Raw genomic sequence first — 71,501 nt, forward strand, 5'->3', positions numbered from 1 at the left:
CAGAACGCTCACTCTGGAAAAAGCAAGGCAAAGCAAATGTATGTCTTTCATAGTGGTGAACATGGAGCCAAGCGTGATTTCTCGCCTACGGTGGGTTACTCCAAATCGATATTCTGATCTATTCAGAAGGACTTGGAGAAATCTGTATTTTATCAAATCTTGCGCGTCTGATGCAACAATAAGTAAAAAGTACAAGGTGGAATACCCCCTTTACACTCTTGCCAGTGGTACATTTCTTACTCGGTCAAAAGAATAGAGGTAGATATTTGCGCCCATTTGGTTAGGTTTTGAAGTTTGGAGTTTTGGTGAGATATGCACCAAGTCATAAGTAACTCCAGATTATACGTACACAAGAATCATGCGGTGAAGTACCTACCTGTGGCATAGTACGTACGTGCCTAAAGATAAGTCATGCATGGAACCGCATCATTTCCGATAAATACTAGTTCACATATAAATTTTGACATGACTTTCCGAGATGCGTTCAGCATCATTCATAAGATTTCTTGGCCGGCACGACCTTTGCCTGACGGGAAAGATGTCTGACGGGAATCGGGTATTCGATGTACTGGCCGCCAGGGATGTATGTTGGTCATGGGGGAACTAACTCCATCTGTAGGCCAGTTTTTCGTGCAGCGTTATGGAGTGAGTCGCAGGCAATCTCGACGGAAATCGGTCGGTGACCGCTGCCCCGTCCCCTCCCCTCTTCCTCTTCACGTGTGTCTGCGTGCTGGGAGGTATGGGCGTCGAATTTTATTGTTTATTGGTGGGTCACTGCCCCTTTCCTAAAGCTCAATTTCCCCTCCCCAAACGGCATGTTTGCCCCCTTCCCAAGTGGTGAGTTGACTACCTCCTACCTTATGGAGCCAAATGTATACAAAGCACAGACTTGGCGCCAGAATTGTGGTACCAAACAGCCAGGTATGTACAATGTACATTGTATATGCAGAGTATTAATTAACCCTCGCCCCGTAGTAGAAAATTTATACGGTCCTTTTATATGCACCCAGTTCAAGCAGCTCTTTCGAGAGTGCAGTTTATGCTAAGCATGTTTAATGAAATAAGATGTTAAAAGTGGCGTACTAAGGACTTCGCCCAGGCGGTGCCAAGAGTAAGCCGCACCTAGGGACACGGGTTCGACCTCATACTTGGGGTGAAGGGGGGGGGGGGGGGGGCAACGAAAAATGGCCTGACAAATTCTCTTCACCATTTGTTCTCATCGATTTTCGGCCACTGCATTTTCAAATTTGATGCCGCAACGTGCCTCAATGCTCATTCCGAACAGGGATAAATAGCGAGCGCCTGAAGTGACCCAACCCACCCTGCCGGGTTTGGGTGAATCGAAATAAAGGGGCCCTAACCAACTCAGGTAACGTGGCGGATGTAGTGTTTCAAGACTGTTAACTATAAATGCTCCATTTTAGTGGAGCCCAGAGGGCTATTTGTAGAGATTTGTAGCTGATAATATTGTTACAATAGCAACGCGCGACTGACCGCCGCAAAATACGAAGTACCTGCCGCATTTTGTCCTGCTCGGGTGGGATAATTAAAATAGGGAGACACATTGGTGATGCAGGATATTTCGTTCTGTTGAAAATCAAAGGCATTTGTGGTTTCCTGGTAATCCAAAAGCAGATTCCTTGCAATGTTCTTGGGGTGCTCCCACGCGACACACGTGGTTGACTATCGGTGCAGTGAATGATACATTTAGCAGTAGAATAGGAGGAAGGAGTAGCGTCACTGGCTGAGAGTCATGACAAATATCGCGCTGTGGTGCGTCGTGGCGCATGTTTGTGGATATCTTGAGGATCATTGCTACTAGGGCTGGCCTGGGAAAACCGCGGGGAGGGCCAACGCGGGGGTGATTGTAAGCAATTGGGAAGGGTGTTCGCTGCACGCAATGATAAGTCTACCTTCTTTATTCCTGTTGTAATCGTTTCAATCGGCCAGTCATGTCGGAGGGTGTCCGGGAGTGGCACGAATTCGCTTTGACTCACGTGGAGTATCCAGTTGGTAAGTGGGAAGAGCAGTTAGGGCTCTGGAATGTGAAATGGTGTAGCCGCCGTCTTGTTGTGCATTCTGAATCTCTGTCCCACATGTAATTTATGTGGAGAAGTTGGATGTAATTTCATTCCAGCTAGCAGTACCCCCAACTGCTCATGAGTTATGCTTGAATGAATCTATGTCAGGTCACTGCAGGAACTGGCCTAGCTGATTTGTGATGGTTATTTTAGCCCCTGTGGCCTGTGCTAAAGGGAAAAATCCATCTAATTGTAAGCATATTATGGATGGCAGTAACCATGCAGCACCAATTTCAGAGCTTGCATGCCAAGTCTGAATGTCCTGAGAGTGATACATGGCTGTTGGTTACCATTAGTTTCTGAGTGTAATGCCAATGGTTCAAAGATCATTTGAAGCTGTTCAATGTTTCTAGCAAGATAATGTCAGGAAAAACCACTTATAAACTTTTTCCAACAGAAGTAGTAAAAAACTGGACAAAAAATTTAGTGTTTGAGGCGGAACATACCATAAATAATCTCAAAACAGGTAGAATCATGCTCCCACCTTAAAATTTAAATAACTACAACGGTGAGCTCTCGAGCGCCGCACGTACCACACCGCCTGGACTCCCAAGCACCGTTTCTGCATTGTCGTTGCGTAATTACCATATTTCTGCTTACCAAGAACTATCAAAAATGTATGGGACCAAGGTAACAATAATAATGCAATGAAAATTGTTTCTTGTCACATTTAGGTACGTTTATGAAACGCACAGGCCAGAATAGTCCGGAACCTAACCTAACCTAACCTAACCTAACCTAAACTAACCTGACTGAGAATAGACCAGAACCTAAGCTAAGCTAACCTAGCCTAACCTAACTAACCTAACCTAACCTAACCTAACCTAACCTAACCTAACCTAACCTGACCTAACCTAACCAACCTAATGTAACTAACCTAACTAACCTAACCTAATCCTAACCTAACCTAACCCAACCTAACCTCCCCACCCTATATCCCCTTCAACCCAGCATCCCATTGGCATCCATGTTCCATGCCATATATAGTTACCATATAGCGAGTTTTTTGTAGCTGCCAAGTTCTCATTTTGCTTTACATTCCTGACCCAATCCCCCATCATCCCGTTGGCGTGGAGGATCAAATTTCATGGATTCTTGTTACCTTGGCCCCATACATTTTTATGGCTTTTGATGCTGCTTGATGCTCAGTAATGTTGTGACCGCGCGCAGTAATGACGCCGGTGTCGCGGCTGCTGTGTGTTTGCGGCGGTCGGATGTTCGGTGTCACAATTAGTTAAGTTCCAAGGTAAGAGTATAGATGACCTGTTTTACGATTAATTATGATATATTCTGCCTTAAAAACAATGATTGATGTACAATGCTCTTTTGTAGCATGAAGTAGGAAAGTACACCCTGACCAAAATTTACCTGGCCTGAATGTTGAATCTGACTTATATTCAAGGAGTTCAATTAGCCAATGTCACGCGGATAGTATCAGGAACAGTGGATTGATTTTTACAGACTAATGTCTCACAAAAGATAGTGGCATGAACGTCCTGTCCCTTGTATGTGTTGACCACACATGTTTTGTTCATAGAAGCATGTCTTTGAAGTTTTAGTCCGGGTCTTTTAATTGGATAGTTATAAAATCAGGGCGCGTGCTGAGCGCGCTTGTTGGATGAGCCCTGGCCCCACCGTCAGATCGTGAAATCCCGCGTTAACGGCAAAATTTGTTGCCAAATGCTAAACGTCCGTGATATTCGGCATTGCCCGTCGTCACCTGGGTTTGGCGCGGCGGCCGCCGCCGCCGCCAGCCGTTCGTCCCGTAACCTCAGTTGACCTTTAGCGTCACCTGACCTTTAGCGCGGCCGCCAGTCGAATCAGAGGGCAAGCGCTCCATTTAACCGAGCTCCGGGCGGGCGGCCCGTGTCAGCCACCGCGCTTAAGGTCAGGTGACTTGACTTGGTGTCGCATCCTGAGACGTGGCGATGCATTTATGGCGATATGGCACGTGGCGATTTATCATCACGTCAACACATTACTATTGGTTTATCACGCATTTATGATTGCGGTGCGTGCTCGGTTTGTTCGTATGCCTTCACGTGAGTGTGATGGGAATGCTTAATCTTGTTTCAGGTGACAATGTTGGCAAAGTCCTGTGCCTCTTCAGCCTGCTACCACAGGCACTCATTGTCAGCTTCGTGACCCTTGTCATGTTCAAGAGGGACCTGCACACAGTGAGTCGTGTAGGCCTGGTCCAAGGCTGACAGTATTAACGAGTCATCCCTGTTGTGTGTTAATTCGAGACGGTAGATGCAGGCGTTTGTAATCTTCAACGCAGCCTGGCTGTGTCTTTAGCCCATATGTCGGTGCAGCCCAGATTGTGTTGCTGTTGTCAGATCTGGCGGCAGAACTTGACAAGTGGGACTTACTTTGGGGTCCCAAGAGTACACTGGCAAGGGTGATATAGGATTACTCTATACAATTTCTTACATCAGTAATCATGCTTATGTCTGGATTCCACATGTGCATTGTTTTGACGTGAATCTGCGCTGAGACTCAAGTGCTTGGGATCGATTTTTTGATATTGTATTGCGAATCGGGTCAAAGTTGTGTCAGCGAAGTCCTCGGCGAATTGGCCCAAAAATAAATGTAAGCGACAGGGTGTATCCATAGTCTGTTTGATTGTCTGTACACGAAGTATAGCACATTGGTTTATAACTAAATTGCTGTCAGAATAACTGTCCCAGTAATGCCTCACTGAAAGCCATGCAACAGGTTATGTCTTGAACTGATGTTTTTTGCTGTCGACATTATTGCATTTTTGTCCGGAACTTAAGCTTCTCCCTCTTGAGTCGGGATCGGGAATTGTAGTCGACCTCGAGTCGCGCTGAGTTACTCAGTCTAGGAAAGGAATTAACGCCATGTGTTTTGAGCTGCAATCGGAATCGATTGAGATGTATTTATGCATATAAACAATAAATCGGCTCCTCCCGGTTTATGGCGGGTTGGCTCTTAGTATCATGCAGTGTCAATGACGGCAATAAGCCAGGGGGCTCAGCCATTCCTAAGTCATGTAAACTCGTCATATCTCATCTTGTCGCATCTCCAGATACAACCTGGAGCTACATTGTTCTGTTTTAAATCCCCATAACGTGTGTGTCGTTTTTTGCTGGCAGATATTCTTCTTCATAGGTGTGTGTGCGTGCGAGGTGCTGAACATCATTCTGAAGCACACCCTTCAGCAAGCGCGGCCGTCGCTGAAGAGAACAAACTACAGCCTGTACGGCATGCCGTCCTCCCACTCCCAGCTCTCGTGGTTCATCGCCGGATACCTGACTCTGTTCCTGCTCATCCGGTGAGCCAACGTCGTTTCCACGGAGAGGGGGGGGGGGGGGAGGTTCGCCCCGTCACCGACTGCCGATGCCCTTTTGATCTGGGAGAGGGGGGGGGGGGGGCGTAGACTGCTCGGGTCATATGGCGCGCCTGCCCGCGCCAGGGCCGGGTAAAGAGGCCTAGTTTGAAGCGATTTGGGCGTATGCACGTGCGTGCTCGGATCAGTGATAGAATGCAGGGTCCCTGAAACGACGCTGAAACCTGACCGGCTGGTATGTGCTACAACAAATTTATTTCCTTGACAAATACGCATATTGGCCACTACATTGCAGATCGGTGCAAATGGGGACTTGCTTTGCAATAGGCGCTTCTGTGTGTGTGTGTGTGCAATTAAAGCATGGCAGGCGTGCTTGATAGTCACTTCCACCCATATTGAGCGGGAGTGGCCACCGCATATATTCGTCACAATTGGTTTGTATTCCTGTGGTTTGTTTGGCCGTAAGCGACTATGCGAATAGACAATCACTCCTGGTGGGCGCCAGATAGTCGGCGGCGGTTACTTTTACATACCATTAAAAAGGCTGAAGGAAGCAGATGATGGATTTGTGATTGGACATGAAGTCGTAGTAACTGTACACTATAGTGGCCTGGGTCATCAAGCTTGATTTGGGTTTGATTAGTTGCACCCATAAATATCATGTGCATTTGTTTGTTTTGCCTAGCGACACGTCAAAGGGCTGCAAAGTGAGCACTGCAGTGGACATACCGGGAAAGCCCTATGAAGAACGAAACCGGGGTCAGGGTGTACTTTCCTACCTAACGTTAGAAAAAATCATTGTACACCATTCGTCGTGTTTAAGGCAGGACATATCGTAAATAATCTCAAAACAGGTAGAATCATGCTCCTACCTTCGAATTTCAATAACTTCGATGGCGGGCTCCCGAGCACCGCGCGCACCGCACCGCCTGGACTCCCCAGCGCCGTTTCTGCGTTGCCGTTGCACAAATACAATATTTCTGCTTACCAAGAACTCTACAAAATGTACGGGACCAAGGTAAACCATTCGTCATGTTTAAGGCAGGACATATCGTAAATAATCACAAAACAGGTAGATTCATGATCTTACCTTCAATTTTTTATAATTACGATGGCGAGCTCCCGAGCGCCGCACACACACAGCACCCGCGACACCGGCGCCATTACTGCGCGGGTCACAACATTACTATGTTCCACCTTAAACACGACGAATGGTTTACCTTGGTCCCGTACATTTTGTAGAGTTCTGGGTAAGCAGAAATATTGTATTTACGCAACGGCAACGCAGAAACGGCGCTGGGGAGTCCAGGCGGTGCGGTGCGCGCGGCGCGCGGGGGCCCGCCATCGAAGTTATTGAAATTCGAAGGTAGGAGCATGATTCTACCTGTTTTGAGATTATTTACGATATGTGCCGCCTTAAACACGACGAATGGTGTGCACTGATTTTTTCTAACGTTAGGTAGGAAAGTACACCTACACCGAAACCGGAGTTGATCGTTGTTCGCGTCGTGCAAACGACTTTTCTGCCTCATGTTTTTGTTTTACGTTCATGGTAGACTGCTCCCAGTGTCACCTTTTTACACAACCACCTAGTGTTAAGAAAACCACTGATGTTCTTGTACTGTGTGTATAATCTCTCCCATTCTGTCGTGCTCTATTTCGTTCCGAAGAGTTGGTGATTTCACACGTTTTAGACCCAAAATGCTTGTGAGTAGGTGTTGCTTGTCGTCGGTCGATTTGCAATCATCAAAATGGCACCCCATCCCCAGAACGGTATGGCACTTGTACAAATGATAAATGACAGCTGCGAAAAATGCATTTTCTGACCCCGAGGTCATGCTATTGCATTGTCGTAAACATTTGTTCATGCCGTCCGTATTGGTGGGAAATATTGCTTTGAAGTTCTACTGGAAAGCTTATCAGGCCGGATGGCACGGCACAGGTTATAAGGTACGCTGACGCATCACACTTCTGACCACGAGGTGGGGAACCACGAGGAGGTGGGCCAGACCGGCACGCGTTTATGTTGACGCGTGATATTGTTGTCGCTCCGGCCAACAATCGTGATATACAAAATTGTGTAAATGGTGCCAGCGGTTGGGCTTGGGGAACGCTTTGGTGTCGTTAGCAAACCTCGGTAAAATGGTGCGCGCGTTCAACACATGCATAACCCGTGTGCGTTCCATAGAGAGGCAGTTTTTAAATATTCGATGCTGGGATAGTGACCTCGGGTGATGCGGTTTGATTCATGCGCACAGTGACGTCATAGAAAGTCACGGCAGGGGACCGAGCCGAAGGACGCTTGGCCATCCGACTGGCGGTACATTTCTGGTCATTGGCGTTAGTCCAGTTAAGCTATGTTATGCCGACAGTACTCATGCGCACAGTGACGTCATAGAAAGTCACGGCAGGGGACCGAGCCGAAGGACGCTTGGCCATCCGACTGGCGGTACATTTCTGGTCATTGACGTTAGTCCAGTTAAGCTGTGTTTTGCCGACAGCACTCAGGCGCGAAGTGCGCAGATGGATTGCATATGGCAGAGGACGGAAAAGAATAGACAGGAACGCAGATAGAGGGCTCGGATGTCGTCACCCAGGCTAAAGAAGAATGCATTTTTGCAAAAGTGGTCTGCGCGGCAATCATTGGTTCGACGCTGGAGCAGCCTGGGTTGTGTCTACCAATCAAATGAGCTCCTCGGGTACGGCGGTACGCCCGAGCCACCTGCCTTCAGGGAACGGTTCTGTTATATCAGATGCAAACTTCGCGCCAAGCGGTCCATGCGCCTGCCTTCTGCACGACTTACCGCGGTGTTTCAGAAAACTCCCGTGCCGACTGCAGTGGTGCCGGCCTTAGCCGTGTGTGCGGGCCAGTACGCTGATGGTATCTGTCACTTACTGCTCTGTTACTATCAAGTGACTTGGCACTCACGGCGAGTCGTGTGGTGAACGCGTGACGTTTAGCTATTGCGGCTGCTGATGAGGTCCTTCCATGGATTTTTCAGGCTTCATCACGTTCAAACATCGTCACTACTGATGAACATGTGGAAGCATATGGCAGCCGTGTTGTGCTGCGTTTGCGCTGCATTAGTATCGTTCAGCAGGTGAGTGTGTATTCACAAAATTGACGTGTAAACCGCTGCGGTCGTAGTGATGCTTCTGCGGCGATCAACGCACACTTACGGTAAGTGTGCGTTGATAATGAGTCACAAATAATGAGTCAGTCACTTGTGCAAGAGGCCTAGGCTAGGGCTTGGCCTGGGCCTCTCGCATTTAAAAAGAAAATCCAACGGAGCAGCGTGTGGTGTTACGTTGCGATCCATGGATGTTATCAATGCCATTCCTTTCTTGTCAGTATCGACTCAACCGAGGCCCAGTGGTGAAGTGTTTAATTTGAGCGCCTTGAAACTCAGAGGTGCGGGTTTGACACCCCGCGGTGTCCGGCCTTGCCAGAGTGACAGGTAGCCATTGCCATATAGCCTCAGCTGCTGAGTGCGTCATAAAGGCCCAGTGGCGACGAATATGAATTCAAGACTCACCTCAGTGTCTACATTTAAGTTTAAGTTGTTCTGTTACCAGCGCTAGATTCTTTCTACCAGCACTGATCCGCCCTTATGGAATACGTTCAGTTGATGGTCGTGTATGTCTGACCTGCCTGGCAGACTCGGTACACTCTCTCTACACTCTACTCAATATGCTGTACCGCAGTGTGGGTGTGGGTGTGGGTGTGGGTGTGGGTGTGGGTGTGGGTGTGGGTGCGTGCGTGCGTGCGTGCGTGCGTGCGTGCGTGTGCGGGCGTGCGGGCGTGTGTGTGTGGAGTTCTGCTCCTGGTGACGCCGTCAGTTGTACTCTTTTGTGTGTAGCAAGGTGTACTTGCCGCACCACTCCCGGCGACAGGTGGTAGAATGCCGTTGTCAATTGTACACCTCTGTGTGCGACTTGGTGTAATTGGCTGACCACTCCCGGTGACAGGTGGTAGGAGGCTGCCATCAATTGTACTTCTCCGTGTGCGACAGGGTGTACCTGGAGTACCATTCCTGGTGGCAGGTGGTCTGCGGAGCAGGCGTTGGCGTCGCCTTTGGTGTGCTCTGGTTCGTCTTCGTGCACTGGGTGTGCACACCGTTCTTCCCTCAAATAGTGCAATGGTGAGTGGGATGATAGCTCTGTCATCGGTCAAGCACGTGTTGAAGGCCAGTGCTAACGAGCCAACCCTAACTTATCTTGAAGAGATGGTGCGCGGAGTGGAACGTTTTGTAAAGACCAGGGGCAAAACCTGTCTTACGTACAACGTCCGACGGTATGGTGAGCAGGTTGCATGACGTAACAGACTCGGCGCGATGTGTGGGGTAGGCGAGCGGCGGGCGAGGCCTGCAGCGCGTGCCTGGCTGATGCCGTCCCGCGGTCCGGCAGGCGGATCTGTGAGCTGCTGTTGATCTGCGATACCTCGCTCATCCCGTGCATCATGTGGTTCGAGTACGCCAACATCCGACAGGAGGCGCGCGCGCGCCAGCGCCGCCTGCACTTGTCCGCCAAGAGCCAATGACGTCCGACCGGCGGCGCCAAGAAGCGACCGCCATGACCCCCCCCCCCCCCCCCTTTCCCCTGGCGCGCTCCTTCCCCGTTCCCCCGGGCTCGACACCGAGCCCCGGAACCTGACGGAGCCGGGCCGGGCCGGACCTGATCTGGTCCGTCCGTGCCCGCCTTGGCGCGACCCCGCCTCTCACCGCCGGTCAGGGGCGAGGCCGGGTGACACTTCAGGTCAGCAGGCCTGCCGGGTGGACGGCGGGTTTAGTGTCGGAGCATCTGCGATGGTAGTGGCGGCGATGCCGGGCCGAAGACGGCGAGAGGCCGGCACCAGGCGGGAATACTCTTGTTAGTCAGCTGACGCCGCCGGGCCGGCCGATGCGCGCTAGGTGGGCCCTTACACTTGGATACGTTACCCCCGTTGTGTCTTCGCCCTATTGATGCCCCTCCCCATTCCCACGTTTTTGACCGGCGGCCATCCACCCCTAATAAGCTCTCTATGCACTTGTATCGGAATATGTGGGTGTGCGTCCGGGTGTTTGTTTCCATGGGTACTCGCGTGGCCCACGGGTCTGCGCAGGCCGCTGGACCGTGCTGGACGGTGGGCGTGCTGTCACGGGTATTTCTATTTCGCCTCCGATGGGCGCCCAGCCTGAGACGCTGGCTGCAGGACGTGGTTGGAGCACGCGGGGCTGGCCCGCTGGCCCGGTCTTCCTGACGCAGGGACTCGTGTCCCGCCCAACTGTTGTGGCGGTTGCCATGGAAACGTGTTTACGCTATTCTGGTGGCCTGCCTCGTCAATAATTGTGTGATAGGTGTTTCTTCCTGATGGTAACAAGCGCACATTATTACGGTAATAAAGTGGGTTTTCACTGCTCATTGTTTATGCCTATAACAGTTCTGCTGGACCGAAGCCCTGGTACATGAGGTGCATCGATAATCACTTTTCCTGAGTTACTTGTCGCAAGTAACTCGTAACGCACGTGCTCCATTATACAGGAGCCCCGCAAAGCAAAAGGATCTTCGCGTAGTGAAAAGATATGGATCATCCGAACTGTGGTGTTTTACATTCGAGTGTCTGGCTAAAACGCAGTGAGTTGGCGTTTATCGAGCGGCGCAGCCTGGCGGTGTGCACCATTGCTCGCTCTCCACGTCTTCAACGCTTGGCCACATTCCGCCAGCTGTCAACGTATTCAGTCTCGCAGACACTTGTGCTCCTGAATCGCCAGCCCTGCACGTCCGGTTGGCACTGGTGTGCTGCGATACGTCAGAGGACTAAAGAGAAGCAACGCGAAGATCCACCAAAAACCGCCGAACCGCTACGCACGCCTAGCAGTCAAGCGCGGATATCACAGTTGCACCAAGTGCAAATGTGAGCTGCATGTCTTTTACAGAACGGCCGCACGCCATCATGTGAACTAACGCCCATACGCCTAGGAAAGCAACATGAACAAACTCAATGCGCCGCTGGTGCTGTGGTCTGCGGTTGGCCTTTACATTGTGCTAACACGGACACAAACACATGGGAGCCGAAGCAGAATTCTGCTGCTGGTCAGTCCTTTGCCGTTACGGGCGCGTTGCGCGGCATGCGCAGCATGGTGGGCGCAAAATGACCACAGAAGTCGGCGCGCCCTAAAACTCCAAATCAACAACAGCAGCATGGATTGGGACGCCATTGAACACGTCCTCTGAAGATAAACCCTGGCTTGCGGGATCGTTGGATTGCTGTTCACCGTAACATTTTGAACTGGACACATCCCAAGAATGCAGCTTGATTCAACAAAAATATACCCGTCTAGTAGAAGTCCAGTTGTATATTTACACTGACGGGTCGCTCTGTGGTGGTCATATCTTTTAACTGTGCGAAGTTATGCGCCCGAAGACTAATATGACCTGCCGTGCTGTGGTTGCATGCTTTATAAAGCTGAGAATCCTGAACCTTTCACCTCGAAGCTCGGTGCTCAAAAAGCTTAGAGTCGTCATAAGCGTATTGTCGCTAGTGTTTGCCACGTGTTTCACGTCAGCGACACGACAGAAGCTGCTGCTGGTTTCGTGCTGTGCTGGTATGCTGGTCTGCCGGCGTGGGCGCCATTGCCGCCTTTGATCTCCTGGCTTTCACGCGATGAGCGTGCATCTTAAGGGCATCGGCCGCATTCCAGTCATTACGCTAATTGGAAAATTGTGGGATGGGTTGGTTTAGTCGAGCACCACATGTATTGAACCACATCGTCACGACGAACGCGCAGCCGTAAATCGGTGACACTGCTCACGCTTGCCTCCATGCCGTTGCGACAAGTGCTTCAGACTAATTGCATGATATAATTATTACACGTTATCCCGATGGATTTCACACAGTAACAAGGAACGTACAGTCTCGCAGCGAGGCGACTTCAAGGACTAAGCGCACTAACATTGGTCCCTTTCTCCCGCACAACATTAGCATGCCCTGTGCCCGACTCGGAGTACACAAGCTTCCGCAACGTCACCATCGGCGTACTCATTCCGTTCATTACACGAACGCAGGAACGACCTGCCTCTGAAAACCCTTCAGTGAACAACAACAAAACAAAAGCAGGACAGGGACAAACTGACGCCGATGACTTTCCACTGAACTAGAAAGCATTTGTGTGCGTTTCTGGCATATCTTATCATTATGAACACATGGGCACATTATTGGTTACAGTGTGCAAGAATGCCAAAGTACAAAGAGTCCAATGTGCGAGACCAAAAACGTCCTGATCCAGGTTGATGACTCATTACCTCTTCACATGCGCTCTTCCTTTCGTAGGACTACTAGGAGCACGTCTATGAATGGAACGGACCAAACACCTTCAGGCGCCAGACGCATCACTGGAGAGCCACGTAACCAGCCGAGCTCACGAGCCACAGCTGCAGACCCACAGTCCGCTGCTATTCCAGTGCATGAAACGTCATTGCAGACCAAAGTTCCGTCTACAGACATGCAGCAAATCGCAAACGCTTAACTGCAACGACATTTGCGCCGAGAGAGACTTCGGAATGTGCGGAGCTATTGGAAAATGAGCAATGCTGAGTACAAGGCTCGCGACCGAAGTTGCACCACTTCCTTCCGCTGCCACTGAATGTTTCAAGTTCGACGAACAAAAGTTCTGGTCAGTTGATAACACAACACGAACGACGCCATGCAGCACGTGGGCTCATCACATTCAGCAACAATACAACAGACGTTGCCAGCCGTCAATAGGTCTGCATAAAACAACACCACATTAAACACTATAAAGGCCCGGCTCCCACTAAATGGCTTGCACCCAAAAAACATCATCACAAGTCAACACGACAGCTAAACGAATCTAGTGCTTACGCCTGCACGACGAAGCATGGATGGTCCCTGGTGTGGGGTTCACCATTTGGTGATTGTTCCCTGGTTCAGGTTCACCGTTCGGTGATTGGTCCCTGCTTTACAGCTCACCGTTTGTGATTGTTCCCTGGGTTGGATTCACCGTTTGGTGATTGGTCCCTCCTTTGGGGTTCACCGTTTAGTGATGGGTCCCTGACTTGCAGCTCACCGTTTGGTGATTGGTCCCTGCTTTGGGGTTCACCGTTTGGTGATTGGTCCCTGGTTTGGGTTCACCGTTTGGTGATTGGTCCTTGCGTTGGGTTCACCGTTTGGTGATGGGTCCCTGACTTGGGACTCACAGTGTTGTGATTGGTGCCTGGTTCTGGGTTCACCGTGTTGTGATTGGCCCCTGGATTACATTCACAGTGGGTTGCCTGGCCTCTGTCTTATGTTCACCATGCGGTAATTGTCCCCAGACTGGGGTCCCTCAACTGACTGGCCACTGGTTTAGGGTTCACTGTTTGGAAATTGAGTCTGATCTGCGGTTCATTACGCGGTGATTGGTGCTTGATTTAGCGTGTATCGTGCTATGATTTGTTGTTGCTCTGGGTTCACATTGCGGAAACTGATACTTGTCCGGACTCAATGTTCGGCGATTGATTTCTGGTTTCCAGTTTATCGTTAAACTCTTACTCTCTAGTATGGAGTTCACTGTGCTGTATTGGTCGCTGAAATGGAGTTCACTGTACCGCATTGTTTTCTGGCGCGGTGTTTACCGTTGGAGATTGATTGGGCGCCGGTTTAGGGCTTACCGGCTGCGATTGGGTCCTGGTTTTAGGTTTGCCATTTAGCGACTCATTTCTTCCTTGGAGAAACTAGAAAACTAGACACCAATTACCGTTCAGTAATTGGTGTCTAGTTCAGAGCACATCCTTTGGTGATTGGTGCTCAGTTTGGGGTTCGCTGCATGGCTACTGGTCCTCAGTTTGGGGTTCGCTACATGGCTACTGGTCCTCAGTTTGGGGTTCGCTACATGGCTACTGGTCCTCAGTTTGGGGCTTGCTACATGGCTACTGGTCCTCAGTTTGGTCCTCGCCGTGCGGCCCTCGGCCAAGCATGCCGTATTGGGTATAACAATTTCCAGGGGTGGAACCTCGTACAATTATTGTGGCCCCGGCCCCAATAATTTAGACAGTTTCTGGGTTTGATTTCCCATTTGGTGATTGGTGTCTAGTTTGGAGGTTCGCCGTTCGGTGATTGGACTATAATTTGAGGTTCACTGCAGTGATCCGTCGTTGGTTCGGTCTCCACCGTGTGGTCTCCGTAATAAATGGCCACCCAAACGTCCAAGGGCCTCACTTCGTGCACTCTGGAGCACCCCCGAACCCTCCAACAATAGTTCACTTGAAGATAAGGTCTATGTCCATACACGGAAAGCACAATTCCAAAAAATCCAACTTGCTGTTGGAGCCCACACCGTCTTTTTCGAAGCCACGCCTCGGCAAGCGTCTGCTTGTTGGTACCCTTGGCTCCGAAGGCTGCATGCCGGAGGAGCTGAAGCCTCGCGCCTGCCTAACCAGACGTCAATACAGCAAGTGGCTTGGGCTGCTGAAGTTTGGTCTCTGTTACTCCAATGATCCCCATTAAGCCCCATTAAGCCCCATTAAAGCCTTCGCAGGACAGCCCACAAGCGCGAACTTAAGCTGATAGCAAGTTCCCGCCACGTGCACTTCAGCGAGGGTCGATCCAAACGGGACTCCGCCAGAGGGTAAGTAACCATTGGTCAGCTCTGTTTGCGTACACTTAACGAGCTTAGCTGTACCAGTGGTATTATCGCCAACAGGGACCGTTCTCTTCTGGACGTTGCTTATCAGATATTATCCCCCGCTCTAAACATTGCAAGGTGTTTCCTTGCTGGCTGGTAACCCTTCGCTGATACTCCACCACGGAGTGGTAAGACACATGGACCACACCCAACGAAGTGGCACAACCACCGCACTTCCTAGATGCGGCTGTCTATTACGCCAGGGTCCTTCAACCCCGCCCCCTCCTGTTCCCCGCGATCCCAGCCCACCCATCAAGCAAACGGACCGGCCGAGCAGCGGCGCCTGGGGACCCGTGTCCGCCTGCGGGCCTCAGTGCACCGGCCTGGCGCGGCTCCTTTGCGGAGGGCCCCACCTCTGACCACCACCGGCCCTCGTCAGCGGGGCCGCCGTGGGACCGTGTGCCGTTGGCAATGGCCGCGCATCGTATGCGAACGGCCCCGCCCGGCCGCCGCAAAACAGGTGACGCCACAACAACGTCCGGCTCTTCAATAGACCGCCGCTGAAGTAACGCTGTGCTTTCCGCGAAATTAGCCCGGCTCGGCCCAGCATGGGAGGGGCAAGTGGCGGCCGTGGACCACTGCTTATTACATATATATTTTCAATGAGGCCGTGTTATCGTGTTGCCCCGGTACGCTGCACTGGGGCCATGCATACCCAATGCATACAAATCCAGGGCTTCGTCGCCGGATCGTGTCGACACAAAGGTGGGGCCGGAACGAGGAGCTGCACTTTGGAAGCGGTATGTCCCCAACCTTAACGATCGACTATTCCTTTAGTGCGCATATGATAAATGACGGCTGTGTTATCGCCAGCAGCGACCAATCCGATCCTAATCGACGTTGTCGGGACGGTCGAATATTGCCGTCGGCTAAACGGGGTCAAGAACCACAGCCAACGCCCACCGATGGCGACTGGGTCAATGCAGGGCTTGCAGGCAACGGGCGATGGCGGAACGGGTCGAAATAAGCTGCCGCTTTGCGCCTCCGTCTACCGCGTGCCTGATAGAGTACCTGTCTAGAGCTAATCCCTGTCGTAAACGTCGAACGGCAAGGATCGACCAAAAACTGCAATGGCACCATCCTGTCGTGGACGGGATGTCCTGCATGGATTTGTCATGTCCTGTCGTGTTCCCAGTTGGCTTGGCGGCTCCACCGGGCGCGTTGCCTGGTGCGACACGTCCTGCTCTGGCCCTGTCGTGGTCCCCGTGTCCCGCCCTTGTCCGCTATGTCCTGTCCTGGTATTCTGTCCACCGGCCTGTTCAGCCGGTCAATCGGCCTCACCGGACCCCATGTCTGATCGGCATGTCCTGTCGCGCCCGCCATGCCCCGTCCCGGTCCACAATGTCCTGCTCAGATGTCCACGTCGTGTCCCTGTCCTTCTCACGTCACCCTAGTCATAAATGTCGTGCTGTCTGCCTCGCCGTGTCCTGTCTTGTACTTTTCTGGCGTCCTGCACGTGAAGGTCAGGGCACATACCAGCTTTCATATCCTGTCCCCGTCTTATCCTGCCACGGTTCTCTGTGTCCCGTCCCGTCCTGAGTCGCGTCCCGGTCCGTCCTGTCCTGTCCCGTGGCGTCCCGTCCCGCCCCATCGCGTCCGGTCCATCCTGTCCCGTCCCGTGGCGTCCCGTCCCACTCCACCGCGTCCGGTCCGTCCTATCGCGTCCCGTGGCGTCCCGTCCCGCCCCATCGCGTCCCGGTGCGTCCTGTCCCGTCCCACTCCGCCGCGTCCGGTCCGTCCTGTCCCGCCCCACTCCGCCGCGTCCCGCTCACAGGCGGTCGGGCGGCCCGACGAGCCGCGTGGCCTGGTCGCGTACCTCGCCCCACGCCAGCTCGATGTCGCTCTCTTCGGTGGCGCTGGCGCACACGGCGAACCGCAGGATGTACGTCTGGCGCAGCTTCGAGGGCACCATGTGGATCCGACCAGCGTCGTTGATCTGCTTCAGCAGCGCCTCGTTCACCTCGTTCTTGGCCTGGGGGCGGGCAGCGGGTCGGTCTCGTTGCGATGAAGGCCCCCGCGGGCAGGCCGAGGTCACGTGTCAGTGCCGGGCCGGCTTGGGACTTGGCTCACATTGGCCGTGAAGACTGGCCCATACTGAAATTTAATCAACCACGGACAGGGTGGTGGCAATAACCCCAGCCCAATATCTTGGCCTTGCGAGTTAACGATCAGTGAAATAGCGCGCTATATTCTTAAGCCGTCATTGAACATGCCTTGTTTTCAAGTTCTGCAAACCATTCTAGGTAAGCACGCTGACGCAACTACTTACATCACCTGGCTGTTATGTGTTCCCTCCAACGATTCCACATGCATACAATAGCTCGTTTCCGTTTAGATGCAAGGCCCTGTTTCCAACAGAACGCCTGGGCGGTGCTGACCTTGAGACGGAAGCAGACCAGGCCCAGAGTGACCGGTGTCACGACCTCGAAGCGGCGGTCGGCGCCAACCAGCTCGCCGAACAGCTTGGCCAGCGCCACATGACGCCTGATGTGGGCGCGCAGGCCGCTCAGCCCGAACATTCGCAGTACGAACCACAGCTTCAGCGAGCGGAAACGGCGGCCCAGCGGGATCTGCCAGTGCTGCCATCCGGCGGGAAAACCGACAGTCATTGGTTGCGTGCTCTTTCGTTGGAGTAATGGTATTTGAACCCGATGCGAATGAGTGTCAGTCACATGTTAGAAACGCTCCCATTCCAATGCCCACACATGTGAGACACGCAAAATGCATTTGCTCTTGGAGACGGATGGGCTCGATGGATGGATGTGGTGGATCTGACCTTTTCAAACCTGCTGTAAAGCTTGCAACATTAGTGAAAATTTTCGACCCCGTCATCGGTCCAAACTCAGACGCAGCAGAACGGCGGAAGCATCTTAGGATGACTTCCCATTTTAAGCGTCGATATATGAGCATCCGTCTGTTTTCAGCACTTACCCTGTAGTCAGGCACCAATCCTTGTTTATCGTGTTTTAAGTACAGCGGGTCGACGTTGAAAGCGTCCACCAAGTCGTTGGCTCGTTTCACCCACATCGCCGAGCAGTCAAAGTTCACTAGCATCCACTGCAATTATTAACAGGGACTGAAATTAATTCGTACGTACCCAGTAAAGCATACCGTGAAAGTCTATGCATCACTTGTATTAAGGAGCCTAAGCGGGATCCCAGTCAAAAGAGTGTGCAAGAGTCGCCCACGTCTGTATCAGCACGTGACCCTGGATGCACGTATCTGTCTGTCACGACACAGCTTTGGCAGTTCACGATACAGCTGAATTGAAATGACGCTCGAGCTGTATCATGCCTTAAAGCCGTCATCACCCGCTGTTCTCCGCTTCAGGTCGTCATTAGGAGACATCTCTGCAGGGCGCGACGCCCCTGTTGCAAAGGATGTCGCCCACCCTGCTCACCTTGTGCGGGTTGAAGTTGAAGGAGTCGGCCAGACCCACGCCGTCGAGCAGTGGCCGAAACTCGGGGCAGATGAAGGCCGAGCCGGCGTACGCGGCGTCCACGTGCATCCAGAGCCCCTCGGCCTCGCACACGGCGCCTAGCTCGGGCAGACAGTCGAACGCGCAGGACGGCGTCGTGCCCAGGGTGGCCAACAGCTGGCGGCGAGTCACGGGGTCAGTGGCTCGACCAGCACACGCCGTCGTCACGCCGGGCGAGCCAGCTGACGGCATCGTCACGCCGGGCGAGGCAGCTGACGGCATCGTCACGCCGGGCGAGCCAGCTGACGGTGTCGTCACGCCGGGCGAGCCAGCTGACGGCATCGTCACGCCGGGCGAGCCAGCTGACGGCATCGTCACGCCGGGCGAGCCAGCTGGCGGCGTCGTCACGCCGGGCGAGCCAGCTGACGGCATCGTCACGCCGGGCGAGCCAGCTGACGGCATCGTCACGCCGGGCGAGCCAGCTGGCGGCGTCGTCACGCCGGGCGAGCCAGCTGACGGCATCGTCACGCCGGGCGAGCCAGCTGGCGGCGTCGTCACGCCGGGCGAGCCAGCTGACGGCGTCGTCACGCCGGGCGAGCCAGCTGACGGAGTCCGCGCAGGACTGCACATGCCGAGAACGGGTCGGGGGAGGAGAGACCACTGCACCGGCTGACTGATGTGAATAAGTTGGCTCAGAGACATCGGCAGTAGAGCTGTGTGGGAAGGGAAATGCTGGAACATATCATGATACTTGACAGTTCGCGAGGAGGACCCCATGCGTGAGGAACGCCCATGAGAGGTGATCAATTGTTTAGGCAAGAAAAGACGTGTAAGCGGTTTGAGCATCTTTGCATTTCTGCATTGTTGTGCGAAGCATGATACGAACACACAAAACCAATGTTCAAAGCCAGCTGTTGCACGAAGAGCACGGAAACGGGGTTCTTACGAAGAACGGCACGAGCCCCATAGACTTGTCCTTCTCAATGGCCCGTCGCAGTGCCGCGCCGCGCAGCGAAAAGTTGTTGTCGGTCTGCAGTTGGCGCATGCGCACGCCGGCCAACAGTCCGGCCCTCTCTGCAGACGAGTGGGCCTGGTCTGCCAATGGTGGACAACTGCTGTTATGAAGTCATGCCGGTGCTGCAAGCGCGCACGTATTCGCACTGTGCTTGCACTCTCGATCAGGATATCGGAAGTCTGAGAAAGAAAGAAAACAAAAAACTGTGTTGGTTTGCAGGACCGCACAGGAGCATTCGGGCCATAGCAGCCGTTTACGCGAATCGTTTTACCGATGCAATTTGCCCAAAGAATCCTAATGGATTATGCATGACAAATGTTCCAATTAAAAAACAAATCAACATTTAACTAAACATGCGATGTAATTCTATCATGGCTCCAGACTATCACATTCGCGAAAGGGGCAGAACGGCAACAAGTCCCACCACGCTGTCCATTTGAGACCAGCCGTCGGCGGTTCCCAGATCCGGCTACGTCCCAGCAACGGCAACAGGTCTCACGACCCTGTCCGTTTGAGACCAGCCGTCGGCGGTTCCCAGATCCAGCTGCGTCCCAGCAGCGAGCTATCCGGAGCAGGAGCCCGCTCACCGGAGCAGTAGGCCACCAGCTGGCCGACGACGGCGCTCTCCAGCCAGTCCGGGTGCTTCTGCTTGAGGCGGCGGGTGGCGCGCGCGCGCGCGCTGAGCAGCGCCACCAGGCTGGCCTCGCTGGCTGTGCCCTGAATGACGCCGCCGCCGCCGTGGCCGGCGCTGGCCAGGAACGCCGCCGGCAGTCGCAGCGCCTGGCCCAGCCAATCCATCATGGCTACCTCCAGCTCGGTGCAGGCCGGACTGGCGATCTGTGGAGGAGCGAGCCGCCGCATGAGGTGGCTGGCGGCGCCGCAGCCGCCGCCTCCCATCGCGGCGTTGCACCGTCAGCTCTCGTCGGTTGCGGGGCCCTGGCTGGGACGTCTTGTGGGACGGTCTGCCCGGTTTGGCGGCTTGATGGTGTAGCATTCAGTGGCATGTGATTAGCACAAAGAATCCCAAGAAACAGTTTAAAACAACGTTTGAATTTAAGACAATATCACTAATTCAGGAAAGCATCCTACGCTGCACTCATAACATACGTTCCAGACCATCATATTCATGAGGCAGCACTGCAACTGGTCCAACCACCCTGTCCGCTTGACACCAGCCAGCGACGGCTCTATGAAGTATTCCTATATTCTCTCAAATAAACTATTCCCAGGAGGCAGCTAAGTAACGGTTATTAAAACGGATAATCAACAACATATTAGCGTCTACGAGGCAACCATTGACGATTCAGCAACATCAAGCACGACATGAGCGGCGTGACCTTCAGGCTAATTCCCATCATCAAGCATAGTGGTCTACAGCAGGGCCCGTGCTTTCGTCTGAGGAACATGGAGCCCGAAGCGCTATCGCCTGGTCCAGCTGGACCGCGGACCCAGCCGATGCGGTCCGCCCTATCGACTGGAGGCGGCAGACCGCTCCGTCCGACGCACCCAAGTGAAGCCGATGCAGCCGATGGCGTCGGACAGCATGTCGGCGACGATGGCGGGGTACGAGTTGCCGGTGGGGAAGTAGGCGTGGAACTGCGGCGAGTTCCAGTGCGTGACTCCCGGCATTATGACGCGCTCCACGTCCTGCAGCACCTGCTGCCACGAGTCAGGCTCCTCGGGCGCCTGCGCCGGGATCAGCTGACGCAGGTAGCCCGGCTGCACGGTCGGCAGCACGCGCCTGCCGCACAGGGTCATGCCACAGGTCACATAGGTTACACAGGTCACACAGATCACACAGGTCACACAGGTCGCACAGGTCATACGGGCCCAGTAAATCACTCGGTTCGCACAGGTCAGATGGGTCATACAAGTCACATTGGTCACGCAGGTCACCCCAGCAGGCCAACGGGTAGTGCAGCTCACAACACTCGAGCAACTCGTGTCAGTCACGAAGATTACGTAGGTCACACAAGCCACAACGGCCATGGACGCCTGGTAAACGTTCAGGGTTTGTTTACGCCCTCTGGAAAAAAACGGTCGTAGTGTACTAGGGGTGATAGCTCGTGATGCGTTTGTCGTGATGGGATTGGCCGACACCGAACCACTACCGCTGCGGCGTCCCAATGTTATTGACTGGCGCACCTTTGAATGGTCTGTCTTGAATGGCACAATCTAAGTCATCTTTTGGAGAAAGTTTTCGTATGTATCGGGAGCTCTTGAAAACGTTTGGGGCCAATTTCTAGCATGTTTGCTTTGATCGATGACCATGCACAATCCAACCCATGGTTGACTAACCACACGCAGTTTATCACCGCCATGGACGCATGACTATAGCAGTCACATCGTCCCCAAACGCAATCGAAATGATATTGCTATTATCGCGTCTCGATCAAGTGGTTTCGGATTCTTACATGAACGACATGCTGCATGCAGGTAAAACATCTGATTTGCGGTTGAAAATCAACGGTCGGATAACGTGAAGTACCACCGCGGGACCGCACTGCGTGACAAAATACATCCGCTGCGTGTTGTGATGCACGTACGTTTTATGGTGGTGGGTCTGATAACAAACGAGATCCGATCGTCAGCTGGAGAAATAGCCGGAAGTTAGACAGAAGTTATATAGAAGTTAGATGGAAGTTGTAAGCTAGAGATAGTCAGAGCGCCTCTGCCATTTTCCAAACTCTTCCAATAATTCCAAGACCGTGAAAACGCGTATGAACCCAATACGTATGACCCGCTCCTCACCTTTCGCGGATGTTCTCCAAATAATCGGCTACATAGTCCACCATCTCCTTGCCAGCTTTGCGGAATTCCTCGGCGTTCATGGTGCTGCCGCCTGCCGAGGCTGTCGGAAGGCGAGCGCGTCAGCTGCGCCCTCCGAATCCACGACGGTCTCCGAAGCACCACGGTGCAGCAGTTGCTGGCGACACCAGCAGCGCGCCGCGGCCGCTCTGAAGGCGATTCTGAGCCGACCCCGACGCTGCGCGTCTGTGCTGCCGCGCAGCGTGACATGCCTTGACCCAGGGATCCAACTGAGCCATGGGAGCACTGGCGGCCGACACTGCCGCGCAGCGTGACATGCCTTGACCCAGGGATCCAACTGAGCCATGGGAGCATTGGCAGCCGACACTGCCGCGCAGCGTGACATGCCTTGATCTCAGGGATCCGACTGAGCCATGGAAGCACTGGCAGCCGACACTGCCACGCAGCGTGACATGCCTTGACCCCAGGGATCCAACTGAGCCATGGGAGCATTGGCAGCCGACACTGCCGCGCAGCGTGACATGCCTTGACCCAGGGATCCGACCTAGCCATGGGAGCACTGGCAGCCGACACTGCCACGCAGCGTGACATGCCTTAACCCAGGGATCCGACTTAGCCATGGGAGCATTGGCAGCCGACAGCGGCCTGGACCATTGTCAGCGCTTCCGGGCGTCGTGATGGTCAAGTGCATCTTTCATGGCCTTGGAGCTGAGTGCTTGAACCAAAAGAGTGGGCTGTGGATGCTGCAACTACTTTACAATCTGATGTGGCTTTAGCTCTTCCTAGAACGCGAGGATTACATGATGCACAATTTGCATAGCTTTACCGCTTGTTTGTGGTGTATTTTAAGGTTATCATGCATGGAAAAGACAGTAGTATTTGCCTTATTCCTCAGAAAAACCAGGAGAATAAGATATAGTTAGGGTGATATTTTGGCAACATGCTTGTCTCGAAACAACAGCAGAAGTGAATTCAAAATTGCTTGTCGGTGATCCTACTCGATTTTTCAGGTTTGTTTTGAAAGAGCAATCCACAGTTTTTACAGGACACCGACATTCAGGGAATCAACCAAAGAGCGATTGCCCTTTGTATAGCTTATCTATTATATTGAGCTCATTGCAATTGCTTTTTGTTTAACCCCCTTAATGTTAGTGTCCGGTAAAAACTGTGGCTTGCTCTTTCAAACCAAACCTCAAAAATCGAGTAGGATCATCGGCAGGCAATTTTCAATTCACTTCTGTTATTGTTTCGAGATTGGCATGTTGCCGAAATATCAACCTAACTATGTCTCTATCCGCCTGTTTTTTTCGAGAAATAAGGCTAATACTACTGTCTTATCTATGTGACTGATCTTCCTCGCTAATGCACTGAACAACTAACGTAATTATCACACATGGTCTGAAGTTGTCAAACTCTTGTTCTGTGGTAATCTGAATTGCTTTTTGGGGACTTTGTGCATCGTATTATCAGCCTTCACTTTATTTGCCGCTGACTTAGTTTTGTTCGGTTTTCTGTCGCTTTGTGCGGGAGTCTCAAGGTCTACTACAGCACGCGCTGCATGGGGTGATTGGTCAATCTTTAGCCGATTGTTTTTCCTGATCGCTGGCCAATTTATGAACAAGGAAATAGAAACACTCGCAGGGGACCACCATCACAGCTTGAGGAATTGGTCGGGCGGGCGGCTCCTTAACGTGAGGCGGTGACGTCACAAAGTCACACTGGCTTGAGCGGCAGCGTTGCATGGCAACGTCGTCGACGTCGCTTGGAAAGCAGAAGTCACGCAGAAGTACTGTGGTCGGTCCTGTCTATTATCGTGCAACGTGGCATCAAGTTTGTATTGTTATGTGGCCTCGGCGCATGTTTTCATGTCGCGGATGGGAGATATTCCAAGCGGTGTGCGAGCGTTCGGCGAGAGTGGGCATCAAAGGCGGTTTTTCGGCAGCAAGATGCCATCCTGTGAGGTGGCCTCTTGCAAGAATATTAAACGGCACAATAAAGGCACTTAAGTTTTTTTACATTTATAAAACACCGATCCAACTGTCCTGAAAACATGAGTGCACCGTTGCTCTCGGGCTAACTATAAATGTGGAGAATGCGGTAATCTGATCTGCTCATTTTCAAGATCATGACTGATCCTGGCCATCTGGTTAAGACCAGTCCCACACCCAACGTTTAACCATGCCTTCGACCAAGTGCAGTGTTTTCTATGCAGCTGGACATGGCCGGCACGCCGAGATGAGTATGCGTGTGCTTAAAAGGAAAATTACGGCTTGTTTTATGCAGAAATCTTTCAACCCGATTCACGGTCCAATGCGTGCACAATCTATGCCGCTCTGTTCAGTTTGTAGACTACAATACGAGATTTAAACGAGACTTTCCAACCATAACCTTGTTTACAAAGTGGGACCTGACAACCACACAAGTGGCACAGCCATCTATGCTACGCGGGCGAAGGGGGTGAGTGTCAGGGGCGTAGTCGAGGTTTGCGACGGGGGAGGGCAAGTTTGCACGGGCGAATTCCAGCCCCATTGGCAACACATCTATGCACTGTGAACTGACTAACAAACCCCACAACCGCTAATAGGTACAGTACCTAGCGCATCAATGAGCTACCAATATTGGTCTGGTTTGGTGCCGTAAACAGTTCTTTCAGCTGCGTGCCGTACATGTTCGCCCGCCTATATGCGAGTCCCGTTACTAATGAACCTTTTTTGGACTCTTCGTGTCACTGTCCATGCTAGTGTCTGAGATTTCAAACAAAGGCTATTTGCCTGGTCACCGAAGTTCGGGATAGCATATCGAGATATCATGGTAAAACCTGCTGCTGTGCCTAAACCATAGATCTTCAACCTCACGAGCAGAGACGAATGGAGGGGGGGGGGGGGACTCGGAGGGCCGCGCTAATCTCGTGATTTTTGCGTCGGAAAACAGAAATTGCGGCGCCCCGCCATCCCCCCCCCCCCTCCCGCACACCCTGGGGTAGCCGATGCACTGAAATGGGACCATGAAACGGGGCCATCCAGACAAATCCGTGGTTATGGCCAGGAACGGTATATATCAGAATGGTGCAGGCAGTGCAGTACTCGTCGGCCATTGACCGTCCCTGCTACCCGCTCGGATTGTCACCCTGAACCACAAAAAAACTGTGTCTGTGTATAAAAACAAGCATGCGACAACGAAAGAAAGGGCATGTCCGGGTCTAACACGTTTTGCTGTTGCAATGAGAAAAAGCACTGGTGACTTGTAATAGGGTCTGATTAATACGCCTGCTAGGTACGTAGAAATTACTGTATTTCGTCGTGTCGTAGATCTAAGATCCAGCTGTGGTGGACATGGCAGGGCATGCGGACGACATGGAGACAGCCTACCAGCAAACAGCTGCGATGTCTCCAATGCCCGCCCTGAACGAATTCGGCGAGGTCGACGAGGTCAACGGGTCGGGCGAAGACAAGCTCCGTGGCTGTGACGGCGAGAGGACCGAAAATGGCCTCCGCCTCGGCGACAAGATGGACGAGGTCAACATCGGGCACAGGGCGCTGACCCTCGTTGCCGGCTTCGTGGCGGCCAAGTGCAAACACCTCGATCCAGGTATGGGGCTGTCGACCCGAGAAGAACCACCCAGCCGTGTGTCAGACAGCTGGATACACGCGATTAGCCAAGGTGGTCTGATGGCACCGTTGCCGGCCTGGATGGGCGTTGTCGAGGCTTTCGAGATCGTGTTCCAGCTAGTAATGGGCGGAAGCATCGACCGAGACACTGGTATCGTTGACCGCCTCACAAAGCTCCTGCTGAGAAAGTTCTGCGCTGGACAAGCGAATTGCTCGGAAGCTGGTGACGACGCGCATCCATCTGCGCCTCGGATGGCTTAATCAGGCTGGGGCTGAGCGGGCTGCTGCCAGGCTCGCAGCCAAACAGGTGCGGCATCAGGTGGGCAGCGTTAAGTGAACATTGTTGTGCTTATGTGAGCATACGTAAGTGACCTTAAATGGGCATCCTCATGCCTTCTTTGTCTTGCATGCTTGTGCGTCTGTCTGAGGCCTGGACGTTTCCTTCGCAGATCAACGTTTGGGTTGTTTCAGACAGGTTGTCATGTCGCATAACTCTAAATTCAAGCTGATAAATATATACTTGTGTTCTCCGCCCCCCCCCCCCTTCCCGTTTGCTTTGTGTCCTCGCCAGGTATGCACAATGAAGTGTATGCTGGGCGCAAGAATCGTTTCAGAACAATACGGTGAGTTATGAGTCATACGTGTGTTCGATGAACTGGCTGCATGGTGTGGCAGATATTTTCTTGATTAACGCCACGCGCCACGACCTTCGGATGCTTCGTGTCATAGCTGATGCAATGTGCAATGTCCTATATTCTACCAGGCTGCACACTACTTCCGTCGTCTCAAACTGCCTCCACCACACACCAGTTCAACCCGGCGCGTCATGATGTATATTGTTGAGGTTCAGCGCGACAGCTCGGATGATGATCCTGGTGCCGGTCAGTTCCTTCTTTGGCAGTGGCTGGACCTTAGGCAGGCTCGCCAGCCTGCATTTAAGGAGCTGTAGGCTGGCCAACTTCAAGGCATCGCCATAGACTCAATATTTGGCATCCTCAGCAAGTGGGAGTGCCATGGCACACAGCCTCCCGGTTCCTAGGCATATGTTCGCTCTTATATACCCAGCGTGACAAAAAATCCCCCTTTCATATTTCCTCACAGTACTTCTTGAAGCGCCCTGTGGCGATCACCAGATGCATTTGCTAGTAGGTGCACCGGTGTAGCAAACGCGAAGATAATGCAGGCAGGAGGAGCGGTGATGGCAGGCTGCAACTTTGTGACGTCACTGTAAAAGTGAAGGGTAAGTGCCGAAAAAATCCCGGATGATCATATCTTATTACATGGCCTTGATCACTCTGTAAAGCCGAGCCGACGTGACAACATAGAACCTAGTGCGTGACGTCGGTTGGATGACATTTTTGGGGATGACCGTTTTGGAATAAGCTTCTCACATAAATTTTCACCAGTTTAAAACGGTTGAAATTGTGACATGATATATATACATGTATATATATATATATTTTTTGATCAACATATATATCTATGAATATATATATATATATATATATATATATATATTTAGATCAACATATATATATATATATATATATATATATATATATATATATATATATATCAGTGGCAATCGCAACATCTGACATTGGCTTGCTGTTAACGGGAATGCTCCACAATTGGAGATGCTGAAGCAAGCATCAGACATAATGCAGTAAGCTCGCTTATAACTATTGGCATACTTTTAAGTGGAAAAGACTGCTCTAGACAACACAATTTTTGTTGTTGTACGTCTCCTCAATACGTCATTGTTTGGTTACGTCATCGTAACTTGGGCAGGTTAGATTATGACCTAATAGACGGCTGTTATATCTGGAAATCGCACTCATCGACACAAGGTATGAACGACTCCGCAATTATATTTTCATTGGCTTTGATCGTCACTTGGTTAGAATGGCTTAATTTAAATAACGTTATTACAGCGTCACGGATGCTTGAGTGGCCTTGAAATAGTGTCCCCAAAAGTCTGCACATCTTCGCGGGCGTGTGGTTCAGACATTAAAGGGGCTTAAGTCTTAAGAAGGACAGGGCTGTGAACTGCGCCGAATGATCTTCAAGACGGTTTTTACAGTTCAAAACCCACATACAAATGTGAACCCCCGCCCCAAATGACAAATAGCAGCGTCATGTTGCGCCGACGAAGGCCTAGAATTTGGCAGTGGTTGGTGTTTTGGGCGATTACGATCAAATTTAGCGTGGCATGCCGAAATATTTCGAGAGGATATTTAGCTATAGATATTTAGGGGATATATATATATATATATATATATATATATATATATATAGCAGACAAACCCCCCATGACAAAACTGTACTGCAGACGAGCGCTGTCAAACACCCTCGCTTAGAGTGTGTGAAGAGGGCATTTCCCTATCGAGTGGTGGCGGCGTGGAGTTAGCTCGTTAGTTTATTCCTTATTTGTATTATTCTTATTCTAATTATATATACACTTATTCCAAAGCGTCAGCTCTCCTCCCTGCTGCCACGCGTCAGCGCAAACACTTTAATGAGTTCGAGGGCAAAGCAATGTCTTTCATCAGAGAACTTACCTAATTTGACCAACTGACCATGACGTGCAGGTGCTGATTGCACCATTAGTCGCCCATGTTTTATAGCATCGTACGTGTATCGCTGGCGTTGCGTCCCATTTGTATTTGTTGCGTGTTCTGTCTTTATCTATGTGACATGTACTGACGCGGCGTTAGAACTGCCACGCGCTGGATTTGGCCAATGTATGCAATAATAATAATAATAGGTTGATTCGCTTAGGCGTCAGCATGTTGTATTCGGAGTTTTTTTTTTTGCATTTTTTAATGATTGACGCTAGCTCTCAGCGACGGAGCCGACAGCGATATTAACTAGACACACCGTGTTGGTACGTGTGCCACATAAAAATCACCCACCCAGTAGAACACTGTCGGATCCATCGAGACACCGGCAACGCACCGTCCGCCATATTGCCCGTCCCTTTCCCAGTTGGAATGCACGATCCTGTCTCGTGGCCACCGATAATCGGGTTATGACACGAGTTTCGATGCTCGTTTCGGCGCGTTCCGGCGACTTGGGCATTGCACGTTTCCAGTGGTGCACAAACGGGGTACGTTTGCACGTACCGCGACACCCCACTGCGGCACCGCGGTGGAGTGTCGGGGTGGTTTGATATTTGATGTTTGACTTTGATGTTAGATGTTTGATTTTCGGACACGGTCCCAAATTTAACGAGGTGATGCGATTCTTGAGGTGTAGCTTGTGCATGAAAGACTAACGGACGTTATAAAAAGTGGCATAGATTAGAGAGTCATCATTGCACGGTGCGCAACGTTCTGTTTTTGATATGTTCATTTTTAGAATTGCGTGTCCTAAAATTTCAATCGTTTTGTGCTTTGATTATTGGGAAACATTCTTTTGTGACTGCGATGCGGCCTATCTGACCCCATTTTACTTGAAGCGAGTCTAGCTGTTCTTTTGTTACTTTCAGCTGCTTACCCGAAATTTTGGTGGTGCGGTGGGGCACGTGCTAACACAACCGATTCATGCATCGCACTCGGCAGCGCGTGGCCAGCTGGACACTCGAATAAACATGTGCGCTAGTGAGTTACATGCTTTTGCCCCAGCCACACTGTGTTGGCTTGCGACACCACGCCCCCAGACTGCTGAATGTCCATTCACACGTCTAAATATTTGCCATCGGATATGTGGCATACACACCACGCGAATGACTTCGCCGATGAAGCTAACAGCGCTTGTGCGTGACCAGGGGCCCGCCAGCGCGTGGTCAGGAGCAACAAAGACATGAGTACGAGCTCCAGTGAGATTCCATGTTCTCGTCTCAGCCGAATCACTTCTGTCACGGCTTTAGCCATGAATTATGACCCTTGATTGCCAAATGTCCAGTGACACCTCTAAGCACCCGCCTTAAGAAGGATCGCAGGTTTGATGTTTGATGTTTTGTTCGATGATGGACATGACGCAGTACATAATGTGACGTGTGGACTGGTGCATAAGCAGAACGCTTCAATCTGGGCGCCTCTCCTAACAATAACAAGATATGGTCATCGCCGCCAGGGAACCCGCGACACACCGCCCACTAGTCAGATCTGTGAGCCGAGACGGGCCAGGCGCCCGCCGCCACTCCGGTTTACACATTAGCCGTCCCAGACCGGCGGGGGACGCCTGGCCCGGCAACGCCACACATTGGCCCGTCTGCTGCCCGCGCCAGCAGAAAGTTTTTAGGCGAATCGTTTGGTCTGAAAAGAAATGCTTGAATTTTTTGCTATCTGGTGCCCAGTGCGATCTTGCAAGCCGTTACGTCTGAAATAGATACTTTGTTGCTCGTTGTGAGTGAGCTCGGAAAAAGTTGGAATAATACGATCTGTTGTGCGTCCCATCAAAATTCTGATTTCATGATAGCGAGGGCAGTTCAATACAACGTGCCAAGGGTCTTCATATGGACAGCCACACGCAAGAGGGACTAGGTGTTGTTGGACTTTGAATTTCGAACAGGTGAGCATTGAGTTCTGATACTCCTTATCTCAGGCTAACATTTAGTAGGATGTTATCGTGCCTGGATCCAAAACTATGATACACCGGAGACGCAGCCACACCGCAGCGCTGGTATACTCCCCGTTTGAAGGAACGAAAAGACTATATAAGTGACACCTCAAGCGGGAGTTGGTTCCATTTTCTCGTAGTTGATGGAATGTAGTATTCTTAGTATGTTGGGGTTCTGTTCGGTGGTGATGTGTCTTTGCAGTGCGTAGTGGGTGTCCTGTTGCAAGTGTTCGTGTGTCAGGTAGAAGTGCAGTGACGTTTGTTGGCAGTTGACGTTGGTTGTGGATGAGGGTGTGGAACAGCGTCAGTTTGTGTATGTTTCCCCGTGACTTGAGTGCTCCGTCCCAAATCGTCCAAAAGTGCGCATGTGTGTGTTCTGTGGAGTGCACCATTGATTAGTCTTGTCGAAACGCAACAGCCATATTGCCGGGTCGCAAAGTGGCAGGTGCGATTCGTCGTAAACACCACTAGACATCAGTGATCCGACTTCTGACACGCGATACGACGATTTCTGTCAATTTCGAAATTTGTGCTACCTGCGTTGAACCGATGGGACACGGTTGCGCTGGCCGGTGGCGTACCGTCGGCTGGATACGGTCCCAAATGATATGCGATACATTATCCCACTGGCCCAGTCGCACACCTAACATCACGTGAAGCTCCTGTTTTTGTGGACGCCTCACGGTATCATGTTAAAAAAGAAACACAAATAGATCGAGTGTTTAGGTTACGTGGGTCGACGCCATGCACAAATCAGCTAGTCGGGGCCGCGCCGGTCGTGGATCGCCATGCAGCGTTCCCTAAAAAACATCGTCACTGAGAAGCCAAAAACGCTTGGAACATTTTGGTGGCAAAAGACACGCAATGGATGCCCAGAGGCTACCAAAAAATTGGGCGTGATTGCATGACACGCCAGAGAGGTATGCTCAGAAAATCTCATGTGGTGGGGGTCGTATCGACGCCCTAACAGGGGAAGGGTCATCACGCGAACATTTCACAAGAGCCGGAGCCCCGTTTGAATGCACCACTGCCCACTTCGGATGGTAAACGGAACCGGAGCGCTGTGTTGGATCTACTCCGGAGCTCCGCTTGGCCGACCGAACTGTTTACTTAGGCGCCGTGTTTGCCAGACGAAGCATACCGGGCGTCACGTAACGACACCACGCAAGAGGCCCGTTCGTCAGCAGTCGGTGTAAGTTCATTTCCAGCCTGCCAGTCAGCCCGCCCGGCGGCCGGTAATTTACCGACACCAGAGTTACCTGTCCGATATTGCTCCGTCGCTGATGAGACAGGTCCGGAAATTGAGGTCTATATTTAGAAAGTGACGGGTCTGTGACGTATTTCATGCAAACCCGGTAATGTCCGTGCCCTCCACGGCAGGAGTGTCGCGCACGTCCCCGTCTTCGGCGACGAAAAAGAAAAGGAGGCAGTAGTTGCGCTTTGTTTTCTTCAGTTGACAACCCCAGCCCCCGTGCAGTGCGACTCTAGAGTAATCACCCGCACCTCAGGACTCGGGCTGTCAACCGGCTGGTTGCGGCCGGGTGGCCGGGACTAGTACTGCTGCGTCGGTCGTGCTGGTCCGGTTTGAAACATCGGTGCCGGCATCGAGGTGATGCCGGCCCGGACTGACAGACAGGAAGCGCGTCCGGAGGGGGACGTATCGCGAATGGTAAAGAACACTGCGCTGTCAGGTTGCACACCATCTATTATCGGTACGGATCGGTTCGAATACACCATTTGACAGCAGCAAACATCTGCCTAGTTATGGTAGTCAATACGCCATTAGCGACCAAACAACAGCTATACTAGCAACCGTTCTGTAGTAGGCATGTCACTCATATCATTACCCAGCACTAACAGTGCAGCGAAACCATGGAGACACACAGTTCTCACACGACGCACAATGTCATACACACAACAACACCCGTCAGCGCCACCTATTGGTGACCCACACAACGAGGTGTTGACCCCGTGCTGCTACACCACCCCTCCCGGACATGTCACAATCGGAAGGTGATATGTCGAGCGCCGCAACGCACTGGGGCACCACTTCGCGGCCGTAGCGCGTACAGACGGCCGGACGAGCTGGGTGCTCAGTACCGTCCTCAGTTGGTGGGGAGCGCTGGGGTTCAATGCGCCGCGGCGGCTGGCGTCCGGGGAGATCCGGACGCATCCCGTCCCGCGCAGGGCACGCACGAGGTAGCGTCCTGAGTTTGCCGCTCTGGCGACGGGAACAGCAGCAGCCGCGGGCCACCTACAGAACCGCGTGTGCAGCCGGCGGGCGGGGCTGGCCCGGATGGCGTCTCGTAGATCGGTAGTGGATCCAGAAAAACTGCCTTGATGCGGGCGACAGAGACAACTTCCTCTTTGTCCTTGTGGCGGATGGTCACTGTTTTAGATGACCGCCTGCACACGTGGAATGGGCTGTCGTAGGGCGGCTCTAGCGGTGAGCGTCAGGCTGTTTTTCGTCTCTCCGGACGAAAACATGGGTGCAGTCCGGGAGTTCTTCGGAAATGAAAGCGTTCTTCGATGACTGCTGGCGTGGCTGCACCGGGCGGAGTTGCCCCATGGCTCGCCGGAGGAGGTCGACTTACGACGCCGGGTCCAGCGGTACCTTGCAGGGTTGGTGACTGAGGAACTCCCCTGGGAGCCGGAGTGTTGTACCGTAAACGAGCTCCGCAGACGTGCAACCCAGATCCTCTTTTAGAACTGAATGCACGCCCAGCAGAACCAGTGGTAGGAGATCGGTCCAACAAGTGGCCGCATCTGCCGCCCGCAGAGCTGTCCTCAGCTGTCGATGGAACCTCTCCACCACGCCGTTACTCTGCGGGTGGTAGCTGGTGGTGCGATGCCTAGTGCAGCCAAGAGGCGCCGACAGTTGCTACCACAGAGCGGACTCAAACTGGGCACCGCATTCGGTGGTGACCTGTGCCGGCACTCCAAACCGAGCCACCCAGCCGGCGACGAAGGCGCGGGCGATGGTGACCGCCCGGATGTCCGCAACAGGGATAGCTTCCACCCAGCGGGTGAACCGGTCGATGCACGTAAGGAGGTACGTGTGACCATCCGACGGGGGCAGTGGGCCGACAATGTCGATGTGGACGGCGTCAAATCGAGCGTCCGGTAGCGTGAAGCCATGTGTTGGTGCCCGTGTGTGCCGATGAATCTTCGCCCGTTGACACGAGGTGCACGCTCATGTCCACTCCTCGATGTCTCGGCGCATAGAAGGCCACACAAAACGCTGGGAGGCGAGTTCTTGTGTGCCCAGCGGGGGCCGCGGTGCCTGCAGCATGGCGATCTTCCGTGAAAGTGTGTCAGCCACAGTGTTCTCCTTCCCTGGTTCGTGCCTGACGTCAGTGGAGCCATGCCCGATGAAGTCGAGGTGCCGGATCTCCCTGGGCGAGTAACGGTCAGAGTTTGACCCGATCGCGGACACCAGGGACTTGTGATCCGTGAAGACGGCAGAGTTCCGACCATCGACGCTGTGCCCGAAGTGCCGGATCGCCAGGTACACGGCAAGGAGTGCTCGGCCGAAGGTGCTGCACCGAGTCTCCGTCGGCTTGAGGCTCTTCGAGAAGAACGACAGCGGCTTCCAACTGCTAGCCACGAACTGCTGGAGAACCGCTCCGACGCCAGTGTCTGAAGCGTCGACCTGCAGACTTAGGAGTGCACCCGGCGTAGGGTAGCCTGCGCCAACTGCTGCTTAACCGGACGAAACACTTGCCCAGCGTCGGCGGACCAGATGATGGGGCGGTGGCTCTTCGAAGCTTTCTTCCTGAGCAGACTGGTGAGTAGGGCCAGTATAGCTGCGGCGTCGGGCATAAAACGATGATAATACGCCACCACTCCGGTGAAACGCCGGAGCTGCTTCTCCGTAGTTGGTTACGAGAAATCCTACACCGCAGGTAGTTTGTCTGGAACGGTGGGGGGGGGGGGGGAGGGGGGACGATGCCGAGCTCAGTGACTTCATGGCCAAGGAACTGAGCTTTCCCGGTCCCGAACACACATTTCTTTTCATTAATGACCAGCCCGAACTTGTCGAGTCGTTCGAGGACCATTTGAAGGTGTTTGAGATATTCATGCTCCGAGTTGCTGGCAACCAAAATGTCGTCCAAGTAGACAAATGTCCCTGGCACTCCATGCAGCACTTCATCCGTGAATCGTTGGAGGGTTTGGCTGGCATTACGCAGACCGAATGGCAATCGGATACAGGAGCGTGAATACGGCTCCAGGGGCACATGGCTTCCGAGATCTGGAGCTTTTACCAGGCATGGTGCCTTAGAGCTGACGTCGTTTGCATTTGCACTGCGCTGTTCAGCTGTTCGGTGTCGGGGGGGAGCGATTAGCGCGCGGGGGGGGGGGGGGAACGGGCATATAGTCAGGTCGGGCCTTTAGATGTACCCATTTTGTTTAAACCGCCACATAGACAGCTGGCTCAACCTGCAGTGAAAACGTACACCCCTTCCTCCCTGTCCTGACCGCCACTCCCCGCTCGCGAGTGTTTGAATGCCGAACGGGGACAAGGTGAGATTAATGCATCGCCGTCTTGCACAAATCTGTTTACTACAGTCGCTCTTCACTGGCAAGTGAGGTGGCAGCCTCAGTTTTCCAACGATCTGCTCACCATTCGCCAATGAGGACGAGGTTCTGTCAGAAACTCCCTTCATCACACTGGTGATCACAACACAAGTATTTCACATTGAAAGGAACAAAGTGAAAAGGTACAGCAAAGAGTATTTTGACACAGGCTTATTAGTCAGAGAATTTCACCATAGATCAACCACCAAAAGGTGAAAAACATCTTCATGTTTGGTGTTTCTGATTTTCATATTAACTCATCCATGCGGTTATTTGGCGCCCTGAACCCATCCCTGTGATTGGCACATCGACCCCACCGACGGTTTTTGAGATGTAGCCCCCATAATTCTTTAAATTCGGGGATTCAGGGAGCTTCTATTTAAGTTTTTATGCCTTATAATAGCGGTTTAAATATACAACTGCTCTATTTCCCTCGAAAGTGCATTACATGGAGGTAATGACGTAACTTTTGTCGTTTTTGGTTTTTTCACAAATACATTTCTTTAGTCGACCGAGTAAGTTCAACACAGGGCAGGTTTGGCCTTCTTTCTACGAGGTTCTTGCATAGGTCCGTTTCGTATTTGTTAACACACGCTCCGGTGAGGGGTCAAATTGACCCCCCCCCCCCCGAAAGTTTTTTCCGGAATGGTTTCCGAACGGCGTAGCGTAGCCGCGCCAAATTTTGCATTGCTGTAGACAATTGGATGGCGAATCGTTTCATATAAAAAATAGACATACTTTGTAAGGTCGTTGACCTATGGCAGGCTAGAGTCAGGTCATGGTTTCAGCGAAGGCAATTTCTAGAGAATCGTTCAATCTGATGCAACAACGGCGTGTTTGACGAAGCCATACGTCTAAAATACTTTCTTGGGCAGCTCAAGTATTAAATGAGCAAATAAAGTTGACCTAAGGTCAGATATGGAGGTCAGACCAGGGTCAAAATTAGCCTGCTTTATTACTCTAGGGTTTGCTGTATGAGATAGTTTCTGGTGCTCATTTCGAATTTATCGATTGCAGGAACCGCGTTATACATATTTCATTGACTTGTAAGAGGTAAGAATATGTCATTGACCTAAGATGACCCAGGTCGACATTTTTTTTAGGAGCATACTGCCCAGCGTAATCTTTGTCACTTATTCAAGTGCAAAACTCAGAGCAGTCCTGTATGATTTGGTCACCATGACCTTCAAAAGGTCAAGCAAAGTTACTGACCTTAAATGAGCTTGTGACCTTTCGCTCAGAAACAGTTATCTAAGGTTCTGGAGGCACTTTGGAGACCAAACTAGAATTCTACCTTGTTTGACCTTATTTGACCTGAAGGTCATGACCTAAGAAACCTCAAACTTTGAACGAAATGAGTTAACGCGCAGGTCAACACAGCGTACAAATTTGGTGTATCTAGCTTTCTTAGTTCCAGAGGTCTCAGGGGGCCAAATTGCCCCCTCAACCCACCCCCACCCGAGCGAAGGGTATCTAGCCCGCCACCCGGGCGTGTGTTAATAAGGCCAGGGAAGAAACTGGAGCTACGCGCCTCTAGTAGTATGAATCAAAGCGGTGGCTGTTAGGAACACTAACGGTCTACACATGTTTCGATTTGCAAGCTTGTTGTTTTTACTGGAGATTCACGACGCATTCGGCGGTTGAGGCTTTATGGCGGCGCCTGCCTCTCATTTTGCAGGAAAGGCGGGCACCGCAGAGAATCAAACCCCCGCACCTCTAGTTTTCCGGACGTAAATGTCCTACTATTTTGACCATGGTGAAAGTCTTCGAGCTTTTTGGGAAAGCGGGCCGCAATGTTTCGATCAACAGGCTGTAAATATGCTGAAGTTTTACGGAAGCATTGAGACGAGGTATTAAAAGCCCGCATACAATAATTGTTCAGACTATCACCTCGGATCAATATAACGGAAACCAAAATCAGGCGGTTCCTACCTGAACTTCCAGTCCCACCGCCCAGACATAAAAAAGTCATCGACATTGCCTTCAGCATCGCCCAAAAACCGTAAGCGGTGATGACGCACCTAAAAAGAGAGAAATAAATAATCTAACCCACACATTCTGCGGGAACGGGTACCCAAAAAGCTTCACGGACCGGAAGCCCCCAGCGCACGCTCAATAAGCAAGGCAGCCAAACGCAGAACGAATAGCGTAGGCATCATTTCCTTACAACAAGGGCTTTCAGAGCAGAACGGAACAGTGCGTTGATGATAAAACATTAAGACAGTCCTCAGAAATAGCTCCAGGCTTCGGAGGACACTTACCAAAGGCCATCGCCACCTACGCTGCCCTCAAAAAGCTACCTGCATATATGACATATTCTGTGCCATTTTGGCGTTTGTATGTGAGAAAAGAGGACTTATCCACATACAAAGCCATCATATGACCACAGAGCACATAACCTTGCTCCAGGTCATGATCTACGTCAGTGGATGCCTTCTGCACATCACATGCCGGGCTCAATATAGGCAGCTTCGTAGGGTAACTTTGTACGCACAATTAAAATATTCCACTGAAAGCGTGCTATGATATCGTTCCAGTACATGATGAGCACACAATACGCCACGTGAAAACATGCAGTCATATGAGGCCATCAAAAGTCATTGACCTGTGTTGTTTGTAGCGGAGAGACTGGGTGAACAAGTGCGACGTGTGTAGCCATCTCTTAATCGCGTTTCTGATGCTGATGACGCATAATTTCATGCGCCAACGTGCCTGTTCCCAATCTGGTGCAAATACATTGCCAAGTGCCATTTACAGCATCCTGCCTTGGCCCTAAGCTGTGGAACGACATTATGGTTCCATATTTTCCAAGAATAGCTGATATTCCTGTATCGAAAACCATCGTTAAGAACATCATCCGCAAGCATTTCGTGAACATATATTAACGTAACAAACATATTTGAAGACATTGCCATCCTTGTGCTGTACATATCCAATGCACTTCATATTTGACCTCCATGTTTCATAATCAATTTCTGATATAAAGTCATGCACATATACCCAAATTCATGGCGCTGGCTCCGGGAGTTCTCCCAGCAACAAGCTCTGCTTAGCTGGGTGGACTCCCTGGAAATCCAGCCCAAAACCCAGCACAAAAATGACCAGGTAATTGCCCCCTCCGATTTGTGACTGTATAACCCTTACTAACACGGGGAATTGAGTGGTTGTAGATTATTGGGCGGTTGTAGCGGGCTGTCATTAGCTGATTTTGGCTAATGACTACTTTAAGCCTTTTCATCTATGATTTTTCCCTACCTCTCACATAACGCAATTCCCTCGGGTCTGCTCCACCTCCTCGCCTGTTTTTTTTTTTAAAGTTTGTTTCATCTTCCTAGCTGGCAGTGCCGCGACTTGATTTTATGTTTTCTGGTGTTAACGTACGGTTTACTGCGTCGCTGGGATTGAGGGAGGGGCACTCCCGGTTACCTGTTCTTGGGTAACGGCGTAGAAAAAAGTGTTTAAGGGACCGTGTATAGTGCATACGACGGCCATGCGATCTTGAGTACCTGTAGATGTGCGACGCACTATTTCTGACCAAAGAAAAAACATTACACTGGTCATAGAGACTCGGCAAGCACTTAATTTTTTTCATTTGAATGGCTTACACATTCGACCTGAGTTGACCTCTGCTGACCTTTAGGTCAGGCTGAAGTGTTTTGGTGTATAAAATACTTTTTCCCAGAGCTACACCTAATAAAATAAAGTCAGAAACACTGTGAAATAACATTGTTCTTGTCGGGTACTCGTAGATCAATTTTGAACGATGACCTGATTTGACCAACCCTTTTTGTCAAACAGAAATGGTCGGAAAAGATTTCCTACAGTCTTAACGCTTATTTCGTTCCCTCATTATCCGTCCTAAAGTGTTAACATAGGTGTTAACTGCATCTATCAGAATTACCGCCCGGCAGGGCTCGGTTGTCTCAGACCCTCGACATGGCGCGGGTTAAATCGTGACATTTTATGAGCGGTCGCGGTGGCGTTTATTACGTACGCTGTTCGCCCTCCCGGGGCGGCTGCGCTGTCATTTTTGCCGCCCAAAGGTAAAAAGGTCTAAGATCTTCTCGAAAAATGGAGTGATTTAGAAGACGCAATGCCTATCAGTTGGCTGCATCTTGTGATACAATGTCAAATTTTTCAGTAATTTGCATTCAGCATATTCCCAATTTTAGAAGTATCTTAGACCATATTAAACTCGGCGAAGCTTAAAAATGTTCCTCCTAGACAGCTAACTTGTTAGCGCTTAGGCCTTTTGCCTTTGGACGGCAGATTTCGTCCCGCACCCTGAAGTCCACAGCCCTGGTGGGCGCATTTGTTTAGTTGTTCAGGGATCCATGCTAAAGTCCGGATGCGGTGGTTCTCCCCAGCGTTTTGACATATGTGACAGCATGCGGCAAGGACGCATACAAACTATGGACTCATGCAACACAGAATCCCGAAATCATAATGGACGCGTGGTGCGTGGTAATTAGACCATTGTCTAACTAGGCCCCTTCCACCACACCCATGTCTGCGTCAAGAAAATCAAGATCATCGTTGCTGTCGAGTCGTTGCTGGATGTGACGTGTCCTGAACGAACTACAGAACTGTAGGTGCGTGCCTTGCATTTTGTGCTCCATGTCTCATTTTTTGTCACGACTTTAGCATAATTTTCCCCATTATTATTTGTCATGGGTACTTTTCATGAGCATTTTCCTTATGACTTATTCCATTGGTCATGCGCTATTGAATGGTTTCGTTCAACGGCGTTCAGCGGCGCGTTTCGGGCCTCTTAAGCCATGTGTAGGTCATCTGAAGCCGTCGTCTGGCGCCACCGGCACTTCCAGAGGCGACCGAACATCTCAACATTGCCATTATCGAGCCAGATGCCGTGCTGCCGTGTAAGTGGCAGGCGGGGGTGCTGCTCACTGCAGTTGGCAGGTGGCGGTTTCGGCGCGCCAGATGCCGTGCTGCCGTGTAAGTGGCAGGCGGGGGTGCTGCTCACTGCAGTTGGCAGGCGGCCGTTTCGGCGCCCGTTCAGGCGGGATGAGGAAACGCCCAGCCAGCAGTTCCGGTTCAATGCTAATCGTAATATCCCAACCGTTCCTCAGTTTTTCGGTTGGGGGACGCCAGTGATCAGCCCTGAATGGGTGACCACTTGGTTTGGATAACCAGCCTTTTCCGGACCGTTTCCCGATATTTTCCCGCCTGGGGTGATCGGAGCGTTCCCCGGGGTGCCTGTGGCGACCGCTCACCAAAGTGACTTCCCGAAACAAATCCTGAATCTGACAGTCGCGCGGCATCGGAGAAATCCAAACTTTCCGCCAGCAATGTCAGAAGATAGGGGCTCGATCGAGGGAAGCTAATGAAATCCCCAGCATTTTACAACATGGTTTGGTATTCAGCGTTACGTAGTTTGGTACCCAACGTTGCGCTGTGATTCTTAATTTTTTTACTCATGTTAAAGCTCACTGCTATCGATAAAATACTTGGTCTGTACGGGAGCACGCTTGAGGGTCATCATGAGTGTTTCACATCTTAAAGTGTTGAAGTTCAGCTCCCACCTGATTAACCACGTTACTAGATGATCGAGCTCATTTTGCAGCAGCAGGCCATGAGCTGGGGACGTAATTGTAGTGAACATTTGTGCGACATTGGCACACAAAAGGCAGCCGGATTCAATTACGCACGGAACATTGCTAACAAGTGAAAAGGAGAGGAACCAAGAGTGATTCTTCTGGGACACCGAAGGCCACGGGTTCCCAATCGGAAGTGCTATCGTTCACCCTTTTATCATTTATTTTTTGTTACTTTTTTGTTATTTTTCAGAGAGTTGGGGGTTTTGGACCCTGCTCAATTCCCTACTCCGGCGGCCCCATGCCTTACTTTGGTGTTACTTAAGACACATTGGGAAGTTACATGCTGATGTTCATTTACAGCAAGGTCAGGTATAAAGCGCACGATATCCGATCCCTTTTTTATTTTATTCAAGAGCTGTGATGTTGTCACGACCCCGTCGCCCCCCCCCCCCCCCCGTTAGCGGCGCCGTCTCAGGTGACACCCACCACATATCATGATAAAACGAACCAGTGCGGCACTGTTTGCTTTGGTTATTCGATAGATGCATGACCGTAAAAAGATCAGCACTGGATGAAGGGGAGCAAAAGTGTAAAACTTTGTGCACGTCCTTTTTTTTGGGGGGGGGGGCAGCTGGGACAGACAACGAAAATGCCCAAGGTTTGTGTTTGTCAAAGGACTTAGCCCACCTCGTTTTAGCAAACCACAATAAAAAAGTGGTGAGGCAGCTTTTTATTTGAGTGGCATAGCATAAAATAAACCGTACATGCCCGCTCGCCGCTCACTGTGGCATCTCACGTCTCGCTAAAGATGTGTAGCGTTCCAGCTCAACACGCGCCCGGGTGAGCGGGGCCAATTTAACCTCTCCCCTTATAGGTTTTTTCCGGAATGGTTTCCGAACGACTCATCGTAGCCGTGTCAAATATTGCATAACTGTAGATAATTGAATAGAGGATTCTTAGGCAGTACAAATTTAGATGTTAAGTGTAAAGTCACTGACCTACAACGAGTTAAAGTTAGGCCATGGATTCGACGAATACAATTTCTGAGAAATCGTTCAACATAATGCAACAAAGTCTTAGACGAAGCCATGCACCTGTGAGGTAGCCTCTTAGGCAACACAACAAATGAATGAAGGAATGGAATTGACCTAAGGCAGGTATGAAGGTCGAACCACGGCGAAAACGAACCTGTCTTGTTACTCTAGAGCTATTAATTATACTGTGCGTGCTAATTTCTGGTGCTCATTGCGAATCTATTGATGAGAGGAACCGCATTATACACGTTCAACAGAATTCTGAGAGGTTAAATAGGTAACTAACTTAAAATTGCCCAGGTCAATGTATTGCTTTTAGGAGCGCATTGCCTAGCGCAGTCTTTGACGCTTGTTCAAATCCCAAACTCCAAGCAGTCTTGGAAGATTTGGTCACCATAACCCTCAAGAGCTCAGACAAGGTTAATGACCTTAAATGAGCATCAGTGGCCTTCTGCTTAGACCGGGCATCTAGGTTCTGGGGACGCTTTAAACACCACCTTGGAGTTTGACCTTTTTTGACCCTTTTTAACCAGAAGACCAGAAGATCATGACCTAAAAATCTCAAACTTGACGCAAGTAAGTTCATGTACAGGTTAATACGCTTCGTGAATTTAGTATCTCTAGCTGTCATACTTTTTAAGATCTCAGGGGGCCATGTTGACCCCCACCCGCGTGGGTGGGGGTCCTATTGACCCCCCACTCGAGTGAAGGGTATTCGACCGGCCACTCGAGCGCGTGTTAACATATTGGAGGGGCCAGTCAATATTACATAAGCCCAACTCCGTATGGGAGAGTGGGAACACCTTAAAAAAAAGAGCGCAAGTCAACACCCCTAGAGGGGAATGATCTCCGAAATCATCCACGTCGAAAACGCATGCGCGCAAGTCACATGTCCATACGACCACTACGAGTCGATCGGCGATAGAGACGCCGGCACGCTCGAACGGAACCGGAGGAAAAGGCGTGAAGGATGAGTGAATGCACGCGTACAGATATCACACACAGCAAGACGAATACGGTTGTCGACTTCAAGATTTCACCCTTCTTACAATTATTCGGGAACTATTCCAATTTCTTTTCATACAAAAACAAGTTCGCTTTTATTAATGTACTTTAAGCGCTCTCCGACGTCGGTAGTCATTTTGCGACCGATGAGGGCCAGTTTGACCACGGAGATCTCAAAAGCAAGAGAGCTTGTTTTTGGGATGCACCAGTCTTGTCGTAGTCATGAATTTCAGCACACAGGCTGCCTATGCCCTTAATTGACAGCAAAAACACAAATTTGTTTTTGTTTCATTTCAAAGACACCAACTTGGAAACAAGACATTTAGATGTTTGATAGGCGTGGGTTTGAATTCACTTAGTCAAATGTTTAGGCCCCAAGGTCACGGCCTGCTGGTCACATATTAGCCAACAAGGTGAGATAAAGTCAAACGAGGTCAAACAAAGTCAAACAAAGTCAAATTTCAGATCGGTGTACGAATTTCCCCCAGACTTTTTATACAACCACCCTTTCCCCGTGCATTTCTCAGAAGCAAAGGGCCGCTGGTGTGAATTTCAGGTCATTGGCTTTATTTGATCTTCAAAATGTCCAGGTGACGATGAATCTGCGACATTATGCTAATTTTTGAATTTCATTAAGCGTCAAGGATTACGTTAGGCGGTATTTCACTAAAAACAAACGATTGATCGAGGTCATTCTCGGTCAGTGACCTTTCTTCATCTTTATGCAACTCATGTAAAGCATTCTCTTGCTTCCCTTTAACCAAGAAATTTGAAATGAGCGTCAAAGACTAGCCCACACAGCAAAAGCCTATAGAAACACAACATGGCCAAACAATTTGGCTTTGACCTCGACCTAAAATTTATACCTGAATCAAGGCTAATGAATTAGTCTTAATCCTAAATTCGATTTTTCATTCGTAAACAATACCGTCTCAAAGATGCGTGGCTTCGTTTAGAACTCCGTTGCCATATCAGATTGACCTATGTCCTAGGAATTGCTTTCGCTGACAACCATGGCCTGACTTTGACCTGTCATAGGTCAGCTACTTAACAAAAGTAATTTGATGCCTTATACACAAATTAACTGTTTAATTGGCTACAACTATGCAAAGTGTGATGCGGCACCGTTGCGCCGTTCGGAAATTATTTCGGAATTTTTTTTTTAGTAAGGCAGTCAAATTCACCTCCACCCGAGTGCGTGTTAATTCTTCCCGCGTCAAAGCCGAACCTCCTTCGGCAAAGGTGGCTTATTCGCAATAATATGACATAAAAAACAAATAAATGCAGCATTTAATGAGGTCTATCATTTTGTGTGTACCCAGCTCAAAGACCAATTATCTTTTTACCTTTTAGCCACTAAAACCATAAATTGTACCCCGATGAGATCGAAGCAGGCCTCGCGACTCAAGATCACAACGTCACGAGATCATTTTAGGGAATATTGAGCACAAAGCATGTGTCATAACTTACGGACCACGAGCTTTTGTGTGATGAATATGCATCATTTGTATCATTGCGCTAGTTAATGGAACACACAAGTCAGTCATACCCTCGCGTCGTCAAGTTTTAAAGTTGTAGAGGCAGTATCTCAAAACCACTTGTCAGATCCAGAAAAAATTCAAAAAATATTGATGGTACCATATAGCCTTTGAAAAAGTTCATATCAAAATCTGGGACAAGAGAGCACTATGTCCCAGTTAACCCGCGCTTGGTACACCACATACAATTACTATATACCACGAATATCTTGCGACGTCATGAAGACCATTTAATCCGATCTTAGCCCTAGACATACCTGTGGGAGGGCGACACAGGCCTAACGTCAGCCCCCTTCCGCCGCGACCGCTGCCGGAGGCTGCACTCAACAGGTCGGTCCCCGGCCAACTGGGCGGTCCTCTCCGCCCGCCCAGATCGTTACAGTCGCGGACGATCAATGCCACGCCCCCGCCGTCAGAGCTGGCCCGCGGGCAGTACGTCACGCGCGCAGTCCCTGTCCCGGACTGGTCAGCTGATGCGCGTTTCGTCGAGATTGCGTGCGCTTCCGCGAAGCGCCGGACTGCCGGCCCACTTGTTAATTCGACCAACAGGCCCTAGGCAGAGATGGAGACCGCTCTTGGAAATTGGGTGGGGAGGGGGCCTGTCCAGGATCCAGGCGCCTCGAGCCCTTACGACCCGATCAACCGCAAGAGAGCCCGCTCCCCTTCCCCAACTTGAGAACATCTCGGTTTTTAGGCCACTTCATTTTGAGAGCGGCACACCGATCTCAATTTTTGAAAAGATCTTAAGCTTTTTGTGAAAACCCGCGCGCAGGCTTGGAGGCAGCTGGAAGCTTGTGACACTTTTTGAGTTGCCGAAGGTACACGACATTTTGGCTTAAGCTTATACAGTTTTTGCCGTTTGGACGATTACCTGATGTGTTTAAGCCAGTTTATTACGGCGTAATGGACAGCAGACCGATCCTACTCAATGACCCGTTTCATACAAAAGCTCACCTGTCTTTCATTGCGCATGTTGACGCACCAAAGGCGCGCATTCTTTTCTCTAGCATCCAAGCCTATTTGGATGATAGTCTGTTACCTTGTTACAACTTGTCTACATTTTATCATCCCCTCATCAATGTAGTCGCAGCTAAAATGATACTGGATCCATTTCGCTTTTGGTGCTAGTTTGTACAGTCAAAACAAGTTGAATATCTTTCGTATCTCCATGTGTGCTAAGGTATTTAGTTTTGAATTAGATCGTCTACGAATGATTAACATTCCCAAAGAGACCCAGAGAAAGCCACCAGTATCTTTCTGTGCCTAAGGCCCGCGGAGATTTGGGCAATTCCGCAACATTCGTGTTGATCAGCAGCACCGCTCCGAAAAGCAAAATTCCGTTCGAATTATTCCGACTTCAGTTGAGTGTTCGACAGGTATCTTGAGTATTTCCGGGGAGCTCGAAGTATGTCAGATTTGTGTGTGACGGTACCGGAACTCTTCTGGTCGATTCAGGGGTCCAGTCTTGTAGTCATGAATTTTAGCACATAGGTTGCCTATGGTGCTGCCGTAATGACTTATTTAATTCACTTGGCTACACTTACTACCTTAATTGACAGCAAAAATCTCGTTTTTACTTTTTCATTCATTCCGGCCACTTTTCTCTGCGCTGCCCGCCCCGAAAATATCCCTTCTAGGGGGCAGCCTGGACCCGCCGGACCCGCTCTTCAGAACCCCAGGTTCAATGCAGACGGCTCGTGAGGTTTTCCGGGGCCTGGGGCTTTCCAGAGGGCCTTACGAGATTTCCAGCCATGTGCTGAGTTCCAGCCTGAGGGGTAGGTCAGGCGCCGAAAGGCTTTTTAGTGGAAAAAGTGACCAATCGCTGGCTGGACAGGCCTTTGAGCGACAAGAAGGGCGCTGAAAAGAGAGCCCTTGACGTGTACTTCTACCACTGAGTGTCCAGAGAGCCCCTGAACGGTCGGAGCAGCAAATAAGCAACAAAAATATCCCCTTTGGAGCCAGAACGACTCTCAGGAGTACGTCTCTTCTCGTGCCTCTTGGAGGCGGTATAGGAGCGGCGAAAGATGCCCCGAAGTGCTAATAAAACCATTGAGATTCCGGAGTATAGCGAGTGCACGGCTAAATAACCCGGCGACCAAACGGGCCATTGAACAGACCAGTGGGTCCTGGGTAGCCAGATTAGCACTAAAGTGGTCGGATGGGCCTTTGAGCGATTAGAGGTGTCCGTTGGTGGCCGGAGGACCCTCAGGCGGTCACTGGAGCCCCCGAACAGTCACCGGAAACGCCGTTGGTCAGGAACTCCTCACTGGCCAGAGGGGTCCTCTGTCAACACAGCGGGCCTGAGGAGCTGGAACGGCGCAGGAGCGACGTTGGGTACATAGAGGTCTGCAGGGGCGCAGCCAGAGTCTTGCTAATAGGATGCACAGGGTTGACGAATGCCCTCTGATAGTGAAAGGCCCCCTAAACACAAAGTACCGGATATGGCGCACCCGATTCGAGGAGGGTCATATTCTTGACTTTATTGTTCTTTTCCATATTTAATGCAAACAGGTCAGAAGTCACCGAAAGATATAATTTTCTCTTGTATTTTGAGGTCAACAAACTAAAAGCACGTGCATTAAATGACTGCATGGAATAAAGCGCCGGTGCTATTCATTTCACAATGGCTCAGTTAACTCACTCTAAAACGATAGTACTAAGCGGTGGGCTTTCTCGGAATTGTTGCCGAATTCTATGCAGAGATATTGAGGACCCGTGATGTACATTGTAGATCGAAATAGGTCAAAATTGTGTCAACATGGCCAAGTCACGTTCCTCTGTAGATGTTAAACCTGCGTTTAGAGTTGGGCAATTACAAGTTGTGTAAGATAGTTATGAACACACACGCTCGCCAGTCTGGACCAAAAACGACATCCGGCGTAGCATTCTCCGTATGTTGCGTGGTGTCAGCCTGCGGCAGCATTAGGTGGCGGCCACTGGATGGGCGAAAACGATGGTGTATCTGAAAAAGAAGCCTTTGAACGTTTTAGGACACCAGTGAAAACGTTTAGTCCAAATGTTTATTTCATCTATGCAATCCCTAGATTGATCACAGGAACGGATTAGTAGCGCCGCGAGGTAGTGCTGAAATATTGTGGTGGAACTGGAAAAGTAAAGGTCTAACCTTTACATTTGGTGCTGCTACACCGTCATTTTGCTCAGAGGACAACCTTAAAACGAAGCGGGTCAAGTAAACAGTCCAGTCTAGTCTTTGAACGATAAGAATTGATAGCGGAAAACTTTCGGCAGCATTATTTCACGACTGTCGACCTTGCGCGCCCGGCTTCCGCCGCCTGACGTCGGCTGCAGAATGTCGGCTGCCGGTCATAAGACGGCAAGCGCAGGCTCCAAATAATGTCGTCTAATTAGTTTTATTAGTCGATTCTGTAACAGATTGGACTTAGTGAGGCTACCGTAAGTTGTCTTCTCTTATCTTTGACCACACTTCTATCCGCCCTTTTAGCGCTGGGGAGACCTCTTACCTTTTCCGGAAACGGAGCCTGTGGGTGGCACACTGGGGGGAGGGGGGGGGGGGTACATTGCCCCCTCCGGAGGGTCAGGGACTGAAGGGCCGTTCTCTCCCAGTGTGGCTGAAGCCTGAACTGCGAGGGCGTAGCTGTGAACTGCAGGGAAGGTTCTCGAAAATTGTGTTCATCTGCCCGAAAGCTCATACAAGCGTGAAGCAGTCCCTGTAACGCAATATCAAATATACCACACCACCAGACGCTCAGGTCAGGGTATACATTGCTACCTCATGTTAAGAAAGAGCGATGTACATCAGCATCAGCATCAGAGCTACATCAGAGCATCGTCGTTTTTAACGCAGCACATATCGTAATTAACCGTAAAACAGGTCATCTAAGCTCTTACCTTGGAACTTAAATAACTACGATAGCGAACATCCGAGCGCAAACACGCAGCAACCACGGCCCCGGCGCCATTTCTACGCGTGATCGCAACATTACTGCGCGATCACAACATTACTGCTTATCAAGAACTATAAAAATGTATGAGGCCGAGGTAACAAGAATTCAATAAAATGTGTTTCTTGCGTATCGAAGCAGTCTTCCGTATTGTTTGTAGATTGGTCAACATGGTGGGGAAATATGACGTTGTTCCGTGGGAATGAAAAGCAAAATGAGAATATGGCGGCTAAACAAAACTCCATGATACGGTACATATATATGGCATGGAACATGGATGCCAGTGGGACATTGGGTTGAAGGGGATAGGGTGGGGGTTATGTTAGGTTAGGTTAGGTTAGGTTAGGTTAGGTTAGGTTAGGTTAGGTTAGGTTAGGTTAGGTTAGGTTAGGTTAGGTTAGGTTAGGTTAGGTTAGGTTAGGTTAGGCTAGGTGAGGTTAGGTTAAGTTGTTAGGCTACATTAGGTTAGGTTACATTAGGTTAGGTTAGCTTAGGCTAGGCTAGTTTAGTTTAGTTTAGTTTAGGCTATGTTCTGGACTTTTCTGGCCTGTCCGTTTCATAAACGTACCTAGACGCGATAAGAAATGTTTTTCATTGCATTAATATTGCTACCTTGGTCCCGTACATTTTTTATAGTTCTTGATAACCAGAAATGTTGTAATTACGCAACAGCAAGGCAGTGAAGGTAGGAGCATGAATCTATCTGTTTTAAGATTATTGACGGTATGTTCCGCCTTAAACACGACGAATGGTGTACGATGATTTTTTCTAAACGTTGCGTAGGCATATATATCTACACTGACGCTCAACTACAAAAAATAATCAGGGCCAAACGGTAGCACACAATCTGCAGAAAGTACGCTCCAGTCTGAGACTAACCCAAGGGTTTCTGGCACTAAACACGTCGCTCCGTCCCACTGAATCGCATTTTGTTCAGCTGACCAGTTAGTGGAGTCGCGTGCCCCACTGAGGTACAGCCTTAATGCAAACAGGCAAACTTGTGATCCGTCGTTGCTCTCATGCCGGTGCGTCATCCTCTATGCGCACATGACATTACTCGCGAGCTTCACTCAGAGGTGACACTTGAGGAGCCACTCGGCCGCCTCCGCGGTTCTCAGCACGCGGGGCATCTTGAACTGGGTGGGACTGGCGGTCGTGGTTGCCAGCAAGTGGTCCCGGAAGCGGCGGAACGCGCCCGCCGGCAGCTGACGGACGACAACCGGGCATACGCGCTCCCGCCGCCGACTGTTGTCGTAGCTCGCGTGCCGCCGTCGTAGCGTCTCGTCCACCTGCGGAGAGGCGCGAGCTGTCGGTGTGGGCCGCAGTTGTGGCCAGGCCTCCCACCAGGGGCGGGGGGTATTGCGTGGTGTAGCCGGGGCAGGTGTTTGCGTTTGAATTTTGGTGCAATATTTCGCACCTTGTTGCCTGAATGTCTTCCAAGATCTTCAGCTATTTTTGGCAGTTCTTAAGCACATTTGGGCTATGTATGGGGCCTGCGTCATATCAGCGTGACTACCACGAGGCTACTACGAATCGTCTACCAAATAATGTTGTTAGACAAAGTAGAAGATCATACAAACTCGCAACCACGCATTTTTTGACATACATTGTGTTCATACAACCAGTGAACGTTCGGGAATATCGCTAGAACGTCCTTCAACGGCCTGCTCAGCTCCGCTGGCTGCGTGGTCTCACCAGTTTGGTCTGTTCGTCAGACAGCAGCGGTCCGTCCAGCTCTACAAACAGATGGAAGTGGGGAGCCAGCTGATGCTCGGAGAGCGGCAGCAGCTGACTGGGAGCGACCGTATAGTCCACGAGGTGCACGTCCGTTGGCCAGAGGGCAAGCGCATCCTCCAGCGCCTCGAAGAACACCTTCTCCGATACCATCTCGTCGCTTGCGTTCAGTATGTACCCAGCGCTGCAGGTGAAATAATCGTGGCAGCGTGTGACCTTGAAAGTTGGCAGCTGCTATATTGTTTTCTACCAGTAAGAATCCAACTATAAAGGAAAAACCAAGCCATTTTGCTACCTTAATTATAACGTAAAAAGCGGTTTAAGGGAAACAGTTTTCACTTCATACAAAAGCTGTACCTTGGAAGAATATTCTTTCTCGAAACCTGCCAGCTGGTGCTTTAAGGATGCACTTGAAGACGGAAGCCAAGAGCCTCTCGCAAAAACGCACGCACGCACGCACGCACACCACTCACCGGTATAATATCTCCACCTGTGGTGTGCGGTTGAAGTACCCGGCGAAGCGGACAACGTCTCCGAGTCTGTAGCGACACAAACCACCCCTGGTGGTGACGATGAGCTCGTACTCGCCGCCTTCCTGCAGCTGGTCGGCCAGCAGCGGCTCCTGCCGACCGATCTCCGCCAGTTCCTGGATCCGGTCGTCCACCACCGGCAGGAACTCGAAGAAGGCCGCTTTAGGCATAAGGGTGTAGACGGGTCGCTCGGGGCGCCGGAAGTCTGTGATGGCGGCCACGAGGCCGACCTCTGTGCAGCCGTACACCTGCGCGATCACCGGCACGTTGCCAGCATACAGCGCCATCTCACGGTGATAAGCTGCGTTCGTCAGCCCGGCGAACGCGCCCATGACGAACCGCAGCTCCGGCCAGAGGCGCGGTAGAAGGCCGGTCAGTCCCCCTGCGAACGCCTGCTGCACTTCGTCGGCGCGCGCAGGCAGCGGCTTCAGCTGGGTCTCGAGCTGCGCACGTACGGCGACAGGGATGGCGAGATCGTCCTTCAGCCGACCACGGCGGAGGTCGGCCACCAGGTCCGCCTGCTGCTCATGCATTCGCTTCGTCAGGCTCAGTGCGCTGTAGAGGAAGAATGAGTTGATACATTTGAGGCCACGGTCGCGCAGCCCGAACAGTGCGTGCACATAGAGCGACTCGGGCTCGCTCTCGATGCCAAACGCCGCCAGCGGAGTGCTGAAGCGATCGATAGGGCTGATCGCTTTGGCTACAAGAGTACCGACGCCGTCCTGTCGGTGACCGGACGCCGTGATCGGATGCTGCAGCCGCGCTGGCCGCGCTATCGTCACGAGCATCTCGCGCTGCAGGTTCCACGGCGCCACGTCGCGCCAGAGCGCCAGGTGCGTCGGGCTGAACATCCAACAGCGAACAGCGCGCTTCGCCTCCGCCGCCGTCAGAGGGAATCGCTTGTGGACGCCCGTCGTGCCGGACGTTATCGTGAACATCTCTATACTCTCGCCGTCGCCCAGCAGCGCCGAGGTCTCGCCGTCGGCCACGCGGTCGATGTAGGCCTTCACGTCCTCGTACTCGGTGACCGGCCGCGAGCGGCGGAAGGACTCCACGTCGAGCGAGGATGCGAACTGGTGCTCACGGCCATAAGCGGTGTTCTGGTGACCGCGGACGATGCTGATCAGCAGTGTTTCCTGAACCTGCAGCGCATGCACATCACACGATTACAAACGCTGTCGGCGCAAAACAGGTCTGCTGTTGCTATGACAGTAACGGATTTGTTATGTTTTAGGTACGGAAGGATAGTTCGGCAGCTTTAATCTTGGCATGCCTTTTAACAGCTTATTGACGAAAGAATTCGGTTTTCTCACGTATAGGTTTGAATGAGCGGTATTTACTTAGGTCATTAATAATTAAATATATCGTTTTCCTGGTAATGGGATCATGCTTGAAAACGATAATTGGGAGTCACCGTTCTGATCCAACTGCGGTGCAAGGTAAGACATCTTGCACCCATCTTCCTTCGCCGTTAGTGACGTGGTGTTAGGAGACCAGACGCGTGGCGATTGTGGTGCAGTTTAGACAGTTGCGCCCAGGCATCAACTTGTAGGCATTTCAACGGACAAGGTGAATGATTCCTCACCAAGGCGAGCAAAGGGTACACTGATAACAAAATTACAGCGTAATGACATTTATTTGGAGTTTTTCTTCCTTTCCCTTCCATGACAGATCATTGTGCCCCACACGGCAGGACAAAAAAAGCGCTCCATCATGCTTGCCGCAAGACACCGTCATTACTCTATCTCACGGGCGACGACGTCATCACGCATCCGGCTGTGTAGGACGGCATTGCTCTACTACTGTCGTGCCAAACGTTGGGTATTCTGGTTTACTCGATGTTTTCGGTTTCCAAACCTCGATGGGTTTTGGACGTCTTTGTCTGCGCTTACAGTTGCCCAAAACCAACGCGGTATGGCTACGGGTGCCACTGGTCGAGTTTTGTGACCCTTTTCCTTGACTTCACGGCAACAGGGTGTTTTAGCCCAATGAGAGGAAACCAACACTCCCAGCTGCCAAGCTGGATTGATAATCACCGCAGCGTGGCCCAATTTTATTGCAATTCAATCATCCATATTGTCTTGTAACAGCTATGATTTAATTAGCCTGGTGCAACCCAAATGCATTCGATGACACAAAGTGTCTGGACGTAAAACGCAGAGAACTAAAACGCATGAACATCGTATAGGGTCAGTTTGTCGTTCAGTTTGCATCTTTTTCTACAGTTATGGTCCCCAAAGCAAGTTTAGATACTAAATGGCGCACACCCTAAATGGCGCATGCTGCTATGACTCACCTTTTCGAAGTTCCGAGTGTCCGCCAGAAACTGACGGTACGCCCAGTGTATTTGCAGTGAGTGAATGACCTTGAGCGCATGCAGCCTGAGGGCCTGCGGCCAGGTCAGATCGGCGGAGCAGCCGCGCCGCATGACATCGGCGACAGCAGCCAGCAGCACCAGCAGCGGGGCTGCCGAAAGAGAACGGGCTCAACGTTGTTTGGTTGACTATTGACGCAGCACCGCGCTGTCGTATGTTAGCTACGGCCTGCAAGCTGTGTCATCGTGCACATCCAAAACCTGCCCTGTAATCGAAATCCTGTGCGTGCGTGCGTGCGTGCGTGCGTGCGTGCGTGCGTGCGTGCGTGCGTGCGTGCGTGCGTGCGTGCGTGCGTGCGTACGTGCGTGCGTGCGTGCGTGCGTACGTGCGTGCGTGCGTGCGTGCGTGCGCGTGCGCGTGTGTGCGTGCGTGTGCGTGTGCGTGTGCGTGTGCGTGTGCGTGTGCGTGTGCGTGTGCGTGTGTGTGTGTGTGTGTGTGTGTGTGTGTGTGTGGTTGTAGGGGAGGGGAGGTTCTGTGGTCAGTGCTTGCGCTGCGTAGCTACCCGGCTTCCGCTGGTGTTGTGCGCCGCCGGCTGCCACTATTACGCCTCCTCGCAAGGACAAATTTATCATGAGAAGCCCATTGGTCAGCGCACGAGCCAGATGATGGTAAGCGTACGACTCGGCACGCACGGATTCCGGTACACTCGACATCAACACACGTGTGAGCCACAGGGCTAGAATGGAGTGGGTGACTGGCGTATTTGCGGGGTGGTAGGTTCGGTCAGGCACCATGAAGAGCTCCTCGCTACGGATGGTTATCCGCAATTAACCACGGGATCCCACCTCCACCAGATGGTTGGTGGTAGTATATAAGCGAGGCTAAAACGACACCGCATGCAGCGAAAACTTTAAACGTGCTGAATTCCCTGGTACGCCAAAATTGGTAGGGATCACGCGCAATCGGAAAGTTGCACTGATTAAGACCCGCTACATATCGGCCCTGGGGCGCGTCCCTCAGAGGCCTGGAGGTAGACAGTGCACCTGCTAGGGCGGTGGAGCCCGTCGGCAGACAGTGAGCGTGCGGTGTGGGCTGTTTACGCTCCACAGTCTCCACCGCTGGTGCACTCTGGACACTCGTACTGACCGGCCTGACCGGCCTATTCGACGACTTGATGCCTTTTTGCCCTCTCTATGGGCTTCTCGGGATCTCTATTCGTACTTGAATATTTATCCTACTTGAAAATCCTGCCATCTAGGGCTTGTGAGATCTAGTGTACACCCGTCAGAAGAGAACAATCACCTGAGCCACGTAGGATCCCTGTCCACTGGTGGTGGGGGGACTGTGTGGCGGCAATTTTTAAGCGACAGCGGACGTTAAATGTTTTTTAGTGATCTGCAGCGACAGTTTGGTCACTTTTTAAAAAGGCAAGATAATTGGCCAACGCATCACACGCGGGGCCAAACGTGCCTAATGGACGGAACATCTGAATGACTTAAGTCGTCACACCCCACCCAGTGGTCGTGTGTGGCAGCGAGCTAGCTGCATCTCCGGTCGGCGCGTTCCTGTTGCAATTCCGGTGCTGAATACCCAGGAAGTATCTAACAAAATAGACCTGGCTTTTGCAGTTAGGTGCCAGCATGGAACAGACAGGGAACAGACTGAATCGACGCCAATCAATTTTAGTATTCCTGGCTCAGAAATTTATGAGCACAACTGACCATTCGCTATTATGGAGCTCCGTAGTGCTGTTAGGAAGGCAAGGGGTGTGTTCCTTGGTCGGGGTGAGTTCACAATCATACGCCAAATTACCTAAAAAGACGTCTCTGATGCTCTCCTTGGACTTTTCAACTACATGTGGTTGTATGAAGACTTCTCAGAGTCCTGGCGGGATTTCATTATAGACCCGATACAAATGTCCAGAAAATGTTTCCGACCTAATGCATTGTCGTCCAGTTACGCTGACTTCATCCCTATGGAGAATAGAAAGGATGGTACATGATCATCTCGTATGATACCTTGGAGTTCACGGCTGTCTGTCTAAGCTGCAATGTGGATTTCAAGACAACCGACGTGCTGTTGACCATTTATCGATCTTAGATGCAGCTACACGACATACTTTTAAACTAGAACGTCATGTGATAGCCATCTTCCTCGACCTTGGGAATGCTTATGATATCAACTGGCGCCGTGACGTTACTGACAACGAACACAAGTGTAAACTTCGAGACTTCATGACATTGTTTATTGAACACTTTGTTAATCGCTGATATTTCCTTGTTCGACTGGATGGAACGCTGTCAGACCGTTATGAACAGTAGAATGGTGTTCTCCAAGGGAGCGTCCTTAGCGTAGCTGTGTTTGCACCGGTGATTGACGATATCGCCAATACTCTGCAACCCACCAATAGTCGGTCACTATTTGTGCATGACTTTGCCATCTGGTGAACGGCATTGACGGCGGCATCCGCAGAGAGACAGCTTCAGTTATGTCTCATTCGGATAACTGTGTGAAGTCTAGGGAAATGTTCCAATTTTTACCGCCGAAGTCAAGAGCATGCACTTCTGCTCAACGAGTCGCGACTGCAGAGACCTGGAGTTGCGACTTTGTACAGCCACTTGTCAGCATGTCAGCATGTCATGCGGCCTTTTTTGGGTCTCGCATTTGACCGTCGGCCCATATTTCTGAAGTACCTGAAGGTGGTAAAGATTGTATGAACCTCTCGAAAATTGTATATCGTATGACCTTTATAACGATAGGTGTACGCCGGTGAACCTGTAAAGAGTATTAATTTGATCGATGGTCGACTACGTATCGATTCTCTCTACGGCAGTGCCCCTACCTATTCGAAGCGGTCGTGAGACTGTAAAACAAACAAACGAGCAGATAGTTTTCTGGTAAAAGAGAACAAAACCGTGCCTTTGAGCCGCGTTACCTATCAAAAATTTATCTGCATAAGAGCGCGTCTGTGGCCGTTTTTGTCCCTTCTCAATCCTGACTATAGCCAAGCCGCACTGCTCGGGGGCGTTCCGCGCTCATCACTCTTCGCGGCCGTCGCTGCGCGGCTCGACCCCCGTTAAAGGGGCAGCGGTATGCGTATCGTCAAGGTTATCCTAAAGCGAACTACTGGAAAGCAGATTTAAACCAACCCCATGGCCCGTGGTGTGCTTATGCCACGCATGTAGCATGGGCGACGAAAATTGTATCATTTCTGCATCTCAAATAAATTTACCGTGAGCCTTTGGAGTGCACAGCATTGCGGAGGTTACACTACAATCCATCCACTACAATCCACGCAGGGGCGCTCCTCTGGTCTAGCGCCTGTAACGAGTGGGCAGCGCAAGCTGTTCATTTCATTGCCAAGCAACCTTGTCGGTACGTGATCTACTGCACCGTGTCCCTCCCCCCCCCCCCCCGCCGCTCCTTTTCCATTACCAGCATTCCGGCATCCCATCCCCTCACCACTCCTCATCCCCGTTTTATCGGGGTTGCCGTGCCCGCTCGCCAGCGAACCCCGATTAATCGAATTCTGGTGGCTGAGGAGCGCGTCGCGTGGGTCAGTCACGGCGCGTCCCAATATTTTACTTTGGCAAGAATATACGGGGACACGGAGGGGGGGGGGGGGTGGCGTAGAGATCCATACAGAAACGGCTTAAGTGGTCAAGGGGCGGTAGTGCCGAGCCACGGCCAGAACGGGGACGGTCAACACGGTTACATCTGGCCGTGTGGGGGGCGTCATCGACCCCGTGTAGCGCCGGGGTAACCCTGGCGTTGACCACCTCCCGAGGGGGGAATGTGTCCCCCAGTTGGGCTCCATGGTGGCTGGGGAGCTCTGTTTCTGAAATAAAAACCATCTTGTATGGCATCTTCTCACTCTGAAAACACTCTGTCCCCGAAAGGAGGTCAGGCCTCAATAACCCCAGGGTGCAGAGAAGATTTTGATCTCCACGCTCTACGGATCCTCATCTTTGGAAATGATGAGATTAGGCGGGCCTTTCTGTCACTGTTTCAAAGATGAAGTGGTTGCGATATGTTCGCAAAAGTGTGACAACCTGCAGGATAGAACGAAAAATATTTCAGTCTGCTAGTGATTTGAAGGCGAGGCAGGCCACGAAAGCAAATGAATTTACGCATAGCGTTCGAGACAAAGCTGGCAAGCATAAACTGATCCGTGCCAATGTCAACGACACCGCACAACACCAAACATTTGTCCAGAAGCGTGCTAACCGTTTTGATCTGCGCGACGTCAACGCGGGCGAAAAAGTCGAGGAACTGTCGGAGTTTGGTGTGATCGCCGCTTGCAGTATCCTTGTCGAAACGGGAGGACATTTAATGGCAAACCAACAGCGTCCTGCTCACGTTCAGTCGCTCTGACTTGTCGTCCGAGATACGTGTGGGATACGCAAGGGAAGGTTCGCCTGCTTTGCCTATCGCCATGCAGTTCTATCGGTGCAGTGATTTGGCCACTCCGAACATGACTATGGAACCACGCAGCGTGTGACAAATTTATCTCCCTCAAGCGCACAAGCAAAGTCTACACTTCTTAAAAACCCTTTGCATCATTTGCGGCAAGGACCAGGTTCCTCATGCGACGCACGACCGCGCATCCCAGCCCAGCCTACCCGAACGAAAAAAAACATGAGCTAAGTTTTCATCGCATATGGCAACTAGTCTGCAGAGACAACTTAAAGCTCAAAAGGCGTTTTGGTGCAAAACGTCGTAAAGGGCTGCAATGCAAAACCATACCTGCATTTGTCGACAAAGAGAAGATCACAGGACAGGCTGTAACGACTTACGTCATGACACTCCCTCTTGGTTCGGTAGCCGTTTACCTTCAAAGTGAAACTAAACGGCGAATGACGGCAAGCGTCAGAACATGCTGGTAAAACCTGCTGGTACGAATAAGCAAAGCCGGTATCAAAAGAAAAAAATTGTTTGCGTATCATTTTACCGATAGCTCACCAGCCACCAATCTATACCATCTTGCATTTTGTCAACCTACCCCTTAAGTTGACCTTCAAAGTTTTCTGCTGTTACAATTAAAGCCCATTTACCTTGGAGCTTGACGCAGGCTATCTCGTGAGAGCTGTATTGACTGCGAATATCAAAAAACCCTGGCGTTCTGGCGTTTCCGGCCAGTTTTACCTGGCATCTGACCACCAAGAAAACCTGGTTTGTACTTTTGTTTGTTTTCTACCGCAGTTAACAGCGGCCAACTTGTTAAAGCAGTTAACTTTATACAATCTGTAAGCTACGAGGTTAACAGCTCCCCGTCATTCTACCTTGGAAACGACGTTGACTGGCAAAGATCCTTGACGTTCACCCTGGAGGTCATCAGCCGTCGCGTTAACAGTCAAGGTTCTGATTTAGTCTTGTACTAAGTGCTTCGTGACGCCGTTTTAGCAACGAATACGGATAGGTTTTGTCCTTACACCCAAGTCCTACAGTTTGCACTTCCCTCCTTTTGTAGCCTGAAATATCTTTGAACATCAAACGTTGTTTCGATAAAAACTTGGCCTATCCTACCACTCGACACGGGATAGGTGGCAACAGGCCTTTTTCTGCAAATTTCATCACTTAACTGTTTTGGTTTTTCCGTTCTTTGACATTGAATTTGACCTTGAAGGTCGCCAACGGTTGAAGGTAAAATGTTGCTCACTCTGAAGTTTGAAACCAGCCGCCTTTTGTTTCGGTGTTCGGAAGAAGAGCATAACTTATATTCATTTCTCCATAATGGACAAAGTCAGACGGCAAAAATTAGACGCCGATAAAAGTAAACAGAAACCAGGGCTCAATTGGGGAAAGGTCGAATGCCAAAGGATCAAAAGGGATAATCGTAGACAGTGATAAAAGAAGGATGGAAAAGGGGTCGAATAACAAAAATTAACGAGAATATGAGTGGGCATTAAGCAGTGATGAAAGTTGAATTGCGACGACAAAAAAGCTGGAAGAGATTATAGCTGACAGGAATAACAAGTTGGAAACAACTCACCGATGGGGACAAAACACCAATGAGAACCAGTAACCAGACCCTGGCTTTTATAAAACAACTGATGAGAGCCAGGGAAACAAAGTTGGGTGCTTATGGAAAACCAATGGGAACCAGGATCTCGGCTCCAGTACTTGTGAAGAAACCGGTGGGGACCGGAAACCCATAGATTTATTTGTGAAGAGCCAGTGAGTACCATGAACCAGGGAGCTCTGTTTGTATACAACCAGTGTGATTCGTGACCCGGGGCTGCGGTTTACGAAAAAGCTTCGATTTCAGAAAGGGGAAGTGGTAAGCACGGACCAACATTGGGAACTAGGCCCGTGTCTGTCTAACATCAGGGCTACCGAAAAAGCGGGATTTGTTGTGGGCCTAGTCGCTGTGCGCCGGCTCCCACCATGAGTGTCTGCAGTGCTAACAACCGTCCCAGAAAATGACCAAAGGGAATATGCACATGCATAAATAGTGACTGGCACGATACCCACAGCACACCGACCACTTGATGGCCTTAGGCCACGTTCCGCAGGGTTCTGGTTATGAAGGTTCGAACGCTGGCCTGCTGCCAAGAGTAGTTGCCGGGCAAGCGAGGGCGGGCCCAAATTAGAGAACCTACTGGTGCGAGATAGTGAAACCCACTGAATCGACGGGCGCATCCGAGTGCAGCCGGCAATATGCCCTTCCATGGCAGACGTCAAATCATTAACTCTCTCATCTGAAATCCTCTACTTGATCAAATTATTCCGATCATAGGTGGCCTTTGTATCCGTGTAGTTACTAAGCACGTCATGTTCCACATACCCTGAACTCACCTCCCAAGGTTCAAGGGATAATGTTGCCACCGCTTTTTCACAAGACAAACCTATAGGGCATTTTCACTGTCGCACAATACTGCGGGACGGCGTCCCCGTGAATAGGTTCGACTGCCAGCTTGTTTAGTCTTATTTACTCAATGTTTATTCGTGCCGAAGTACTGTATATTGATCTTTTTTGCTGGCACTTTCGGTTTGACACTTAACCAATTCCATCTTTGTCCTTTTAATTGTTTCCCAATATTTTACCATTGTCAGCTTTTCTCTTTCGATTTTGCTCCGATTCAACTTTAACACGTCTCGACTTTATCATCTATGAATTGAGGTAATTTTACGTTTCTCCCGCACGACTTTAATCCCTCTTGGCTCTTATCCCATTCCACTTTTTGCCCTTTGAATAACTCGATTATATTTTTATTCCAGTCAACTACTATGCCTTTTGATCTTTGTCTTTTGACTGTTTTCCAATTTAACATATAACGCTGTCATTTTTTGTTCATGTTGACTAATTTCGTTCGACTCTTTTTGTCAGCCCGTTTTCGTCTCACCTTTTCCATTCGATTTTCTTTCACTTGAACTTTTGTATAAAGAACTTGGATGTTGGTTTCGTGCGTTTCTCACGGTAAAATTGGACGTGTGACATTTTCGCCCGTTTTCCTGCAGTTTGACAATCCAGGTCAATGTTTGGCGGGATGGAGACCTCTCGTACGCTAGATTTTGACTTGGTGTATTTTTGGATCGCTTATGCGCAATGTTTTGGGAAATTGATAGTGATTTAGGCTTTTGTGTCCTTTGATGTCAAATTTTACCCTGAAAAGTAACAACTGTCGCAAAACGGAACATCAAGTAGTGACTAATTCGTCAAGGAAAATATCTGGACAAAATTTCGTTGCAAATGGTGGAATATTTTCTGGAAACACGACTGTTTACCATGCCACTCACTGTTACTAACCTTTCCACGACTACACTTTTATCAGGCATTTTAAATCCATTGCGTCATATTCTCCCTAAATTAGGGAAAAGTCCCCCCCCCCTCCAAACGCACTGGAAAACTGAAGAGCTTCTACGTGAAATGCGCGGTTCTTTTCCAGGGTGATGTATTCAGTCTAGCAGTGCTTTTTCTCACAGCTATTGGGCTCACAAAAAAAATATATTGGCCGCAGCGTCAGCCGGTGCCGCATGTCACAACCCACCTGATTTTATCGTCACGTGACTGACCTAGGCAGAACACATGGTCAGACTGGTGCTGAAAAGCGCGCTGGCGATAGACCGAACGAAGTCTATAGAGGTTGCAGTGAAAAAAAAACATCACTGCCATTCTTTCTATGTTAAATTTTTCAACGCCCGACTTTCAAATGCTTTCAAACCGAATTACACCTTCAAAAAGCTGGGGGCTGGCGGTGGCGATCGAGCTGACTCAACTTTGCTCTTGCTTGCTGTATTACAATCATTATGTACTTTTCTTTATTTAGTGCTAAAGCATTGAACATTTACGCAGCTTCCTTCGCATTCCAATCATTTTCGCAACCCTCATGTCTCTCATATTGTCCTAGACGTAGTACACATTCTGCCTTTGCAGTCTAGTCGCATTGCGCACACCTGTTCGACTGGAATTAGCCCATATTTTGTCCCAATACGCGTACCATAGTTTCAATTCGCATCCCGGTCAACGTGACTCCTACCATCCCAACAAAATCAAAATCAAACCAATCAATTAAAATCCATCTCAACAGCACCATCTCACAAAAACTCACCGGCGACGAGCGTCGCTGGGACGGACCAGACGCTCCCCATCTCGCGGCCAGATGGTGTGAACGCCTTCTGCGCCGTATAGCAGACTGCAGAAGAGCAGCCGCATGACCAGAGACGGGTGCAAAGCTGGTACCGGGAACCGGTTTCTGGCTTTAGTTACGGCGCCCGCGGTCGCAGTTACGGTGGTCGGTTCCACAGCGGCTTATGAAACCACATTGTCCCTTTTGAATGGTGTTGGTTTGGACAAAATCGGAACAACGATTTCTGAGTTTAGAGTTGGTTGCATGAACAGCGGCTAAGTAATGCTGTCCTGCCATGGCTGCGGTGAATTTCAAGCGGCTGCAGCGACCACAGGGCAGTGGCGCAATTCGTGACGTCATAGCATATCTGTGGCATCGCACCATTGCATGATGCCAGATAAAATGCTCGCCACTGACTGGCGTGACCGCAGTGACTGGAGCAAGCGCAGGCCTCACTGGAATCTGCTGGCGTTCGCTGTGGCGACTCTGCTGTGCATGCGCATGAAGCCTTTGCGAGAGCTGAACACCGCTAACAAGGCCGTGCAATCAGGGGTGGATTTCGGACTTCGTGACGGGATGGGCCACACTTCACTGAGGGGTCTCACTCCCTCACGAAAAGTGACCAAATTTCAGCCACTTCATTTAGATGCTTTTCACTTTTCGGTCACTTCACTTTGTCACCGGGAAGCTATCTTCCTCTGTGGATGTTGCCCTGCATTCTGTCGTCGTTCCCACTGGCTCTTTACAGCACACTTAGCTGCTGAGAGCTGTATGGCGTCGCCTGTCTCCGTTTTCCAAGACGCGCAACTTGACCTTTACACCACTGGTATCCCCTCCACGACGGAAATGTCTATGATGTCTATAGGCAAGCTATGTAGATATGCAGGTCGCTCGCTTTCAGTTTTCCTTCGGCGACTGTTGGATTCTGCTATTCTGAGTGAAGTTTTCATAGAAGATATGGAATTTGATGTTGGCTCATAAAAGCTATCGAAATCAGGCACAATATGTCTGGAATGACTAACCATCGTTAATAGGAGCACGCTAGCTTTTTGTGCTTTCACATATTGTTAGATCAGACGCGTTCGATTGTATCGGTAATGCCAGTTTTATCAAACCTACTCTGAAAGCGTAGAATTTCTTTTTGATATAGGCGTTCCGACGGCAGAAATCTCTCTGGACTTTCTGCTCATATGGCGCCAAAACCCTCCTCGTCATATTATACCAAGAAATCACGCGCCAGAACCTGTCGAACCTGTCTGTCTGCCCTGTCTCTATTTCGAACCTCGCCAATAATGGCCGTAGCGGTTGAGGGGACCTGTGCCCCTCAGGATGGACTCAAGCCCAGTGTCCTAGAATTGCCGACTTTGGGTGTAAAGCAACACCCTATGAGAGGAATTTTTCACTCCTTTTCCCCATATTTTAGGTGAATTTGCACTCCTGCATGACATTCTCTAATCGCACATGCCAAACCCCTATTTCCCTTTCTGAGGTTTTCATATGTCATCGAAAGCCGAGCTCACTTAAAACCACCAAGCATAAACGAGGCTCCACAGAACCTGGACACCTATGGCTATGTCCTGCCTCACCTACATCTGAACCATGTCTATGTATGCACAGAGCAAGGGCACCAGGTACCTCCAAGCCCAAGAACCCGAGCGACCCTAGCAGCTTGCACACATGAAGTTTGAGAGGGAGAGGGAGAGGGAGAGGGAGAGGGAGAGGGAGAGGGAGAGGGAGAGGGAGAGGGAGAGGGAGAGGGAGAGGGAGAGGGAGAGGGAGAGGGAGAGGGAGAGAGAGAGAGAGAGAGAGAGAGAGAGAGAGAGAGAGAGAGAGAGAGAGAGAGAGAGAGAGAGAGAGAGAGAGAGAGAGAGAGAGAGAGAGAGAGAGAGAGAGAGAGAGAGAGAGAGTCGTGACCGCTCATCGGAACTGCGATACTTGAGGTAACGTACCCGCCACAATATGCTAGAAATGGCCAGTGGTACACTGGTGGCAATGCTTGTGCTAGGACCAAGCTTAGCGGTCAGGTAAGACGACTTCTCGACGAAAAACGGAATCAGCTGTTTGTGATGTGCGGTAGGCGATGCAGTTTGTTCTTCGCCACTGATGCCTTGGTTTTGTGAACAGCTGTTTTCACGGGTCGGCAGACGAGACGGGAAAGTGTTGCACAATAGGCGAGCGCGTGACATTTCGCACGGATGTTTGGAGAGCTGCCCGGGGTGATGTGAGCGTCCGGGTGGGATTGCGTGGAAGTGTGCGATGTTTGTTGGACCAAAAAGGCGGTTTTTTGAATAGAGGGCTAGGGGCAGAAGAATATCGAGGTTTTCTGGGAATGGAAACGCGGAACAGGCTGAGAGGCATGGCGGTCAACACCAGCAATGGTAATTGGCGGGACAATACACTTGTACGAAATACAAAACTAGTTGACTGCAAACTTTAAAAGTTTTGCATTTTATTCAAAACTATATATCACGAGTAGGTGTTGACCTTAACTACAAACAGTCAGTCACGCCCGATCTATTAAAGGGATTAGCCCAGGGTTTTATAATTCTCACGACCATTAGGCACGACCCGATTTGATCGGTAACAGCAGTTTTTTCGGAGTCCTAAATAGCTCGGAATCAGCCCCTTGAACGGAAAAAAATCCTTGGTTTCCATGCTCACCACAATAAAACAATACTTGTAATGTGCCTTGCTCTTTCCAAGGCGTGTGTGTGTGTGTGGGTGTGGGTGTGGGTGTGGGTGTGGGTGTGGGTGTGGGTGTGGGTGTGTGTGTGGGTGTGGGTGTGTGTGTGTGTGTGTGTGTTTTGTAGCGTTTGCAATGTACCGAAAATGTTTGAGTAAGAACTGCTTAATGCTTATAATACTAGCGTATATATATATATATATATATATATATATATATATGTATATATATATAGTTATATATGCATATCTATATATACCAAAGCAGTTTAACATAACGGTTTGTGTAATCCTTGCAATTTTCCTAGCTTTTTAAGGTGTGTGTTTTGTGCCTTTTGAAATTTGCCCAATTGTCAAAATGCTTGAGTAATGTAGTAAATGTACAGTCGGTAACGGTTTAAGACAATCCTCAACAGGTTCTGCCGTCGTCATGACGACGGTAGTCTCGACAACGCCGTCGACGAAGGCAGCCGAGGTGCTGCTGAGGATTAAAAAAAAGCACGCAGACTTGCGATCCGTTGTTGTTTTCGTCCCGGTGCGTCATCCTCTATGCGCACATGGCATCACTCGCGAGCTTCACTCAGAGGTGACACTTGAGGAGCCACTCGGCCGCCTCCGCGGTTCTCAGCACGCGGGGCATCTTGAACTGGGTGGGACTGGCGGTCGTGGTTGCCAGCAAGTGGTCCCGGAAGCGGCGGAACGCGCCCGCCGGCAGCTGACGGACGACAACCGCGCACACGCGCTCCCTCCACCGACTGTCGTCGTAGATCACGTGCCGCCGTCGCAGCGTCTCGTCCACCTGCGGAAATGCGTGAGATGTTTTTTCTACTAGCAGACGGACAAAGCTGATCGCGGTACCAATCCTCAATCCCGCATTTAAAGAATCCAGTTCTGTTCAAACAATCGGTGAACATTCGGTAGCGTGGTTTGAACGTCCTTCAACGGCCTGCTCAGCTCCGCTGGCTGCGTGGTCTCACCAGTTTGGTCTGTTCGTCAGACAGCAGCGGTCCGTCCAGCTCCACAAACAGATGGAAGTGGGGAGCCAGCTGATGCTCGGAGAGAGGCAGCAGCTGACTGGGAGCGACCGCATAGTCCACGAGGTGCACGTCCGCTGGCCAGAGGGCAAGTGCATCCTCCAGGGCCTCGAAGAACACCTTCTCTGATACCATCTCGTCGCCCGCGTTCAGTATGTACCCAGCGCTGCAGATGAAATGAGGGTGGCAGCGTGTGACCTTGAAAAGTTGGCAGCGGACCATATTGTTTTCTACGATTAGGAATCCAACTATAAAGGAAAAACCAACCCATTTTGCTACCTTAATTATAACCTAAAAAGCGGTTTAAGGGAAAGGGCTTTTACTTCATACAAAAGCTGCCCCTTGGAATAATATGCTTTGTCGAAACCTGTCAGCTGATGCCGCACACCACTCACCGGTATAATATTTCCACCTGTGGTGTCCGGTTGAAGTACCCTGCAAAGCGGACAACGTCTCCGAGTCTGTACCGACACAGGCCACCCCTGGTGGTGACGATGAGCTCGTACTCGCCGCCTTCCTGCAGCTGGTCGGCCAGCAGCGGCTCCTGCCGACCGATCTCCGCCAATTCCTGGATCCGGTCGCCTACCACCGGCAGGAACTCGAAGAAGGCCGCTTTAGGTAGAAGGGTGTAGACAGGTCGCTCTGGGCGCCGGAAGTCTGTGATGGCGGCCACTAGGCCGAACTCTGAGCAGCCGTACACCTGTGCGATCACCGGCACGTTGCCAGCATACAGCGCCATCTCACGATGGTACGCTGCGTTCGTCAGCCCGGCGAACGCGCCCATGACGAACCGCAGCTCCGGCCAGAGGCGCGGCAGAAGGCCGGTCGGTCCCCCTGCGAACGCACGCTGCACTTCGTCAGCGCGCGCAGGCAGCGGCTTCAGCTGGGTCTCGAGCTGCGCACGTACGGCGGCAGGAATGGCGAGATCGTCCTTCAGCCGACCACGGCGGAGGTCGGCCACCAGGTCCGCCTGCTGCTCATGCATTCGCTTGGTCAGGCTCAGCACGCTGTAGAGGAAGATTGAGTTGATACATCTGAGGCCTCGGTCGCGAAGCCCAAACAGCGCGTGCACGTAGAGCAAATCGGGCTCGCCCACGATACCAAGAGCAACCACCGGGGTGCTCAGGCGATCGATAGGGCCGACCGCCTTGACCAGGAGGGCGGTGATGCTCCCTATTCGGTGGCCGGACACCGCGAGGGGATCCTGTAGCGGCGGCTCCGCCACCTTCACGAGCATCTCCCGCTGCAGGCTCCACGGTGCCACATCGTGCCAGAGCGCCAGGTGCGTCGGGCTGAACATCCAGGCCCGAACAAAGCGCTCTGCCTCCGCCGTCGTTAGAGGAAACAGCTTGTTGACACCCGTCGTGCCGGACGTTATCGTGAACATCTCTATACTCTCGCCGTCGCCCACCAGCGCCGAGGTCTCGCCGTCGGCCGCGCGGTCGATATAGGTCTTCACGTCATCGTATTCGGTGACCGGCCGCGAGCGGCGGAAGGACTCCACGTCGAGCGAGGAGGCGAGCTGGTGCTCGCGGCCGTAAGCGGTGTTCTGGTGGCCGCGGACGATGCTGATCAGCAGTGTTGCCTGAACCTGCAGCGCACGCACAGGATATGATTACAAACGTTGTCGGCGCAAAACTGGTCTGCCGTTGCTATGACAGTTACGGATTTGTTATGCTTTAGATACAGAAGGGTAGTACGGGAACTTTGATCTTGGCATGCCTTTTAACAGCTTATGGACGAAATACTTCGGTTTTCTCACGTATAGGTTTGAAAGAACGGTGTTTACTTACGTCATTAACAGTTCAATATACTGTTTTCCTGGTAATGGGATAATGATTGAAAACGATGATGTGGAGTCACCGTTCTGCTCCAACTGCGGTGGAAGATAAAAGATGAAGTGGGAATGTGGAATTCGTAGACAGTGATGCCTGACCGAAGTTGGGCACTTAAACCCGATGCTATTCAATGTCAGACAGTTTTTCTTCCTTCTTACAGTAGGTGCTATTATAGTGTTCCTTCTTACAGTAGGTGCTCTGGGCTGTTGTAGTGCGTCGTGCCACTATAATCAACCTTCGCCGTTAGTGGCGTGGTGTTAGGAGACCAGACGCGTGGCGATTGTGGTGCAGTTTAGACAGTTGCATCCAGGCACCAACACGTAAGCGTGTAGAAGAACAAGGTGAATGGTTCCTCTCCAAGGCGAGCAAGGGATACACTGATAACAAAATTCCAGCGTAATGACATTCATTTGGAATCTTTCGTCCTTTTCCTTCTATGGCTTTCCTCCTTTCCTCCTCTTCCTCCATCATGCTTTCCGCAAGACACCGTCATTTCTCCATCTCACGGACGACGACGCCATCACGTATCCGGCTGTGTAGAACGGCATTGATCTACTACTGTCGATCCAAACGTTGGGTATTCGGGTTTATTGGGTGATTTGGGTTTCCAAAACTCGATCGGTTTTGGACGTCTTTGTCTGCGCCTACAGGTGCCCAAAACCATCGCAATATGGTTACAGGTGCCACTGTGCTCGAGTTTTGTGACCCTTTTCCTTTGCTTCACTGCAACAGGGTGCTTCAGCACAACGAGAGGCAACCAATACTCCCATCTGCCAAGCTGGATTGATAATCACCGCAGCGTGGCTCAATTTTATTGCAATTTGACCATCCATATTGTCTTGTAACAGCTATAATCTGATTAGCCTGGCCCAACATCATTACGTTCGATGACACAAAGTGTCTGGCCGTACAACGCATAGAAATAAAACACATGGACATCGTATAAGGTCAGTTTGTCGTTCAGTTCGCATGTTTTTCTGTAGTTATGGTCCCCCAAGCAAGCTTAGTTACTAAATGACCCACACCCTGCATGCTGCCATGACTCACCTTTTCGAAGTTCCGAGTGTCCGCCAGAAACTGACGGTACGCCCAGTGTATTTGCAGTGAGCGGATGACCTTGAGCGCATAGAGCCTGAGGGCCTGCGGCCAGGTCAGATCGGCGGAGCAGCCGCGCCGCATGACATCGGCGACAGCAGCCAGCAGCACCAGCAGCGGGGCTGCCGAAAGGGAACGGGCTCGACGTTGTTTGGTTGTCTATCGACACAGCACCGCTCCGCCGTATGTCAGCTGCGGCCTGCGAGCTGTGTCATCGAGCATATTCAAAGCCTGCCCTGTAATCGAAATGCTCTGTGTGTGTGTGCGTGCGTGCGTGCGTGCGTGCGTGCGTGCGTGCGTGTGTGTGTTGTAGGGGAGGGGAGGTTCTGTGGTCAGTGCTTGCGCTGCGTAGCTACCCGGCTTCCCCTGGTGTTGTGCGCCGCCGGCTGCCACTATTACGCCTCCTCACAAGGACAAATTTATCATGAGAAGCCCATTGGTCAGCGTACGAGCCAGATGATGGTAAGCGCACGACTCGGCACGCACGGATTCCGGTACACCCGACATCAAGACACGTGTGAGTCACATGGCTAGAATGGAGTGGGTGACTGGCGTATTTGCGGGGTGGTGGGTTTGGTCAGGCACCAAGAACGGCTCTTCCCTGCGTATGGTTATCCGCAATTAACCACGGGTTCCCACCTCCACAGATGGTTGGTGGTAGCATTTGAGCGAAGCTAAAACGACATCGCATCAAGTGAAAAATTAAACGTGCTGAACTCCCTGGTACGCCAAAATTGCTAGGGGGCACGCGCAATCGGAAAATTGCACTGATCAGGACCCGCTACAAATCGACCCTGGGAGCCCCCCCCCCGCCGTGCTTAACTAATTCACACAGAACTTATGCATTCGGCGCTCCACCATTTTCACTTCAAGCACACGCAACCGCTGTCGCCCACGTCACCCGACTCACTTGCCACGCACACGGGTAGCACCCTGTGCATTTCCCTCGTCCACGATGGGGCGGCTCGTCTCTACATCGGCCACGCCCAGCGATCACAGCTTCCCACGGCTGCCCACACGCCCTAGACAGCACCCCGTCCAGTCCGCCTCCAGCGCTTCTCCAATTGTCGCCTATCGCCTGCCGAAGTGAGCGTTGCAAACAACCGCCCCATGGCGCGACCCTCAGAGGCCTGGAGGTAGACGGTGCACCTGATAGGACGGTTGGGCCCGTCGGCAGACAGCGAGCGTGCGGTGTGGCCTGTTTATGCCCCACAGTCTCCACGGCCGGTGCACTCTGGACACTCGTACTGACCGGCCTGACCGGCCTATTCGACGACTTGATGCCTTTTTGCCCTCTCTATGGGCTTCTCGGGATCTCTATTCGTACTTGAATATTTATCCTACTTGAAAATCCTGCCATCTAGGGCTTGTGAGATCTAGTGTACACCCGTCAGAAGAGAACAATCACCTGAGCCACGTAGGATCCCTGTCCACTGGTGGTGGGGGGACTGTGTGGCGGCAATTTTTAAGCGACAGCGGACGTTAAATGTTTTTTAGTGATCTGCAGCGACAGTTTGGTCACTTTTTAAAAAGGCAAGATAATTGGCCAACGCATCACACGCGGGGCCAAACGTGCCTAATGGACGGAACATCTGAATGACTTAAGTCGTCACACCCCACCCAGTGGTTGTGTGTGGCAGCGAGCTAGCTGCATCTCGGGTCGGCGCGTTGCTGTTGCAATTCCGGTGCTGAACACCCAGGAAGTATCCAACAAAATAGGCCTGGGTTTTGCAGTGAAGTGCCGACATGGAACAGACAGGGAACAGACCGAATCGACGCCACTCAATTTCAGCATTCCTGACTCAGAATTAATGAGCACAACTGACCATCCCCTGTCATGGAGCTCCGCATTGCGCTTAAGGAGGCAGGGGGTGTGTTTGTTGGTCCAGATAGCTTCACAATGACGTGCCAAATTGCCTAAAATGAAGTCGCTAGATGCGCTCCTTGGACTCTTCAACTACATATGGTTGCATAATGACTTCCCAGAGTCTTGGCGGGAGGTCATCATATTCACGATACAAAAGCCCGGAAAAATGGTTCCGACCTATTGCACTGTCGCTCAGTTTCGCTGACTTCAGCGCTATGAGAAATGGAAAGGATGGTGCATGATCATCTCGTATGATACCTTGAAGCTTACAGCTGTCTGTCTAATGTATAATGTGGATTTAGAGAGAACCAATATGCTGTTGACCATTTATCGATCTTAGAGACAAGTACACGACATGCTTTTGAACAAAGACGTCACGCGATAGTCATCTTCTTTGACCTTTAGCGGGCTTATGATATTAACTGACGCCATGGCACTCCTAACAAGGAACACAAGTGTGGAATTCGAGAATTCATGACATTCTTTATTGAAAACTTTTTACATCGCTGGCATTTCGTGTTTCGAGTGGATCACGCGCTGTCTGACCGTTACTGCCACCTAGACCGTTAGTCGCGACTGCAGAGACCCGGAGTTGCCATTTTGTGCTGCCACTTTTTGAGCATGTCATGAGACCTGTTTTCTGGGTCTTACATTTGGCCGTCGGCTCACATTTCAGCAATACCTAAAGGTGTTGAAGGCTGTGTGTCTGAGGCGTACGAACCTCTCGAAAATGATGCATCGTATGACCTTCAGAGCGATAGGTGTACGGTGGTGAACCTGTAAAGAGTATTAATTTGATTGATGATCGACTACGCATCGATTCTCTCTACGGCAGTGCCTCTACCTACTCGAAGCGGTCGTGAGACTGTCAAACAAACAAACGAGCCGACAGTTTTTAGTAAAAAAGATGGGAACCGTGCCTTCAAGCCGCGCTACCTATCAAACATTTATCTGCATAAGAGCGGGGCTGTGGTCGCTTGGTTCCTTCTCAATGCCGAGTATAGCCGAGCCGCATTGCTCGGGGGCGTTCCTCGCTCATCACTCTTCGCGGCCGTTGCTGCGCGGCTCGTCTCCCGTTAAAGGGGCAGCCGAATGCGAATCCACAAAGTTATCCTAACGCGAACTACTGAAAAGCAGATTTAAACCAACTCCATGGTCCGTTGTTGTGGGAGTATGCCATGCACGTAGCATGGGCGACGAAAATTATACCAGTTCTGCATTTCATATAAATTTACCACGAGCCCCTGAAGTGCACAAGCATTGTGGAAGATCCACTACAATCCATCCACTACAATCCATGCAGGGGCGACGTCTTCGGTCCGTGTTGGGGAGTAGCGCCCCTCTGGTCTAGCTCCGGTAGCGAGTGGGCAGCGCAAGCTGTTCATTTTATTGCCGAGCATCCTTGTCTGCACGCGATCTCCTGCTTGTTTCCCCCCCCCCCTCCCCCGCTCCTTCTCTATTACCTGCATTCCGGCATCCCATCCCCTCACCACTCCTCATCCCCGTTTTATCGGGGTTGCCGTGCCCGCTCGCCAGCGAACACGGATTGATCGAGTTCTGGTGGCTGAGGAGCGCGTCGTGTGGGTTGGCCACGGCGCGCCCCATCACTTTACTTCGGCAAGAATATACGGGGGCACGGAAGGGGGGGCGTGGAGTTCCATACGTTCCATAAAACCCATTCACCTTGGAGCTTGACACAGGCTATCTCGTGAGAGCTGTATTGACTGCGAATATCAGAAAACCTTGGTGTTCTGGCATTTCCGGCCAGTTT

The 71,501-nt window shown here is 51.0% G+C and overlaps 2 protein-coding genes across 2 annotated transcripts; one reads left to right on the forward strand and one right to left on the reverse strand.

The window, feature by feature from the left end:
- The first annotated feature begins 1,844 nt into the window (after positions 1 to 1,844).
- On the forward strand, positions 1,845 to 10,790 carry LOC119103487 (dolichyldiphosphatase 1). Its single transcript, XM_037227046.1, has 6 exons — positions 1,845 to 2,013; positions 4,158 to 4,258; positions 5,201 to 5,379; positions 8,397 to 8,495; positions 9,408 to 9,536; positions 9,802 to 10,790. Exons 1-6 carry the CDS (start codon positions 1,953 to 1,955, stop codon positions 9,932 to 9,934), a joined length of 702 nt encoding a protein of 233 aa, XP_037082941.1. The 5' UTR covers positions 1,845 to 1,952; the 3' UTR covers positions 9,935 to 10,790.
- Positions 10,791 to 16,757: 5,967 nt separating this feature from the next.
- On the reverse strand, positions 16,758 to 44,516 carry LOC119102213 (aromatic-L-amino-acid decarboxylase). Its single transcript, XM_037225573.1, has 9 exons — positions 44,400 to 44,516; positions 22,241 to 22,340; positions 20,996 to 21,230; positions 20,077 to 20,326; positions 19,421 to 19,569; positions 18,457 to 18,651; positions 17,988 to 18,113; positions 17,435 to 17,635; positions 16,758 to 17,028 (listed from the first exon to the last, which is right to left on the reverse strand). Exons 2-9 carry the CDS (start codon positions 22,318 to 22,320, stop codon positions 16,825 to 16,827), a joined length of 1,440 nt encoding a protein of 479 aa, XP_037081468.1. The 5' UTR covers positions 22,321 to 22,340; positions 44,400 to 44,516; the 3' UTR covers positions 16,758 to 16,824.
- Between the last annotated feature and the right edge of the window lie 26,985 nt (positions 44,517 to 71,501).

Source organism: Pollicipes pollicipes, unplaced genomic scaffold (genome assembly GCF_011947565.3).
Source record: "Pollicipes pollicipes isolate AB1234 unplaced genomic scaffold, Ppol_2.1 Scaffold_5724;HRSCAF=6776_pilon_pilon_pilon, whole genome shotgun sequence".
NCBI classification, from domain to species: Eukaryota; Metazoa; Arthropoda; class Thecostraca; order Pollicipedomorpha; family Pollicipedidae; genus Pollicipes; species Pollicipes pollicipes.

Coding starts and splice junctions, on each gene's coding strand:
- LOC119103487 (XM_037227046.1), top strand. CDS start 1,953: ATGTCGGAGGGTGTCCGGGAGTGGCACGAATTCGCTTTGACTCACGTG. Junction 2,014..4,157: donor TCACGTGGAGTATCCAGTTG/GTAAGTGGGAAG, acceptor ATCTTGTTTCAG/GTGACAATGTTGGCAAAGTC. Junction 5,380..8,396: donor ACTCTGTTCCTGCTCATCCG/GTGAGCCAACGT, acceptor TGGATTTTTCAG/GCTTCATCACGTTCAAACAT.
- LOC119102213 (XM_037225573.1), bottom strand. CDS start 22,320: ATGAACGCCGAGGAATTCCGCAAAGCTGGCAAGGAGATGGTGGACTAT. Junction 20,327..20,995: donor GCTGCATCGGCTTCACTTGG/GTGCGTCGGACG, acceptor GCTCCTCCACAG/ATCGCCAGTCCGGCCTGCAC. Junction 17,029..17,434: donor TGGTCTGCTTCCGTCTCAAG/GTCAGCACCGCC, acceptor GCCCGCCCCCAG/GCCAAGAACGAGGTGAACGA.